Source organism: Silene latifolia, chromosome 2, assembly GCF_048544455.1.
Source record: "Silene latifolia isolate original U9 population chromosome 2, ASM4854445v1, whole genome shotgun sequence".
Taxonomy (NCBI): Eukaryota; Viridiplantae; Streptophyta; class Magnoliopsida; order Caryophyllales; family Caryophyllaceae; genus Silene; species Silene latifolia.
The window spans coordinates 9,439,089-9,510,145 of NC_133527.1; the positions used below are offsets into that span (position 1 = coordinate 9,439,089).

At 36.3% G+C, this 71,057-nt stretch overlaps 7 protein-coding genes, 2 long non-coding RNA genes, 1 other non-coding gene and 1 pseudogene across 10 annotated transcripts in view; 4 read left to right on the forward strand and 7 right to left on the reverse strand.

Annotated features, from left to right (window-relative positions):
• Positions 1-2,326: 2,326 nt before the first annotated feature.
• Positions 2,327-5,916, forward strand: LOC141633491 (chalcone synthase-like). Its single transcript, XM_074445950.1, has 2 exons — positions 2,327-2,498; positions 4,916-5,916. Exons 1-2 carry the CDS (start codon positions 2,327-2,329, stop codon positions 5,914-5,916), a joined length of 1,173 nt encoding a protein of 390 aa, XP_074302051.1.
• A 9,726-nt stretch (positions 5,917-15,642) lies between these two features.
• On the reverse strand, positions 15,643-16,253 carry LOC141628273 (dirigent protein 22-like; annotated as a pseudogene).
• Positions 16,254-23,838: 7,585 nt separating this feature from the next.
• LOC141628280 (nicotinamide/nicotinic acid mononucleotide adenylyltransferase-like) lies at positions 23,839-24,924 on the reverse strand. The gene is made up of 5 exons (XM_074441443.1): positions 24,760-24,924; positions 24,568-24,669; positions 24,335-24,436; positions 24,105-24,163; positions 23,839-24,021 (listed from the first exon to the last, which is right to left on the reverse strand). Exons 1-5 carry the CDS (start codon positions 24,844-24,846, stop codon positions 23,919-23,921), a joined length of 453 nt encoding a protein of 150 aa, XP_074297544.1. The 5' UTR covers positions 24,847-24,924; the 3' UTR covers positions 23,839-23,918.
• A 177-nt stretch (positions 24,925-25,101) lies between these two features.
• LOC141628285 (uncharacterized) lies at positions 25,102-26,017 on the reverse strand. Its single transcript, XR_012537116.1, has 4 exons — positions 25,809-26,017; positions 25,438-25,502; positions 25,281-25,323; positions 25,102-25,179 (listed from the first exon to the last, which is right to left on the reverse strand). It is a non-coding gene; the product is annotated as an uncharacterized LOC141628285 (long non-coding RNA).
• A 314-nt stretch (positions 26,018-26,331) lies between these two features.
• LOC141628290 (uncharacterized) lies at positions 26,332-26,907 on the reverse strand. The gene is made up of 3 exons (XR_012537117.1): positions 26,690-26,907; positions 26,510-26,569; positions 26,332-26,409 (listed from the first exon to the last, which is right to left on the reverse strand). It is a non-coding gene; the product is annotated as an uncharacterized LOC141628290 (long non-coding RNA).
• A 10,256-nt stretch (positions 26,908-37,163) lies between these two features.
• Positions 37,164-37,270, forward strand: LOC141645240 (small nucleolar RNA R71). Its single transcript, XR_012544823.1, has one exon. It is a non-coding gene; the product is annotated as a small nucleolar RNA R71 (small nucleolar RNA).
• A 3,556-nt stretch (positions 37,271-40,826) lies between these two features.
• Positions 40,827-50,079, forward strand: LOC141642209 (carbon catabolite repressor protein 4 homolog 1-like). The gene is made up of 12 exons (XM_074450926.1): positions 40,827-41,548; positions 43,973-44,723; positions 45,406-45,492; positions 45,568-45,639; positions 45,731-45,817; positions 45,923-46,009; positions 46,934-46,987; positions 47,081-47,172; positions 47,600-47,714; positions 47,806-47,944; positions 48,190-48,345; positions 49,607-50,079. The coding sequence occupies exons 1-11, from the start codon at positions 41,391-41,393 to the stop codon at positions 48,333-48,335; spliced, it is 1,788 nt and encodes a 595-aa protein (XP_074307027.1). The 5' UTR covers positions 40,827-41,390; the 3' UTR covers positions 48,336-48,345; positions 49,607-50,079.
• A 1,629-nt stretch (positions 50,080-51,708) lies between these two features.
• On the reverse strand, positions 51,709-56,947 carry LOC141642210 (F-box protein At3g58530). The gene is made up of 12 exons (XM_074450927.1): positions 56,697-56,947; positions 56,533-56,592; positions 56,351-56,434; positions 54,824-54,954; positions 54,661-54,736; positions 53,878-53,948; positions 53,683-53,769; positions 53,526-53,598; positions 53,344-53,411; positions 53,185-53,253; positions 52,297-52,402; positions 51,709-52,183 (listed from the first exon to the last, which is right to left on the reverse strand). Exons 1-12 carry the CDS (start codon positions 56,850-56,852, stop codon positions 52,118-52,120), a joined length of 1,047 nt encoding a protein of 348 aa, XP_074307028.1. The 5' UTR covers positions 56,853-56,947; the 3' UTR covers positions 51,709-52,117.
• Positions 56,948-57,725: 778 nt separating this feature from the next.
• LOC141642212 (protein WHAT'S THIS FACTOR 9, mitochondrial) lies at positions 57,726-59,400 on the forward strand. The gene has a single exon (XM_074450929.1). It carries the CDS (start codon positions 57,888-57,890, stop codon positions 59,190-59,192), a length of 1,305 nt encoding a protein of 434 aa, XP_074307030.1. The 5' UTR covers positions 57,726-57,887; the 3' UTR covers positions 59,193-59,400.
• A 1,373-nt stretch (positions 59,401-60,773) lies between these two features.
• Positions 60,774-67,494, reverse strand: LOC141642211 (DEAD-box ATP-dependent RNA helicase 37-like). Its single transcript, XM_074450928.1, has 7 exons — positions 67,157-67,494; positions 66,046-66,862; positions 65,836-65,919; positions 64,379-64,621; positions 63,159-63,326; positions 62,927-63,040; positions 60,774-61,668 (listed from the first exon to the last, which is right to left on the reverse strand). Exons 2-7 carry the CDS (start codon positions 66,793-66,795, stop codon positions 61,141-61,143), a joined length of 1,887 nt encoding a protein of 628 aa, XP_074307029.1. The 5' UTR covers positions 66,796-66,862; positions 67,157-67,494; the 3' UTR covers positions 60,774-61,140.
• A 3,355-nt stretch (positions 67,495-70,849) lies between these two features.
• Positions 70,850-71,057, reverse strand: part of LOC141642214 (serine/arginine-rich SC35-like splicing factor SCL30A) — a 4,279-nt gene continuing 4,071 nt past the window's right edge. Inside the window, exon 6 of the mRNA XM_074450931.1 lies at positions 70,850-71,057. This exon is cut by the window's right edge and continues 345 nt beyond it. The gene's annotated coding sequence lies outside the window, so the exon portion shown is untranslated.

Sequence of the window (71,057 nt, forward strand, 5' to 3'; positions counted from 1 at the left end):
CTATATATCTAATTTTGTATCCTCTGATGGTTTTGGGTTGGATGAGATATGTAACTAGAGGCTATCATGTGGCTAGTTAAGTAAGGCCGTGTTCTTTTAGACTGAAATTGTTTGAACTGAATTTAATGGAGCTGAACTGAACTGAACTTATCTAAACTGAATTGAAATATTAATAAAAAGATTATAATAATAATAATAATAATAAATATTATAATAACAATAATACCAATACCAATAATAATAATAATAATAATAATAATAATAATAATAATAATAATAATAATAATAATTTTTACTCGTATTAGCTTTACTATTGCTAAGGGTGTGGGAGCCCAGATTGTCTCTCGGCTCCCCACCAATTTCATGTAAACCTTTTATTTTTATTATAATGAAAGCTGCGCGCATTTAAAAAAATAATAATAATAATAATAACAATAACAATAATACCAATACCAATAATAATAATAATAATAATAATAATAATAATAAATATTATAATAACAATAATACCAATACCAATAATAATAATAATAATAATAATAATAAATATTATAATATATTATTCATTAATAATAATAAGATATTAATATAATATATTATTAATAATCTAATAAGATATATAAAAAAATAAAATAGTAATATAATAATAAATGTAGTAATAATAATAATAATATATTAGTAATATAAATGATACATTATTAATAACAATTTAATAAATTAATAATAATAACTAAAAAATAAATATATAAATAATAATAATAATAATAATAATAATAATAAATATATTAAATATAAATATAATAATATAAACAATACGAATTAATTATTAATAAATATAACAGTAATATAATAAATATAAAAATAATAATATAATAATAATAATAACAGTAAATAAATTAATATAATACTAATGATATCAATAAGAATATAAAATAAGAATAATAATATCAATGTTGAAATAAACTAATATGAACTGAACTGAATGGAGCTGAACTGAACTAAACTGAACTTAATGGAGTTGAACTGAACTGAACTGAACTTATTAGAACTGAAATTAAATCCAAAAGAATAGGGCCTAAGTATCTCTGTAAGAAATCTAAACAAAACCAAAAATCGTGTTTTCCGTGGAGTCAAGTTGGAATTGTGACTTTTTGACGGAAAATGTTAGTTTGTGCCTTTGACCGAAAAAAAATTGTACTCCGTATATGTTATGTGCTTCTCAACGAGAAAATTAACTTTATGTGCTCTTTTTTTTTTGCAAATGACCTAAATATTAGGTGCCTTGACTATTGCCTTCTATGAAAAAACCTTAGTTATATGTTTTTTTTTTTGTCTAAACCATCCGGTAATCCGAACCATATTGGGCCGACTCATCCGAATTTCGAGGCGTGTCCAAGGATTACGGTATTTAAACCCCTCCCAATCGCAGTTGTGGGGGATTGATCCGCAGACCTCCCTACCAAGCGCAGCCCCATGCTACCACTGCGCCAACCAACGATTGGTTAGTTATATGTTAAAATGCTTCGTTTAAGAGTGGTAATAAATGAAGTGTTTATTTGGCATATAAAAGTCTATTATTAAAGTAATTCTACATTCTTCATCCTTAAATCTAAGGATTAAGTTCATCAAGTGTTACGGGCTGGATATTATATTTAAACACAAATAAGAATTAATTATGTCCGTAAATCTTTTGAGTTATACAAGTTAAAATATCTGGTTTAATTTTTTTGGATACCTACCACTTCAAAGATAAATTGATTGAAGGAAAAAAAAAAATAGTCACTTTCTAAATCCATAACCAAGAGATATAGTTAGTCAAAATCAATTCAGTTAAAAAAGTTTAACTAACTCTAACGCTTGGCATGAGTTTAGAAAGCATAGATTTTCCATCAAAGTTTTTGCGCTATGAATAATATCACTTGTAATTGTTGCAAAGCTGCAAAAATGAATTATTGTAATTATTTCGTGTAAGAATGCACTTAAGGATGTCAATTTCACCCCACCTGCTCAAAAAGCGATGTAATTGATTGATTGAAGGATAATTTGGTTGATGGAATAAGTCACTTAATTCACCATTACCATGTAATTAATTAATTTATTCAAAAAATCAAATTTTCTGTTGATATTTTAAGTATATTTTAATACTAAGTGTCACTATTTCACCTAATTAATCCAATTAATAAATAAATAAATCACATTTGACTTCTCCCTACTAAAAATGACAAATAGGGCTTACTAATCCAAAACACATGTAGTATAGTGTGTATATAAACTTGCATCAACTTCATTAAACTCATTGCAATAGTTCCATAAGAGTAAAAAAAAGATGGGATCACTTGATGGAATTAAAATCTCCCAAAAAGCTAAAAGTTTAGCAACCATCTTAGCTCTAGGAACTGCCAATCCACTCCATCAAATAACACAAGAAGATTATCCTGATTTTTGTTTTTGCATGGATGATACTATGCCTGATCTCAAGATCAAGTTTAAGCATATATGTATGTTCTTCTAATCTTACCCTGATAGTCGTGCCGTGTGTGGTACTCTCTTCGATTCTTATTAGGAATCGTCCTGTTTTTCAAAATTTAGGGGGTGGAGGGATAGGGGCGAGGCCACTATGAGTTGTGGTGTAGCAGCCGCTACACCGAAAGCGAAAATTTCGGTTAGAATTTCGTGATTTGCTACACCAATGATTACCGCTTTCACACTAATTATCTATACATTTTACCTTGAGTATATATTTTGCTACACCGAAATCAAAATCCTGGACTCGCCTCTGAGGGATTTTAAAACAGAAATAAAACATGAGGTGTAGGCGTGCTCATCACATTTTTAGCTAACTGATAAGCCACCTTATCTAAAGAACACGGAGTAAAACTAAAACTAATACAATGGAAAAGAGACAAAGCAAGTGGGATATCATTCAAAATCACTCGGGGATATATTGGTGATTGCTTAGGAATTGTCTTATTTGTTGTTTTTATTAAATGAGGTGTAGGCGTGCAACATATATTATAATACTGTTAAATATCGTATTGTGTTATTAAAAGTTTACAACAATTAACCGCTGAAAATATATTTATTGTCTGGATAATGATGTGTCACAAGTTAAAAACACTGAAACAAAAAATGGGTATGAACAATTCCATATTTGTATTAATAAGTGATTATTTGTGTTTTATTTGTATACGGATGTAACTGTATTTTTAATCAAATATTTTACATGCCCATTATTTGAATGTAAAATTATTCGACTTTATTGAGTGATTATTGTTTTGGTATTTTTTATCGAGTTAATTGATTAGGGTTAAAACGGTCTAATATTATTAATCGTACGTCGTTATTTGGAGAATTATGTGCGCGTTTATATATAAATAGTAAAATACGTAAAATAAGAGATTTGACACGAGGGATATTTTCTTCCATCGCACGGAGTAATAATTTGCACAAATATGGTCAATCGGATGTCAAAAGTTTAAGCACTGCCTATGAACTTCTATTCAACATCATAAAAACTTGTACATATCTCCGTCTTACACAAGCATAACATAAACACACTGATAGAGAATAAAGAATTATAAGTAAGGTGGTTTAATAATATAGTTGCATAACTTTCATCATTGGTAAACGATACTACGATAGTAGTACAATTTATAATAATTACAATAATGAGGAGGTAATCTACGAGAAAAAGGATTGTACATCAGATGTACTACATCATACTTAATGACTTTTTGAGTTTTTGTGTATTTTTTTCGAGTGCTATAGAGTTTATAAATTACATTTTAGTTTTATGATGTCAAAAATCAAATTTTTTTGAGTTTATATGTAATTTTTTTGAGTTATAATGTAACTTTTTGAGATTAAAGTTTTAGTAAATAAACTTAAAAACTTTATAATAAAACTCAAAAAAATTTGACTAAAACTCAAAAACTTTATCTTAATGCTCAAAAACTATATCATCTGATGTACTACATCAGATGTATAACCACTTACTGATAATCTACCATAACAACTTACGCTAGCCATAATACATAGGCTTAGAGTACACGAATAAGATCAACCAAAGAGTATTTACATGATAGTATAGGATAATTGAGACCAGAGTATGTACTCCGTATCTTAACAACTATAGTTGTTACAAATTCTTCCCTTCTTCATATCTCCAATCCACCTTCAATAAATAATTTCTCTCCAAAAGATGTGTCTATGTTTGTGACTTAGGCTCTAGGAAATAAAAAAATTGCTCTCTCTAACTTAGGAGATTATTTATATTTGATTAAAAATACTTTTTTACAAAGGAATAAAAATGTAAATTATTTATTGAGTCCGAGAGAGTATATATATATTAACAAACATTGTTAAAACAAGAGCAATCAGTCGTGATGGTGGAGTCGTAAAGTTGGCTATGTTGTTAATTATTGTTGGCAAGTCTCATGTTACTACTCCCTCCATCCCAATCATTTGTTTATCTTAATGAAAATATTCATCACAGCATAGTATGTTAGAATTGGCCATCAGCACGGGCTGACCCGGCCCGGACCCAACCCGCCTTGGCCCGTTATTTTTATGCAACTTGGCCTGACACGGTCCGGCCCGGTCCTGGCCCCGGGCCTGGTCCTGGTCCTAAAATTTCAGCCCAACCGGCCTTGGCCCACTATTTTAGTAAAAATAATAAGAAATAAAAATAAATTGGTAAGACCCGTTAGCCCGGCCCGCCCTTGGCCCGCCTCGGGTCTGGTTCGGGTCAAGCATATCCCAACCCGACCCGACCCGACCAAGCCCGCCCCTCCCCCTGGCTTGGCGTGGGTCTGACCAGGAGAGCCCGGCCCGCCCCCTGGCCAGCCCGAGTTCAGGTCTAATGTATGTTACCTTAGTACGCTTTTGACCATACTAATAACATGAGCTAAAACAGGCGAAAAAACGACAGTCAGAAAACGCCATTTTTTCCAAACAGAAGAGTTTATGAAGAAAAACCCAGAACTGTTAAATTACGACGCTATTTGTTTGGACAAACGTCAAGAAATACTCACAGCCGAAATACCAAAACTGGCAAAAGAAGCGGCCTTAGAAGCGATCAAAGAGTGGGGCCAACCCAAGTCGAAAATCACCCACATTATCTTTACAAGTTTATCTGGAGCCGTTATGCCCGGGTACGACTACCAACTAGCCAAGCTACTAGACCTCGGCCCAAATGTGCAACGTTTCATGTTTTTCCAAGTCGGGTGCTATGCGGGAGGTACAATCCTCCGCTTAGCCAAGGACATCGCGGAGAATAACAGAGGAGCTCGGGTTTTAGTTGTGTGCGCTGAGATGACCTTGTCGTCTTTTCGTGGGCCCACTCAAACCAACATTGGCTTGATGATTGGACAAGCCCTTTTTGGTGATGGGGCCGGCGCTGCTATTATTGGTTCGGACCCAGATTGGGCCGCTGGTGAGCGGCCCATTTTTGAATTGGTCTCAGCAATGCAAGCGACTGTCCCGGACACTGAGAGAGCTATCGGAGGGCAAATCACAAAATTCGGGGTATCATTAGTCTTAGCTAGGGATAATCCGAGTCTAATTGCTAATTATGTCGAAAAACCCGTGATTAAATCCCTTAGTCCACTTGGCATTAACGATTGGAACTCGGTGTTTTGGGTTGTTCACCCCGGTGGGCCCGCGATTGTAGACGAAATTGAATCAAAACTTGGGCTTCACCCCGATAAGACGAAGTCGAGTAGACACGTGTTACGTGAGTTCGGGAATATGTCGGGTGCGACGATATTCTTTGTGTTGGATGAAACAAGGAAGAGGTCTTTTAAAGACGGAAAGGCTACTACGGGTGACGGGTTCGAGTACGGTGTCCTTCTTGGGATTGGACCCGGGATTACTCTTGAATCCGTTGTGCTCCGTAGTTTCCCCATTCAATATTAGCTCTTACTTTGTACGAGTCTCAATCGTGCCGAATCCGAATCATCTCATTTACCGTCTGGATTATCATTTAACCAATTGCAAATGTAGATATCACAATCAAATGTAACGTGAAAGGCTTCGTTGGTTTTTTTTTTCTCTTGAACAAGAAGAGATTGTTTGATTTATATGGCAATGTAAATACCTTCTGTCAAATAAATTTTCTTTAACACGTTAATGTTAATTTCATTTGAGTTAATTACTTAGTTGTGTACTTTATTTGAGACATAATCCTTGATATGTTATAGAATAAGAAATAGAGAATAAAGAGTAGAGAAAACTTAGAGAGAATTAAGCAAATCGATTGAGAGAGGTAAGAGAGTTATTTATTATTCATCTCATATGGGGTATATATAGGGCATGTTTGGCCAAGCTTCTTAAGTGCTTTTTAATTGTAAAAGGAGAAGTTGGGCCAAACACTACAATTTAGGGAGATAAAAAACTACTTTTCAAAAGTCATAAGCTAAAAAAAAGCCACTAGAAACAGAAGCACCAAATTGGTACTTTGCTTCAACTTCTCACGAAAACTCTTTGAATTAAGGCGCCAATACAATGCTTTTTTTACCGCCATCATTTTATCAACAAAGCCACGTTTCTTCTATTCTCCCGTTCTATACTCTCCGTCTTTGAACTTTAAAAATTTTATTTGATTGTCATATCAAGCAATATGCTATCAGGTAATTATCTAATTCTTTCATCGTTTTAGATTAATTTGTAAGGGGATGATTATGATCTCATGTGTGGCTGTGTGCATGTATGTATGCTGTAAACCACACAAATCAAAAGATGATAAAAGGTGTGCATGTTTGTATGTCTAATGTGTGCATGTTTTTATGTAACTTGTATTTTTGAGAAAACTGATTTTTTATGTTTCATACCCGAATATCATCAAGTATGCATCAACAATTTTTCCATCAAGTATGCAACTCTATCAAAATCGTGATTCTTTTAACATAAGTTTTCTTATTCAAAAGATTATATTATTAATAATGTTAGTTAAAATGAAACTAACAAAAAAAAAAAAAAAAAACTAAAAAGCTAGAAAATTAGGAGTAGGCCAAACACATCAATTTGTCAATAAACTATTTTTTCAAAAGTTAGGCCAAACAAACACAACTTTTTCAAAAAGTAGTTTATGAAAAAACTCCTTCTAAGAAGTAAAAGCTCTTTCACATAAACTTGGCCAAACAGCACCATAGTACATAGATGATGGGTTTTTCAATACCCTAGTTACATGTATAATGGGTATAAGCCCAATGGACATCCATCTAACTAATGTTTCATAACACTCCCCCTTGGATGTACACTATTGAAGAACACGCCTCGTTAAAACCTTACTAAAAAAAAAACCTATGGGAAAAACACTAGTAAGGAAAAGAGTAAAATATTCCTCTAGCACGCAAAGGAATAAGCTGCCTCATTAAAACCTTTCTATGGAAAACCTAGTGGGACAAAACCATAGATAAGGAAAAAGAGTACAGCGCGTGCACACTCCCCCTGATGATTACATCAGTTGTAGAACGTCAATACAACTCATGGTGTGATAAATTTTCTCGATCTTGAAAATAGCTGTCATCGTACTTGATAGATGTCTTCAATTATTAGGAGTCGTTGATTGCTTCAAATTTCATAATATGAAGATAGTAATTCATAACGATTATTGCGTCTTCACTTCAAATAATCTTGTCACTTTTGTAATACTGCACCTTTTCTTTGAATGATCATATCATCAACAATAATGTGCATGCATATGATATGTGACTAAGTTCTAAACTATATGATATGAAGTAATGCAATGATGTAATAGAAAAATAAAATGCAAATGCTTAACTTAGGTTATGTATATGCATATGATGACTCGATAATAATGCAAATTGTACAGTTCTATTTTCAATATCCATGATTTGGATGGAGGTTTATGAGCTCATAACCATAAGTATGTCGACGGTCCAATAGACTTATAAAGTCCTAATTCAATGGCAATTAAATAGTGCGCACAAATGTGTATCCGTTTTATATGGATATACTTTTATGATCATATACTAGAATTTGTAGAATCGATATTGTTCATATATTACACTATAGGTGTAATTTAATATGATAAAACTTCTTTTGTTTTACCAACTTTTCACTTACTTTCTCCCCCTAAGGTGGTAAAAACTATATTCAAGATAGATTGCAATCATTTACATAACCACCTTAGAATCTGATTTCTCATATCATATATAAATGAGATACAATAGTGGACATTTTGTAAAATCATAAAATATTTTGGGGAGTAGTGACTAATGTAATTGGCTCTTAATGTACTGAATCAAGACACCCAATTTAGAAGATCAACTTGTTCACATGATAATAATCAAACTGTGAAATGTTATTGCACAATTACTCGTATTTTGCTACGTGGTTTTCAAGCCACTAAAAGCAATATCAATTTGTAAATTGAATTTATTAGGTCTTTTTAACCTCGAGTATTAATGTGAAACACATGTTTAGATCTTCAAATATCAACCATACTTATTAGTGTAGTCTTCTGTTGTAATACGGAGTAATATTTATATGCTACACACGAGAGTTTTAGCACATTATAAGTTTTAATTTTTTAATAAACGGGTATAGTAAAAACCATATGAACTCAATGTTACATCAAAGTTCTTTAAGCACGTGTTGATCATATATGTCATTCCATGTCAACTTTTGATGGTAGTTCGCAAGCAATTTATTATAATCCTCCATATTTGGGGTTAGATATGCCTTAATATGTGCAATTGTGCACTACGGACTTGCCAAACTACAGTTGGATGCTAACTTATGGTTAGCTATTATATCGTATGTGCTCAAAATAATGCATCGTCATCTTGCCAAATATATGATTTGTTATATGACACATTTAGTGTCTTAGGTAACTTGCAAGAATTAATATCCTCGTTGGGAAATATGAAGAATGATAAATAATTAAGTCATAAGAATTTAGAAAATATGATTTCCGATTGAAGAATGAAAAAATATGGGTAAGACTACTCCATAAACTATTAGTCTTACATTAAAGTTATAGGAGACTCATTCACATTATAGAGATAGTGAACTGATATAAGGTTGTTTTGATAGAAGACTATTATTTCACTTTAATGTGATGAGTTATTATATCTCTTATAATGACATTGATAAAAGATTGTCTTAAATTATAATAACAATAGACTATCTCGCATGAAATAAATAAACGACCGTCTCACGTTAAATAGATATGAGATCGCCTCGAAATAGATAGATGAGAAGTTGTCTCACATTAAATTGATGGAAGATCGTCTTAAATTATAATGACGATCGTGTCTCATGTTAAAAAGATATGAGATCGTCTAAAATTAATTAGATATAGGAACTCGTCAATTAAATACATATGAGATCATCTCGAATTAAATAGATAGGACGCGGTCTTACATTGAATAGATAGAAGACTGAGATCGTCTCACATTAAATAAATAGGAGTCTCGATCTATCACATTAAGACATTATATTGTCGCTCATCATTTAACAATAAGGGTAGTACAATAAAATGGTAAGTAGTAAAACTATAACATAAAACTTAAATAACAACTCTATCATTGTGTTTTATATCACAAATGCGTCAAAATGTAATGAGTACATCCAACTTGAATGCTTGATATCATACACACGAATATTTTACTACTAAATGAATGTGATTTTGGTATAAAATCTTATTTCAAGATCAATTTGTGGGATGGGTTGATATATTCCGTGATATAAGATATGTTGTAAGACGTAAACAATCAATCTACATAATCAAAATTCCGATTTAAGTTAAAGGCAGATCAAACCAATCCTAAATTTTATGGTCAGATGCACCCCGTTAATAATACAAGAGTCGAGCCCTATAAACTTTTCATATGATTAAACAAACGTAAAAATCTAATGAATGAAATGCGTTTACGGATTAAAAGTATCCCTTTATTGTTCTAATACGAGAGAAGTTTAAGCAAACCTGTTAGAAACATACCTCAATAAGAGAAATAGGGTGGGGCAAATTTGTAGAGAGAATGGTCTCTTTGATTTTATGCTCATACAATTAGAGTTTCGTGCTGATAACGTGTTATAGAATAAGAAATAGAGAATAAAGAGTAGAGAAAACTTAGAGAGAATTAAGCAAATCGATTGAGAGAGGTAAGAGAGTTATTTATTATTCATCTCATATGGGGTATATATAGTACATATATGATGGGTTTTTCAATACCCTAGTTACATGTATAATGGGTATAAGCCCAATGGACATCCATCTAACTAATGTTTCATAACATGATAATATTAGTTGAACATTAAAGTGGACAAAAAATTCGCCAGATTAACAACCTATATGTGGTAAGATTCATAAAAAAAATATACTCATAAGGCTCCGTTTGGCAAGACATTTCAGGTACCTGATTTAGTCAAAGTAGCTTATTTGACCAAAGTTTCAGGTACCTTATTTTTTTGTAAGCGTTTGGCAAGTAGCTTATTTAATCAAATAAGCTACCTGAAATGAAATGCTACCTAGAGTAGCATTTGAGATTTCAGGTACCTGATTTGGTTTGATTTTTCGTTTTTACCCTTTAAATCTATACTATTATATAATTATCATATCCTTTTACGTCATTTCATCAAAATCAGTTACCTTTTCAGTTAGTTTGCCAAACATTTTTTATATAATCAGCTACCTTATCAGTTCCTAATTTCCAGCTACCTTATCAGTTACCTTTTCAGGGTTCAGTTAGCTTTTCAGTTTTCAGCTACCTTTTCAGGTTTCAGCTACCTTTTCAGGTAGTTTTACCAAACAGAGTCTAAGATATTCAAGTATAAACTCGATTTAACCATAATTAATAAGAATATCTTGTTAATCTTAACTTTTTCTTTTTGTCGCCCGAAAATTACTAATATCGCCCGTATAAATTACGAAATGACCCTTCTATAATTAATACCCTCGCCAATTTACCTTTATATAATTAACACCCTGTTACTAACACCTTATAGGCCTCTAAATTGTCTAATAATCAACACTCTTTCCATTAGAATCTTCTAATACAACCTACAAACAAAAACAAAGTTGATTAAAGTTTCAAACGAATTAAAGAAAATCAATACAAGAAAATGAAGAAGCAACCTTACTTGATCGTGCAGGACACACGACATAAACAAGGAAATCTCGTGTAGATTAGACAACCATGTCGTGGTCAGTGTCATGTAAACCAAACGTCGGCGTATTGTGGACGGACGTGTAAGCTACACGATTCGGCCGAGCACTCGGTCTTGTAAGCTATGCGATTTTCCTGGGCATGTCATCTTTCAAACATGATTAAACAAAGTAATCACGCACTAACAGTGCCCCACTTTATACGGTCACCGAGTAGCGCGGAGACGGCAACCCGATTCGAAAATCATTCCAAAATTCAACTGTCCATATTCTACGACCTCCATAGTCCATACTCATAAACTGTAAATTTTCTAATAAAGATCGAAAACGATTAATGGCCATACAATTTTTTCTTTTCTTTTTGCGTTGTCAATGGTGATGCTTAAACAACCGTATTCATTAAAATTATTTTTTTGTCAAAGTTCAAGAAATGAAAAGATCGTACATCATTGATTCATATTTGTTGACATTAAACAATTGTCATTTCTGATAATTTTTTTTACGTTAAAGGAAAAGATTGTATATATCATTGTTGACGAAGAAAGTGTACAATCGAATCCGATTAATTTACCTCGTTTCTTGCTTGAATTATCGTCGTTCATGATTAAAAAATTTAAAGTTATGCAATTGAGAAAAAAAAGTTTGGATAAAAATAAGAGATGAGATAGAAATTGGAAAGTCAAAAGATGAGATGGACAGGGGTAGAATTGGAAAGTCAATGCTAAATTCGGGCGATACTAAGTAAAACACGGGCGATAAAAAGTAGCACGTTAGGTTATTAGACCATCCCCAAGCAAAAGGCCGACTTAATCGGGTCAATCAGAATTTTTACTCTTAATCACCCCTTATTAATTTGACCCATTTCACCCTCTCAAGCAGAAGGTCACGATCTGGGTCAATTAATCCACTTATTTTTCACTTTCATCATTTCTAATTATTTCCCACATTCTATACCTCACTAAAACCTCTCTTTAACTTTTTCAATCATTATTTACTAACTAAATATACACAAGTTATTTTTGTATTTTTCATAAAATAAAAGTAGTCCAATATGTTAAATATTAATTTAATGGGATACACTACTGGAAAAAAATTATTAAATAACAATGTTAAAATTTAAAAATTGAAAAGACGATTTCATTGACAACAAAAAAAACCGCAAATATAATTATAAAAAAAAAATCGCATACATAAGATAAAAAAACATGAAAATAAATAATTCTAAAAGTTCCAAACTAATTCTACATAATAAAATCTTAGAAAAGCAAAAAAAAAAAATTGAACAACCAACCAGAGTGTGACACCTATTGGGTCACAAAGGAGGTCAATTTGAGCCAATAAGGGTCACAAATTGACTTTTACTAATGTATGCCCCAACAATTGGTCTCCCTTGTGACGGGTTACCATTTGTGGCGGATATTTTGTGAGATAAAATGGTAACAAAATGGGTTAGTGGAGAAAGGGGACCACATGAATAGTGTTGCAGAGAGAGAAAAAGTGAGTACTTTGTGAGGTAAAATGGTATCCGTCACTCAAGAGTGACGGATAGGTTCCGTCACAAACAAGAATTTGGGATGCCCCAAACTCCTAAAGGCACAAAAAACCGAATTCATAATTTATGCTATAATATGTAATCAAAAGCTCATAAAGTAGAGTAGAACAATGAGCATCCACTACTACAAATACAGGCTATAACAACGGTCAAAAACCGTTGTTATATAAAAAAGCGGACGTTGTTAAAGCGTCCGTTGTAGAAGGTTTTAACAACGGTTGGTTTTCTTAAGGAAACCGTTGTTAAAACTATTAACAACGGTTTTATGTATAAAAACCCGTTGTGGAAAGTGTGACTCAATTTTGGGGGGAAAGTTATAACAACGGGTTTTAATATACAAAACCGTTGTTATAACTAAAGACAACGGGTTGCTTGTAAATAACCGTTGTTGTTTGTTCTTAAAAAAAAAAAAATTAAATTAAATATTACTAGATGCATGCATAATTACGGCCCGTTAGAATTCGATCTTTGCATTATTACCGACATCACTGTGCATATGAACGGACAATATGGAATGAGAAGGGTTAGTAATAAGATTTGAAGCAGCATTGAGAGAAATGATGATGATTATGGCACAACTTCCTAACATATATATTAATTAAAAAACAACTCAACCCACACATTGCTTAGTATAAATACATTGCATTATCTCAACTAATATTTCCATTATCTCAATATATACATCTCCAAACCCTAACTGCTAAAACAAACTCTACTTAATCTTTCAAAACAAACTCCAAAAAACTCCAACAAAATGAATGATTTCATCCTTAAGACTCTTACCATGATCGAGAACAACAACAGCTTCATCCGCCGGTTCCTCCATATTGAGGAAAGTTTCAGGAGCTACCTTGCGGATGCTCGATCCGCACCGAAGCACGCCAAAGAAGATGGCTTGACGGAGCAAAGCGATTGCGCGGCTATATGACGATATAGCAATGGCGAAACGGAACCTCCAAATAGCCAAGGAGGAGAGGACGGATACGATAGAGCAGAATAACCTCTATGAAAATATAAGAATTGCATTTTTATATATGTAATTTTTTTTTTTAATTTATGTATTTATAAATATATATATATATTAATTATGTTTATCTTGCTTCTTCATTGTTTTACTAACTAATTATGCGAACAATACTTAAACAAATAACATAATGGTCGATAAAAACACATACATGCAAAAGAAATAAATAGAAAAAGAAAATAATGACGATGAAACTAACGAAAGACGGCGAGATTTTACCCGATAAATACAGAACGTAAGAGACGATGAAATCAACAGTGACGGCGAGAAGATAAAGCGACGATGAGAAAGAGAGAAAGAGAAAGTGTGTGTTTTGTGTTTGTTTGTCTGCTGTGTTTGTGTTTGTGTTTGTGTATTAAGGGTTGTGTTTTGTGGTCAGCAGACTTGTTTGTGTGGTTTATAGTATGGAAGGTATTGACAACGGTTATTAAACAACAACCGTTGTGAAATATGTTTTAACAACGGTTGTAACAAACACCCGTTGTGAAATATGTTTTAACAACGGGTTAAAAAAGTAACCGTTGTGATTACTTTTCACTAACTTTGCGCCAATTTTGCGCCAAATTATTAACAACGGTTGTGCATGTGTGACCCGTTGTTAAAACTAATAACGGTTTTTATAACCATACCCGTTGTAATTGATTTTAGTAAAATTCGCGTCATACATTCTACAACGTCTATTGTGATTTTCGTGAATAATCGTTGTTAAAGGGGCGTTGTAGTTGCCTGGATTTGTAGTAGTGATCCCTGCCATCATCAAAAGCCAACTGTAATAATCATCCCGGCCCGCGCACTAGCTCACTCCAACAATGCGCCAATCAACTTGCATTTTTTTTTTTTTTGGTGTTGACCAGGAGTATCCCCTACCGACAGCTGGGGCAATCTCCTTCGGGGTACTGAAGGCAATTTAATGGGTTGACCCCTTCCAAGTTTGGCTTTTTCATTCGCAAGAGTCAGGAATCGAACCCCTGACCACTTGTTTAAGAGATGAGAGCCCTTACCACTCACACCAGCCAACTTTGGTAACCAATCAACTTGCATTTGCTACCAAAAGTTCTCGTTTTTTTGTGCTCATATATATTTGAAAATCGAGAAGTCTTATTTAAAACGGAACAGCCTCATCTTAAATATTAAAAATAGCTTAAACATAAAATTCTATATTGGTCTAAACTAAAAAGCATAAGAAAATATATTGTCTTATTATCATTTGACCCAATAATGATCCAAACTGAACTTGACCCAACCTGTCACCCGGTGATAACCAACAAAACAATAATTCGATATAAATCCGATGGTCGGCCCGTAGGATGACGTTGATCTGATAAAAGATTTTGAATTTAATATGACCTGACACATACGGCCTGAGTGAACCAATTACACCTCTAATCTCATCAACTTGAGAATTAGTAGGATTACCAAGATATTATACGGAGTAGTTTTTATTTGTTCAGGCGATCCTGATCAACTCCTAGTTACACCACGTATCGATTTTAGGTCTGGCCATTATGGTTCAACGTATTAGAATATGCTTTCTTATGTTTTTAAATCCAACCAAGTAATTCGTGTTTAAGTTATTTTTCGGTGTTTTAATTTGCACATTGAGATATATTCTTAAAGCTAAATTTTCTTATATAAAAACACAAATCATGTTTGGCAATTAGCAAAGCAGATTTTAAAGAGTAAATGACGTTAACAGAATAAGATCGGTAAATTTAAATAGCATATTTGACTAACAAATCTCATTAGTAGAATAAAATCGGTAAATTTAAATAACATGCCAATTTTTGTCAATATATTGTTTACCAAATTGAGTGCCAATTTTTGTCAATATGTTGTTTACCAAATTGAACATTACAAAATAAGAAAACCCTAATACAAAACACATTTGAAATCACTAGGTACTTGATTATTTGTTGCATTATTAACTAGAAAATCAACTAATGTGACACATAAACATCATACTGAATAACACTAGCTCCACTTTTATCCAACCCTGAAATAGTTTTAGCTTGACAATAACCTGAAGCAAACCTAAACTTTCCTGTCCCACCAACAATAGCCATTTCCCTTATTTTTAAGAACACTTCATTTCTTCCCAACACACTTAAGGTACTTCCTTTGTACTCTCCAATTCTCCATCACTGAACACAAAGTTCATAACCATCAATAACCCGGCGGTTGTTTGATCTGCAAACCCATACATTCCTTGGGCGTACCCTACAACATGAGAGCTATTATCCGGTCCAATGGATAACGGGTCATCTATCATAACAAGGGCCCCAAACGTATTGGGGTCTTTGTCAGTTGTCTTGGCCTGGACGATCCTGACTGCAGTTCGCCTAGGCCCGACAACATAGTCATGGAAGAAAAAGTGGAGATGGGTTAGGGTATTTTGGGATTTTATTCCCAGGCCATCTCTTCTTTTGAAATGCTTCTTGAGAAGGCGCCATTGCTTAAGCTCAAGGGGTTGAAGCTTAGGATGATAAGTAGAGAAAAGAGGGAGAATTGGAAAATTTGGATGGACATTTACATGATGGTTTTAAGTCTATGCTATCCAATATCAGATAGTCTTGCTTGTGACGGGCTAATTCCGTCATAATGTGCAATTGTTAAAAAGATATATAGGGACCAAGGCATGTAGAATTGACGGGTTGTGGAGACACTATCATTGTCTAGAATAAAGTCTTAAAGTATATTTTATTACTCTGCTAGGATATTCATAACGTCACACTCGTAAAATGTTTGTGTTAATCTATTCATTTCTTAAAATGTTAAGTTATTTTAATCTTACCCTTACATATATTAGGTGGAGTCAGTGGTGGATCTAGGGGACTAGTGTAGAGGTGAAATTTTCGAAATTTTAGTAAAAAAAAATCGAAATTTTTTCGGGTGTACCATAGATACATATATTATGTAAAATGAAATTACTAACTCAAATATATCATGAATAAAAAGCTAATTTACTTGATAACTGTATTTTTCAAACTTCTTAGGTATGCAATGTGATGCGTCTTACATTATGACTATTATTACATACATCAGTTGATCTTGCTTCAAACGGATTTTTTTGGTTTAAAATAATAAAATGGTATTTTATAACCATTTTACATCCAAAACCACTATTGAAAAATTAGTTAACATAAGTTGTAACACTAACAGTATTTTGTGGTTACATTTAATTATAAAATAGTCACATACCCGTCTGAAACTTCAGACGAAAAGTGACCGTCTAAGAATTTGCGCCCATACCTAGCTTACAATTAGTTGCAAACTCACGGCCTAACACATAATAGTGCACATCCATATAACTATATAAGCCCGATTTTGTTCGAGGCTAATTTGATGGGCTTCTTTATGGCTTTATTTATCTGACTTTGTATATCTCTAGCTCGGATGCTACAAATGTAGCCCAACAGGCCAACTCCTCGAGCCCATTAGCGCTTTTGATAGACATGATAATACTAACACGACCTAAAAACACGATATACATCCAACATAAAATTAATAGATTTGAGTTGAAATTTAATGACACATTTTATATACTAGTCGCTGCGCCGCGCCCTACCGGGCGCGGAGCCTCGATTTGACTAACATTTGCTATGTTTTTAACGGTAATTAGGTTTAGTTAATGTGTGATTTGTTTTAAATTGTGAGGTGTTTTTTTTTCATGTGGTTGCCTTCTACCATTTACCAAATTGTATGGCAGTATTATACAACTACATTAGACATGTTAAATGTTATAGAACATCGCTGCAGCTAGACACATACGTATTGGAAAGCCGTGTTTATCATAGGATTAAACCGTCTTACCAGAATTTAGTTAAGAGAAAAGTACGAATATTTACAATTAGTACAACCTAGGCTATCTTACACGGTAGATGCTTTTACCGCAAAAAGTAAGGTTATCTAGTTATCATATGTTACTAAACTTCCGCTACAATCCGATCTAACTGTCTCAAGGGTAACTAACCCGAGATGTTTCGTGCTTATATTTGAAAATGTGCCTTGCAACAGACCTGCTTCAAAATGAGTCAAAATAGTCTTGGCATATTTGTTGTTTAGGTTAGGGAGATTTTGTGGAGCACCCACTTCAATTCTTGAGTTCTAGAGAGAGCCTTAGTAGGCACGACTTTAACGTACAGCTTAGTTGTCTTAAATTTGTTTGCAATGTCTTTGAGATAGGCCTGTTTACCCTGCATTGAATGAATGCATGAGTGGTTAGTCAGCGATAAATTTATGTTGTACTATTAGGATGCCTTCTTAGACCGGCATAAGGGTTACCGCTTACTGCATGTGAATTGCATGAACTATTTACGTAATTAAATCAGAATATTTGGGTTGTGTGACTGTTTTGATATGTGGGGAATACACAGGGGTAGGGATTTCTATTTCCAAAGGTGTATAGGTGTGCTGAAGATACATGTGTTCTACAAAACTGCGTTTAAATTATACCCGTGTTCGGTCGAGAGTGGAAGGTCACTTTTCATTTCCAAAAGCATTTCTAAATTTTCAGTGTATGCAGATAGAGTATACTCTCTAGTTCCATCTGCAACTTGAAATGTTGCTGCCATTCTGTACATGCAAAACATTATGCAATTAAGGAGTTAAGTTCACATGAGTGTTTTTTGTGTTGTGAGTTTAATACCTTGGAGTGGAAACGACGTCCTGCAGACAATCATTATACAGATATGCGTTTGGATGAACGTATACGTAAGCATCGCAATGCAAATGAATATTGTTTGGTCTATGGATGTATGTTTTTTGTTTTGGTACGAATCTATGGATGTATGTAAATATGTAATAACTATACTTGTTATTATGTATATGGTGCAATGGTGCGCTTTCCGCATGCTTACTTTTGGGCGTACAGTTTTGTGTTAATGAACTTCTAACGGCGGGTACTGTCAGGAGGTAACTATTAATAGGATTCTGGCTACCACAACCTGGGCCGATTTCTAAACCCGAATTCTAGTGGGTGGCACAATCGTCACAGGGTAGTCTAATGCATTGGTAATAACGACGACATTACAACATGATCCATTATAGGCATGTTTATAATAAGTCGGCGTGACGGAATACAAGAAAAACTCACCCCCTATAGAGAAGATCATTTTCAACGAGATCTAACCTAGTCTTTGGATCTTTCACTGGATCAAAATACGCGGTGCCTTAATTTGGCTAATCGTTTAGCTAGCCGCAAGAGGATGCAGTCGAATAGAAAAGAATGTTGCCCATCATTTGGCCGAAAACGTCAATGGAACATAGAAAGCACTATAAGCGATTGGCATGCACGAAGAAAGGAAAAAAAATACAGTAATGCAAAATACCTATGGCACAACAATCGTAAAAAATAAAGCAAAAACGCATGTGCCAGTAAGGTAGACTTTTCTTTTAAAAGAAAAGTACCTATGCAAATTGAAATAAATAACGAGAAAAGTGGACGTTCAACACAATTAGCGATATTGCTTAAAAAAAGCTGTGACGGTCAAGGTGCTCCAATCCACTAAATAGTATTGTGAAGCAGTAGGGATGTATTTATTGAAAATAATCATCTTTACTAAACAAACTAAGTAATCTGAGTGGAATAGCTTACGTAATCCAACTCCTTTCAAACTTATTGTAATACCTTACAAAATACGGATTACTAAATATCCAGAGTAGCTAAAGCATCAAAATGCCTTATAAAATTTAATATGTCTGTACAGGAGAACCTAAAATCTACAACGAAACAGTGAAGTGTTATAAACTTGGGCAGCTAGAAAGAGCCTACCCAAAAAAATGTAATGTAATAAAATAATAACTACAATCTCACAACCAGCCTTCTATGATTGAGAGTGATTATTCAATCGTTTGAGCAACACCATATCTTGCATCGAAGATGCTATCCTGCGCAAGAATAAATAGCAACAATCAACATCCCGCATATATAATTAGCAGTTTATGGTGGTTTGAAATCAAATAATCAAGTGGCTGAATATCGTACTCCATGTGCTAACCTGCAAGTTTGTGACAAGAACTCTAAGTCTAACTACTAACTGTTTTTTTGTATTTCTTGGCTGTAATGGTTTCCCCTAATTCAAATGATTATTGTGACACATGGACACTGAGAACCTATGACGTATTAAATTTCAATCAATGAAAACTTTAACATAAGCAAGTAGCATGACATTAAACCAATCGACCTCACATGAAAGGGATTAAATCTGAAGAAAATTGCCAGTGAACAATATTTTTAATTCCGTTTCCTCTCTAACCCGGCCAATGATACGAGCTGAACACAAAAACAAAGAAAATAAATCTCTACAAAAAAGAAAGTTCAATGCATCTATACTATAATTTCAGTTCGAACTTAGCAAAGTAGGAAGAACTACCTGAGCTCCTGACTTTGTTTCGTAAAAAGTTCACAAATTTACTGAGTAGAAACTCTCTATCAACGATCAAACATCAAACTTACCTGGTTCGACAGCTGAAAAATCTACTTTAGTGTGACATCCAGCTCATCTCCACTTTTAGTTACATCTTGGTCTTGGAGCTTCCTATGAAAATTTAGTAGAGCACGACAATAATCAGAAAAGTTTTAAGAAGAGTTTCGTGGGAGAACAGTAAAGTAAAAGAAAGAGGTAAAAGTGAAGGAAAATAAGAGGTAATAGAACAACAATACAAAGGGAAGAAGCAATAGTAACATTTTACTCACTAAATGATAAACTAAAATATGTAAACTTCCTTTTTTTTTCTTTATCTAAGTAATAGGCTTTAAACACTTTTTAAAGTCATTCCATCTATCTTATAAGGCGACGAATCACATGAGATAATTCACGTACAAACGTTTTGAACAAGAGAACATACAATTAACACCACCGCTCTCTTTCACCGCTTAACTCTAGTTGTTCCTAATCTACCATTTAACCATCTAGGTCGCATATTGAAAACAGTTGTCAAAGCTCTAAAGCCATCATCACTCTCCCTCCCTAAAACCAAATTCCCCTCCCCATGTACTCTCAATTTGAACAAAACAAACAGAGTCTCTCTCTAACCCTTAGTCTATCAGTTAGAGCCACCTTCCTCCTTACCACTCGAAGCAAAATCATACACAAACTTTCTTTCCTTCCCTCATCCCTATCCCTCCCCCATTCCATCTCAAAACTCTCCATCTCTCCCACCATCTCACCTTATCCCTATCTGCTTCTCTTTCCCTCCATCTCAACCGGTCGGGTTTACAAGATCGTGTTTTCTTGTTTCCACATGTACAAATCCAACTAAAGCTAAATCTTTTTCAGACAACATAATCAACCAACCCAAATCCAAACCCAAACCCAACGTTACCAGATATCAGAATGTAGTGGTGTGGTACATTCTCCAACCCCAACCCCATCCGCAATCCAAACCCAGACCCAATGTCACCAGATATCAGCATGTGGTTCGGATGTGTTAGTTTGGTTGCAACCTTTGAATTTTTCACCACCTTCTTGGCCCCTCGTTCTTTATTCCCCAAAGTTAATTTCTTCAAATATGCCCAGAAGTACTACAAGGGCCAAAGTTTAGCCAACCAACACTGCTTAAGCCCAATATCATATCCTAATTAAACACTTGCATAAAAAAAAAAAAAAAAAAGCGTAAAAATGGGAGTAGCAGAATGATGCCTCATGCTCATCCCCTCGCCATTAATGAATTAAAAAATAGTCATGCCAAACTCAGAGCTTAAGTTACATACTTTTGCAACACCTGGTGAAAGCGGTATAGGCTTATTCTCAATGACGGTCATAAAAAGCTAACAACTTCTCTACTTTTAGCATCACCTGTTGGAGCCTTTCCAGCCAACCGTCTGTTAAAGTATGCAAAATAAATGAGAAGCTCAATTCAAATATTGTCCATCAACTATAAAGGTTAAGCTCCTGAAGTACTATGAAATTCTCACAATATTTCTCAAATATGGGTCTTTTTCTTTGTTCCCTCGTATTCCAAAGAAAAAATTGACCCCTTGGCACAAACGTCAGAAATATGCAAGTGCCAACACTGAACAAAAGATTTACCGTCTCTAGCTCAACGGAGCAATCTTAAGCACAATACGTTGCCCTTTAACTATAACCAAACAAAAAAAGAAACTGCATTCATTCTATAACTAACTACACAGACAACATATGAATCAGAGCCTATCTTAACTTGAAAAGGGACTCACGAGTCACCGCCTAATATCACACTTTGCGGCAATTTTCAGACACCAAGAGAATAACAGTCCTCCAAGTTCATAATAGCTATCTGAAAAAATGCACACTAATCAAAGAACGTTTACTCAATGATATGAAACCAATGTAAGGAAACAACATACACACTAAAATCTGTAAAAGAACTTAGAAGCATTAAAGAAGTTAAGAGCTTCGATGCCTTTGCTTGGAAAATCATAAAAAGTTTTTTTTTTTAAGAAAAAAGAAATATATAAAGTTACGACGAAGTGGTAGCGTGAAGTCCTAATCTAAAAGATTCTGAAACTTCTTGTTAAAAGCACCCTTTGTTTTGGAAACAACAACCAAATCATAATCACAACTTCCAAAGAAATGGATCAAGCAGGGGAAAAGGTATCAACTGCAAAACAACTGAGTCTTGGCAAAATCTCAAGGAAATCGTTTTTATACAATGAACAATTAAGAGAGAAGAATCAATAGAAATACCAACTTGTTGAGCCAATCAAGCAATTTTGCACTAAATAGAAGGACCTGAATGTTTATAACATATTCCACCTTTCATCTCTATACTCGTCGAATACTCGAGTTTTAGTGATTGGGGATTTGGAAAAACTATCAATTTACTCACTATGCGCCCGTGATAATAAATTTCTTTAGATCGCAGCAAAAGAGGCTAAGATATTCGAGTGTTCGAAACCCCTCTTGGTCCAACTGTGGGACAAGAACTTCAAAATTACAGCCTATCAACCCTAAATAATCAACTTTCTTATACATTACATTGAGACAGCTTATTTTTGAGAATCGATTCACATCCTCTATGTTCTCAAGATATATGATACAACAAAAGTTCTGGTGATCCACACCAGCTGACTCTCTATTTGTATTGGAGATTCATAATTTATCTAAATTTTGATTAAATAGGTCGTCGATTGGAAATCCCTGAGTCAATGCTATATATATATATATATCTTAAAAGTGATACTCATTTATAAAATCTTAGACCATCGGACTTATAGTGGTTTGGAATTTAGTCTATGTATTGTTTGTGTTTCTCAAACCTGTTTAAAAAGAAGGCAAGCAAAATCAATCTCATTTAAAAACCTAATCGAACCCCTAACTTACTCCATTTCCAGCCCGTTTCCCCTTTTTCCTCTTAAAAATGTATCCAAACAAGCTCTTAAAATTGATCGCCTGAGATTAACTCGCTCCAAGACACCAAAACCCCACAAAAAAAATAAATTAGAAAAGCAAATAAAGAACATATCATATTTCACTCTATATATGTACTGTACACATAATATGCAACTGATCCTACAAACTTCCTTCACTAAAATGAATATGAGAAACTCAAACTCAGTTGCCTTAATTGTAATTTTTTGTATCCTGTGCCAACTTCCAAAGACACCTTTAAATTGGAGTGTGTGGTAGTAGGCTTGGTCTGCTTACTCTGATTAATTAAGTCCTAGAATCTAAGCCTAGCCCAGAATGTTGCAACCTACTGAAAGACATTGCAGATCTCGAGGCAGCAACGTGTCTATACATCACATTCGACGCTAACGTGTTGGGTCTGGTCAAGGTAAAGATGTCCATTGCTCCGAGCCTTCTACTAAATGGCCGTGGAAAGAAGGTCCAAGAATGTTACGAGTGCTAAAACTTAATACATGACGCAGGGAATTGTAAACTTTTGTAAGAGGAGATGGAAGGGTGAAAACTTTCTAATATTCTAACAATTGAAAAAAAAAAAAAAAAAAAACGAAACAAAACCGAGGGCACAGAAGCTCAACCAAAACTCGCCAAATAAGTCAGGAGTAATCAAGGCAATGAAAGGGCACCGGAGCCTAAAAACTGGAGGACACTAAAGACGCCAACAGAAATAACAAACCCCATCAAATTCGCAAACTAAATCAGTAGTTCATCTGTTGCCTTTAGAGAATTGGCCGGGGTCAGCGTTCTGGTTCATGTGTATACAGAATGAGTTTTTGAATATATTCTATAACTTCATCTGTTGCCTTTAGAGATCTGGCCGGATCAGTTTTCTGGTTCAAGTGTATTCAAATGGTATTTTTGGATATATGCTATAACTTCATCTGCTGTTAAATATTTCACAGACAACCCTCTTGAGATACAGTCTCTAAAACCAATACGGCAAACATAAATGTTACATAGTTACTGAGTAGGTGTAAGTTTCGACAAATATTCTTGAAATTAGTTTACCTTATTCGGGTTGAGCTGATCTGGTTAGGGATGAATTGATCCACAATCATGATATTATTCTGCAGAAAAATTATAACCTCTCAGAACACATCAGCGACGATATGTACACATATTAGTAGTAATGAACAATGATATTGTTTCTGAATGACTCATAATGAAAAAGGGCAGCCAAAAATTGCATTGAATGATTTTGGCTCACATAATCAAGAACAGAACAGGAACAAGATTACCTTATTTTCACGCAGAATAGGATCGTCCGAAAGCATTTTTTCAACGTCTTGCGCCTCCCTACGTATACAAGCCACACCAAAGTCTCTGACTATGGCTTGAACCTGGATATACAATTTTTTTTTAAGTAAAGCATATGTAGTGGTAGCAAGGCCACCACGTCTAGAGCAAGGTGGCTGGAAAGTTAACATCATTTACGAAAATCATCTAGTGAGTAATGGGCGCCGGAATATACCTGCTCAGGAATCCAAAAACTTTTACGAAATGATTCCAATAAATCGGAACCACAAACAAGCATGACCTTAAGGGATCCTGGGAATAAAAGGAGAAGAGTCAACTTTGTGGTCAAGGAGCTATAATTTATGATCAACCGCAAATTCCTGAAACTATCGTCTATGTCATCAAACTCATTATTACAAGCAGGAACAAGAGTATTCTCGCATAAGTAGTTCTTCACACTACATAAAACAGTTAAGGTCCGTTGGTAGGTACTTTGCTTAGCATGTAATGGCATCAACACTTAAAGATTAATTGATAATCTCTGATAAATTTGCTTACCCCAAATTCGGTGTAAACGGAAAAGTAGCCACAATGTAAATGACACATTTGTATACGGTGTTCAGCACATAAAAGGCCCTGCAGAAACGAAAGTACTGCTTACAGTCTTACACCACCATTATATTGGCTGAAATGATTTCGGTTTGATTTACAAACCCAATATTGTAACTGATTCAGATACCAACACAGCCTGAAACTCAAATAGTCTTAAACATTCGGGCATTAGCAGACAAATTCCTCGTGCTTTGAGCTCAAGATTTCACTCGTCAGTCTAGATCACTAACACATCCTACAACAACGCATATAACAATCTCAACTTTAATTAAACACAAAAAACCCTGGTGTTCAATACTATTTAGTATGCTATAGTTCTGATTAGCAGTCAAGTACCTCGTGTTCTGAGCTAAAGATCTCACCCCGCAGCCTGAGAAAACTGGAACCACAACAAAGATTAAATCAGCGTACATAGCCGAAAAAATTAAACCATAAAACAAAAAAACGCTAAACGGATTACCCAAAACAAAAGTAATTAAAGTAAGACCCATACTTCTCATTCTAAACTCGAGCCCTCACCCAGCAGCTTGAATCAACTACAACCACAACAAGGACAACCTACATATATCATATATAAACAAAATCAATCAATAAATAAAAGCAATAAAAGGAAGGACGCAGCTTTGGTTAGCGACCAAACCCCCAGGAATACAGGAAGAAAACAACAAAAGAATGCACTCGACCCTAAGGACCAGTCTGCCAAATCAAGCAATCAACAATAGTCCCTATTTCTAAATTAATAAAACCCCATTGAACCCAAACTATCAACTATGAACAAAATGCAATAAATTTTAACACTATAATAAAAACACATAAACGAGACACAAACAAAGCACAAGCTTCCATCTGCGCTACATCTCCCACCTCGTTGGTTCATTTATTTGCCGAAATAAATCTGTTATACACACCATCAAACAGTTGATAAGTAATCAAGGAGCTGAGAAATGGCAGTTAAAGTAGAGTAAACAGACCGCTCGTATTCCTAAAATACCTTTTCAACGTGCACAACTCGTATCAGCAGAGGCGCCTCCTGTTCTGGCATTCCCAACCCTTATCTTCACTAAACTAAGAAACCCTGTCAGCAAGAAGTGTTAATGGAAATAACAAACTCAATCAAAACCCACCAAATAAATCGGTAGTAATTAAGCCAATGAAATAAGTACCTGTGCCTTGGGGCAGCCGGCGTGCTTGACAATCTAAAGCGATGCCTTGAGTCATTGCTCCTCTATGACCTTCAATATGCCTATAATAATCATAATGGAAGCGGATATAATCAGAGGGCAAATAATTATACACAAGATACATCCAATGAACTTCCATTCACATAAGAATGGAAGTCCATTGTCAGCACAATATATCGAGGAATCGAATGTTTGGACTGGACTTACATTGTAGATGAGTGAACCCTCGTTAGGAATGGGTCCCAAACCATCCACAATTGTGACTGCACCCCTCATGTCTTGACCTAGAGGAACCACGAAACAACATCAACCTAAACAAAAAAATTTAAGCCATAAAAAAGATAACAAGAATGGGTATAAGTAAACCAGAAGTTATAATCCCACCTAATATAAGAACCCTTATTCAATCTATACGATTCGTATCACCAAAGGAGGCGCCTGTTACTGCATTTTTCCACCAATAGAGTGTAGAGTTCGGTAAGCTAGCAAAAGTAATCGGTTATCCACAAAAAAAAAAAAAAAAAAAAAAAAAAAAAAAAAAAAAAAAAAAAACTGAGAAGTAACCATCAAAATAGAAACGGCAAATGAGAAAACTGAGCTGCAAAGGTAGAATGAACTTTAATTAGAAGCCACCAATACCGCCTTTAACAACACATCCTAAAATCACACGGCTCGTATCACCAAATAAGTCTTGAGTTGTTCCACTCCCGGCCTTATGTGAGTGGGTTTGTAATTCGCAACAAGTCAGAAGCCCTCACTTAAGAGCTGTCATTATCTGTGACAATGGCAACCAATCAAACCCAATTGCAACTTGCACAATAATGTGTACAACCAATTAAGCAAATACATATTTTAAAAGAAAGGGGAATATATAAATAGCCAACCTCACTATCATTGTCGACAAACTTCGTCTAAACTCCCCGCTCCTTCAAAAACATTTACCGAAATAAATTATCGATAAATATTCTAAATCTCATTCAAATTGGACCATAAATTTCAAACTGAAAACACTCAGTTAAACAATTATTTTACTCATTACAGTATGTAAACATCCAAGATAACTGTAAATAGCAATTGAAATTGAAATCGAAACCCTAATTACAATATGAAAACATCCAAGATAACTGTAAATAGCAATTGAAATTGACATCAAAACCCTAATTTAAAAGAAAGGGGAAGATTTTTTTAATGTAAATAGCAATTGAAACTGTAAATAGCAGTAAGAAAGAAATATCAGGAACTTCAACAATTAAAAAGGGAAGTAATCGTACTATGAAAGCATTTCCAAACTGTCTTAAGTTGGAACACGGTAGAACTAATACCTCCTGTTATTAATTACATCTCTAACTCGAACCAAGACACCTCCAACCACGACGACAACAACCTGGTTATTAAAGCCAGACCCGATTAGCAACCAAGCACCCTAGGAAGACAACAATTATAATAAGGAAAAAAGGAAAAAAAAAAAAGTTGTACCAAGACCACAAAGAAGATTCAATAACCAACAGCTGAGCATCGAGAATGACGTGATAGCTCTTTTTACATTGGTGTAAACGTCTTTGCCCCACATCTTTGGCCATCGCCATATCTAAAAAAAGGCGAACCTAGCGATGATTTCTAAGAACAATCTGGTATAAGCAAAGTTATCATTTGAAGTCTAAATTAACACAGCAATAATAAAACCTTTATGAAAGAATTGAAGATACCTCAGATATTCCGGCTTCATCCTCTCCGACAAATCAAGCTGAATGGAAAAAAAATGAGAACAATGAACAAAACCAGCATTAAGAAATTGTAACGACTGTAAAGAAGCGCAAAATACCTAAAGTAAATTCGATTAATTATCTAGAAAACCAGCTGTCGACTGATCTTATAGACAAAAAAAATGATTTAGTGATACCAGGTAAGTACTAAGGTCACATTACATACAATTTGTGGGGAAACTAAAACCTAGACATCAAGTACTTTATTTGGAGACACGAATATTCATGTTAAACAATTAGCGATAAATGCCACACATAAACAAATTCATAAATCACAAACTCAACCAAAACTCAATTCCCCATCACAACCACAGCAACAATTTTGCAACAAAATGTAAAAAAAAAAACATTTGAGCATATTCAACATGCCAATAGACTTTCTCCCATCAAATGAAACCAAAATAAACAAATTCCAAATTCCATAACCCTAGTTTTGACATTCTCGGATTTCCAACCATCAATTGCGAAAATTAGTTCAAAACTGGATGTCGAGAAGATTACTTGAGCAAAACCAAACCACCTCGAAACGCAAAATCCAAACCCGTGAAAGCTAGGGTCGAAGTTCCATCAATCAAGTGTCTGAATTTCTATGGATGTATAAACAGATTGTGAGTTTTATGAGTAAACTTTGAGCAGTATTGGTGACAGACAGCGGAAGGCAGTGAAACGAGAACGGAACGAAATAACTTTGAAATCATCAAAAGCGAATAGAAATTCAGATTAGCAGCCCATACCTAGGTTTTGCCGAGGGAACAAGAGAGGAGGGACCAGATCGCAGTGTGAGAAACAAGAGAGGGATGAGAATAAGTGGTGGAGTGAAATGGCTGAAGGAAAAAATGAGATTGTGGCTGTGATTTTAGAAAAAATGGAGGGACCAGATCTTGAAGAAGGATCGAACGGTGGAGGATATACTTGTGGCAATACTGTTCATAGCTACAGTAAGAGTAAGTTTACTCTTTTTAAAGGTTAGGGATTAGGTAGACATGAACATGAAACGATATTTATTTGGTTCGAATTTGGGTTGAACTTTGTAAACACGTACCTAACATGAATAATCCAACTATTTAAATTAGCCCACGATCTTCAATTTCCCGACATATATTTACATGATCCAAGCACCCGACGCGGTGAAATTATTGGGTTTAGGTGAGCTCTGATGACCTATTTATTTAAAGTGGTCAACACAAGCATGACATAAAATTTATATGGGTCGAACTTGGATTGAATGATTCTCAACCCATTTATATGCGACACAAACACGAATCCGATACAACCCAGATTATTTGTAGTTCTAGTTTTAATAGTTTTAATTAGACTTTGTTCTTTTGGACTAAAACTGAACTGCATTGATCTGAACAAAACTAAACTGAATAGACCTGAAAATCTAAAATGAACTAAGCTGGACTAAACTTAACTTATAAGTAGTAAAAAAATAACCTGAACTGAACTAAAATCAACTTAACTTAACTGAACTTACAAGAACTGAAATTAAGTCCAAAAACACATGGCATACATCTTATTTCAGCTCAATTCTTTTCACTTCAACTCCTTTCAACCATAAAAAATAGTCTAAGTTCAATAACTATCAACATCTTAAATTCGTGATAACGCTTTTATTTTTCAATCGCCTCATGTTTCAGTCGAATGATAACACTACTCTTTTTAACCATATTTCGGCTATGTAAGAAATCATTCTTTTCGAACTACTTGTATAGTTGTTATATTGTAACAATGCAAACAAACCAACGTTTGAGAGATTACAAAACGTATTCATATACTGTAATAGTTTTAATCCTTAACAAATCCTGCAATGACTATCATAAATTATATGTTAGATTAGATATGTGCCTAGATCGCACCCGTTAAGGAGGAAAGAGTGTCCACTTTACAAGTTTATGGAAATTCACAATGGGTTGAGTAGCCACTTGGGTTATGATACCCGTCGTTGTGAGTACCAAAAATAATATTTATATTTCCTATTCAAACTAACCTAGGCTGGTGGTAACAGGGTCGAACCACAAGGAGGCGAATGTAATTAATAATTGTCTAATTCTAGTCTAAGGTAACGAATGGGGGGGTTGAATTGATTTGGTCTATAGCTAAAGGCAATAAACTAAATAGACGGATAAAACAGATAAAAGAAGGGGTACTAGGATGGTCGGTTCACTATAGTTTCGGCAGCAGCATACTAAGTAGGTCTAAATCAAACACATGAGGCGGGAAAACAAGAGGTCCTCTCGGTCCACTCTCACAGGTAGCATCTTTCGATCTCGCTACGGGTCCCTAATACCACTAATACTGACTTTCGTCCTGAAAAGTGACTATAGGTCTAAATTAATCTATCTTTCGATCTAATTAATCTAGTCGTCTTAATTAAGTAGGCTATCTCCCTCCCCTATCTTTCGATCTTTATCGGGTCGGTCAAATCCTAGGTATTCAACTGGTCGCGTGCACTCGATTCGTCAAACACAACAATTAAAACAATTAAAACGAAACAATCTCAGCGTGGCCAGTCGATCGACCAGGGAACCCAGTCGATCGACCGGCATGCGATTTCAGGCCGTGTTAAATCTAATGCCGCCTAACCTACAGATTCCCTACATCCTAGCACAATTAATTTTGCTACTCATACTAGAAATGATAACAACAATGGAATTAACGAAATTAACTACTGAATTCATGCTTAAATTGACGGAATAAAAGGATAGCATAAAACGATAATTATGGCTTCGGGAAACTAACTAACAATTCTATACTATGAACGATAAAGTGATGAAGCTGAAAATAAGCAGAGGAAAATACCGTGAAGATGAATGGTAACGGAAAGATTAAGAGAACGAATGAAAGTAATATCCCGAACCCTAATTATTTGATATGCTAAACTGATAAAGAACAGAAGGAAAACTAGATAATTTTCTGAATGAATATCTCTGTAAACTAGGTTACGTTATATAACAAACTCACGTAACTTTATTCCTAAACCTAACATAGCTTTGGGCTTCAAGTTTCTCGATCTATTGATTCACGTCTGAAGTAGCGGTTTGGTCGATCGACTGGTTTGCGATGCACAGTAGTTCCTGGAAGTCGTGGGTTGGTCGATCGACTAAGGGAGCCAGTCGATCGACTGCTTTAGCTGATTCTTGACTTCTAACTTCTCGTGGATTTGTCTTTCGGGCCTTGAAATGCGCACCAAGCTCGTTCCTTAAGTAAATACTTCATGTCAAATGCAGTGCAAGATAATCGGGGACGGATTTAGCTCAATATCTACTCATTTCCGCATAAATCTGCAATATTACATAAAAATACGAAAGTAGACGAAATGGGGCAAATAGTAGCCTTAAACTACATAAATGAGCTCTGAAATGCGTGTAAAATAGGGTGTAAAACATCATATAAAAGACACGCATCAAACTTCCCCAAACCAAACCCTTGTTTGTCCCCAAGCAAGAACTAGACTCGATCTAAAGTAACGAGTTCAATCTCAGAGCGAGATGCAATTGAATAGCCTAAACCGATTTAATGCACAACCAACAATCAATTAGAGATGTGAATCATGCAAACGAGTTATAGAGTCGTTAAAAACTGCTGAACCGTTGACTATAGAGACTTATCAAGTTGGACTCTCACGGGTCGCTCAAATTACTCAAATAAGCACAAGGTGAATAATGTATGAGATGGAAAGAAGTAATATTGTAGTGACTCTCACCTAACTACGACCTATAAGAACATGCCTGCAATATAATATTAAAGTAATCTCTACAACCGTACATATGCATTTCAACCGAACAAATGACCATGACACATGCCGAGGTATATATAGGATATGTGAGGTAATGGGCAGAAAGAGGCAAAACATTTATGGAAACGTGGGGGTACAGGTGATCAAGCTAGTACCGTAACAAAACCATATGACAATATCCACTTCTTGCTCAAACTTCAATTGACCGGTGCTATAGTAAGCACAAAACTCACAATCTCCGTAATAAATCAACTCCCCATAATATATAAATGAAACATGGGAGCAAAAATCGCCATTTGATAAAGACTTGAATCGTGCGAAATGATTTTTTTTTTCTCTTTCTCTTTTCGGGTAGCGGTCGATCGACCGATGATGCCAGTCGATCGACTGCCTATACAGTACAACACTCTTTCTTTTCTTTTTCGAATCATTTTTCTCTTCTTCTTTTTTTTTTTCTTTTCTATTTCTTTATTTCCTTCCTTTCATCTTCCAATCATCATCTCAAAAGAGCATTTGCCACCAAAAACGTAGTAACAATCCTAAAAACATAAACTACTAGCTTGACAAGGGCAGGCTAAATGTAGGATGTAGTAATGGGACAAAAAGGTTGTTTTTGGCAGTGTGGAGCTTATGAGTAAAATGAAAAAAAATGGACCTCTACCACATGTGTCAACTAACCACAAACCGAATTCATACAGGTATTAAGCAGATTAAGTTCATATTTATGCAAATTAATGAAATATGTCTCATAAGGAGTAACTACTCACATCCTAGATAAACTGGTCATAGATGTCACCAGTTATAGACTCTAATAACTCAGAAAATATAAGTAGTTTGCCAAAAATTCAAGTCAAGTCTAAAGTCCAGCAAGAAATTAACGAAAACTCGTAGATATGCATTTATGATTCTACTAATAACATGTCAATCAGCAAGGCTTAGGCAAAAACAGATGCAAATGCAATGTCATCATTGAAATACTACCGTACCGACTCGACCTACATGCTAAAATAAATGTGCATTTTTTTGAAATTTTTCAATTTTTTGAATTTTTTTGTATATATGAGAAACGAAACAAACAAATGCAAACTGAAATGTAAACGTGAATGCAAGCAAATGATATGCGACGCAAAACCCTTCCCCAAACCAAATCGCACAATGTCCCCATTGTGCAAAATCATATAATGAAAGAAAAGAGAAATGGGAATTTGCGAGAAAATTAAGTAAACAAGAAATGAAGTAAGGACTTGGAACTCACAAGACTTTAAGCGCAGCAAAAGGAAACCTCATCAAACCAGCGTGAGCTAGGAGATTTCAGTAGCTAGCAGTGCTACCAAAAAGTACCTGAAAAGACAAAGGAACCACGCATAAGTCCGAGAAAACAATTTTTGAAGCGGTATAATGTGCATAAGATTAAGAAAATGAAGAAAACAGAATTATGTCGGAAAAGAAAGAGAAGGAAAGACTCCCTCAATTCCGCAAAACGACCAAACACAGCATGGGATAGGTCGTTTATAGGTACAAAGAAGAGAACGAACAACGGTCGATCGACCATCTCACCCGGTCGATCGACCGGGTGAACAGAACAAACTCCTGGGCTCATGCGGCTCGATCGATCGACCATAAGGGTCAGTCGATCGATTGGAAATACTGCTTTGTAACTTTCTGATTTCTCAATTAGCTCGAGAACTTGAGCTAATAAGGTCCAAAAACCTGCAAATTCACAAAATACGCGCCCAAAATTGCGCAAAACCCAAAGTAACCATCCTAAGTGTTTAAAATCCTAAGCAGACGAAATAAATTGCGAAGTCTCGCGCACACAAAATCAATAAATAAAAAGGTTCAAAAACAAATAAAATGTAAATGTTTTGAAGAAGTCTCAATCAACTAATAGTTGATCAAGAACGGCCATGGAATGGCCCACTTGACTGGCTTCTGGCTACAAGAGGTAGCCTCAACAGTGCTCATCTTCTCAGCGGCACTCTTCGTAACCTCATCATCCGACAAACTCAACGGATCAACATGTTGGACATCTTCCCACTCAATGACCTCCTCTGACTCGTCGGAATCCAGATCAGACTCCTTTGCTTTGACTGACTCATCTTCGGGCTCCTCATCAGTGTCGTAGCTAAGGCATCCTAGACCACCTCTCTAAATAATTGGCTCCTTCACAACTAGAGCAACATGTGGCTCTTCCTTCCCCAAATCAGCTCCTGCAATATCTAAAACAGTAGGATCTTCCTCCACTTTGCTCCCCGTCTGGGGCGGAGGTGTCAAAACAGGAGTAGGAATAGAGACAGGCATATCAGGAAGTATAAAATAAGATTTCTTTTCAGAAACCGTATTGCAAGTGACAGGCCACATGGGGTCTTTCTTCCTAGCTGTATGGGCAAAGACAATGGAATGCTTGCCTACCTTAAAGGTCAAAGTTCCCGAACCAACATCAATAACTGCACCAGCAGTGTGCAGGAATGGTCTACCCAAAATGATAGGGATGTGGGCATCTTCGGGCATATCGAGCACAACGAAGTCAACAGGGAAGAAAAACTTCCCTATTTGCACGGGGATGTCCTCTAAGACTCCTATTGGCTGGACCGCAGAGCGATCAACCATCTGTACTGTCATGTTGGTCACGGCAAACCTAGTCAATTTGAGCTTCCTAGCAAGACTCAAGGGCATTACACTAATACTGGCTCCTAAGTCACATAAGGCTTTCTCTATAGGAAAGGTGCCAATATTACATGGGACAGAAAAACTACCCGGGTCTTCTAGCTTAAGGGGTGTAGTATGGGTCAAATAAGAGCATGTCTCCTCAGTGAGTGCGACAGTGTGCACAGTTTCAAGTGACTTCTTTTTAGACAGTAATTGCTTCATGAATTTTGTGTAAGCAGGCACTTGATTGACTAATTCGAGGAAAGGAACTTGCACATTTAAACTACGAATAACTTTTTCAAACTTATTAAGTGATACCTGTTTCTTTGTCGGCACCAATCTCTCTGGATAAGGGGCTGAAAGTAGCAACTTAACCCTCTCCTCTAGATCTCTCATGCCGGCATCGGTGGATTTAGGCTGAAAATCCACCACCTTCTCCTTGTTGTAGCTCGACCCTTCTTCAGACCGTCTCAAATGTGAACCATTAATCGATAAAGGGTCGTACTTCGGAACCGGAACGGACCCATCAGCACTCGGGTCTGTCCTCAATATTTTCGGGCCAGTAGTACCCCGAAACAAGTGGTCCCTCAAGTTGTCGGGCATTGGAGGACGAAAAGAATCACCCACAACAGCAATCTCAGTCGATCGACCAGGTTGGTCAGTCGATCGACTGACTTTGACAGACCGTGGAAAGCTACTTGTTCGTCGCACTTGATCGATCGACCAAGGTATGTCGGTCGATCGACTGACATACCTGCTGATCGTCTTTTTCTTGCTTTTGTTCGTTCCAGCTTTCTTCTGACTCGGTTCCACCTCATCTTTTTCAGGGGCATCCTCTATCATAGCAGGCCCTTCAAGGGTAGATTCACTCCTCAGAGTGATAGCATTAAGGGTCTCTTTTTGCTCCATCTGAGTCGGTAAGTGTCCCGGAGCTCGAGTTGTGCTCTTGCTAGCCAATTAGGCAATTTGGCTCTCCAACATCTTCTTCCCAGCCTCTATAGCCTGGGATTCCTTCAGCAACAAATTCTTTAACTCATTGAAATCAGAACCTTGGGTTTGTTGCTGCTGCTGTGGGACATACGGAGGCTTTTGGAACTGTTGTTGCTTATGAGGGGGCACATAGTTCTGCTGCTGCTGCTGTGGAGGTTGAGTCGGATTCAAAACATTTTGGCTACTCCATCTCAAGTTAGGGTGGACATTCGACTCATAGTAAGTATTTGTCTGCCTATAGTGTTGAAAGGCAACGCAAGACTCGAAGGGATTAGGACAATTGTCTGAAACATGTCCCTCAGCTCCACATCTTTTACAGATGAAAGGACCGTCTGAAACAGCCTTTACATGGTAAATCCCTCATTTGGAAGCTCCTCCCAACTCGTACTTGTCAAATCTCGCCGTGAGAGCTTCTAATGCAGCTACAGAAGGAGATTCAGCAGCTCTCCTTTGGTTTCCCCGGAAATTCCTATACTCAGCTTTATGGGTGGCTAAGTCATCAATGATCTTCCTGAAGGAAAAGTAGATCTATATACTAACATATTCATTATGTTTTAATTTAATTTGTTATAAAATTAATAAGTGATCTTATGCATGCAAACTAATAAACAATATAAAGAAGAAACCATCATCTTACATTGTGATTTTCGGATTTATGGGCACAAGTGAGTTCACCTACTCACTTGTTCTTGAGCTTCCAAATATTGGATGAACAAGATTCAAATTAGAACCTCTTCCAAAAGCATATACCCAAGGAAACTCATAATAACCAATATTATTTAGATCTAGTAATAATATTGGTTTTACTATAAAATTGACACAAAATAAATTGTATTTTTACTCTTGAAAATCTCGGTCAAGAGGGAGTATTTGTGAGATTTTATTTCTCTAGAAAAATCACATATTGTAGAGATTATACATTTTCTTACACTAGAAAATTGTATGGTGAAAAGAATGAATAATGTTATGTAAGAGAAAAGCACTTCTCTCTTTTCTTGTGGGATGGCCGAAAAAATGCATTGGGTAGTATGCCCAATGCATTTCATTTTTGCTCTTCACAAGAGGCTAGGCATGCAACTCTAGGGTTATCATTGTGTTTTGAATAAAATAAATTTAAACAATACAAACCCTTAATGCCCTTCTAATTTTCGGTTACCATATAAAATGGTAGTCCATATTAACTTTGTCATTTGTCAATTTTGTTATGTGTTACATGTTACATGACATGTAACAATGCAATGTATTTTTATCATATTAAAAATCAACATACTCATAAAATATGTCATTTACAAAATCGACTAGTAATTCATAATTACTTGTGCCAAAAGTGTTCCCGAATTATAAACTACAACATTTTTTATTTATTATAATTTATTCATTCCGTTTCAATTGTTTCTGTAAACAATAATTTCATCTAAGTAATAAAATAATTCGATTACTTAGACCGTGTCTCATTTAATCATATTTACAATAAGATACGTAAATTATACTCACAAAATCATCCGTCAATTTTAAACAATTTAATTAACTCGTATCGGTATACGATTAATTAAATAATCAATTAAGAGTATTTCCCTATAGGTATGACCTAAGGGGATCAACTGATCACCACCGTCGCACGACAGTAATGTCAAACTCTAGTCAGCCAATCATTACCGATATGTGTGGACCAGTTGACTGTAAAATATTACATCCCACATGTATTCTTAAAATGAGATTTAATAATGATATTTAAATCATGTGATCGCACTATTGTTGAGGACACATTTGCCAACACTTCCACCCCTTAGTCTCCCCTGTATTCTCCTGGAATCTGCTATTAGCTGTCGCATCTAGGATAGCCCTCTGATCGTCATAGAGCCCATTGTAGAACTGATTGCATAGGCTCCACTTCTCAAACCCATGATGCGGAATGGTTCGCACCAGCTTCTTGAAACGGACCCATGCCTCATGAAAGTTCTCATCCGGCCCCTGTTTAAAGCTCGTGATTTGAGCTCTGATAGCATTCGTCTTTGAGGCAGAAAAGTACTTCTTGTAGAATGCCAAGGCCAAAGAATTCCAGTCGGTGATCCCATTAGCAGCTCGGTCCAGATCCCTGTACCACTCCCTTGCAGCATCACGGAGTGAGAATATAAACATGGTCTCCTTTATCTGGTCCTGGGTCACACCGGTCGGCGGGGGTATAGAGCAACAATAATCAATAAATATCTCCATATGCTTGGCTGCATCTTCATTTGCAGCTCCCCCGAATTGGTTCCTCTCAACCAAGTTGATATAAGCAGGTTTCGGTTCGAATTTCCTATCAGCTCCAGGTAATTCGAACCCCTTATATAGATTTGCAGTTGTCGGCTCAGAGTGACTCGCTATACTCGCTTCTTCAGCCATGACTGAAATTCTGAGATGTAATCTGTCTTAGTGAAGAAGTGGAAATGGGTGATGAAGGTGGATCCTTCTCGTATAGCTCGTTCTCGTAGTAACTAGACAGAGTACTCAGCTCTTCCTCTGTCGGCAATATCCTAGATGATCGTCTCAACTCACGCAAGGTCTTCTCAATCTCAGGATTGAAAGGTACTAATTCACCACCCTGTGACCTGCGCATAAGAGGAAACTACAAAAAGAATATGAGAGTAGTTTAAGGAACGAATGTCCCTTAAACTAAGAAACAGACTAAAATAAAACAACTAAAAATTAGAACAATTGCCTCCCCGGCAACGGCGCCAAAATTTGATACCCGTCGTTGTGAGTACCAAAAATAATATTTATATTTCCTATTAAAACTAACCTAGGCTAGTGGTAACAGGGTCGAACCACAAGGAGGCGAATGTAATTAATAATTGTCTAATTCTAGTCTAAGGTAACGAATGTGGGGGTTGAATTGATTTGGTCTATGGCTAAAGGCAATAAACTAAATAGACGGATAAAACAGATAAAAGAAGAGGTACTAGGATGGTCGGTTCACTATAGTTTCGGCGGCAGCATACTAAGTAGGTCTAAATCAAACACATGAGGCGGGAAAACAAGAGGTCCTCTCGGTCCACTCTCACAGGTAGCATCTTTCGATCTCGCTACGGGTCCCTAATACCACTAATACTGACTTTCGTCCTGAAAAGTGACTAAAGGTCTAAATTAATCTATCTTTCGATCTAATTAATCTAGTCGTCTTACTTAAGTAGGCTATCTCCCTCCCCTATCTTTCGATCTTTATCGGGTCGGTCAAATCCTAGGTATTCAACTGGTCGCGTGCACTCGATTCGTCAAACACAACAATTAAAACAATTAAAACGAAACAATCTCAGCGTGGCCAGTCGATCGACCAGGGAACCCAGTCGATCGACCGGCATGCGATTTCAGGCCGTGTTAAATTTAATGCCGCCTAACCTATAGATTCCCTACATCCTAGCACAATTAATTTAGCTACTCATACTAGGAATGATAACAACAATGGAATTAACGAAATTAACTACTGAATTCATGCTTAAATTGACGGAATAAAAGGGTAGCATAAAACGATAATTATGGCTTCGGGAAACTAACTAACAATTCTATACTATGAACGATAAAGTGATGAAACTGAAAATAAGCAGAGGAAAATACCGTGAAGATGAATGGTAACGGAAAGATTAAGAGAGCGAATGAAAGTAATATCCCGAACCCTGATTATTTGATATGCTAAACTGATAAAGAACAGAAGGAAAACTAGATAATTTTCTGAATGAATATCTCTGTAAACTAGGTTACGTTATATAACAAACTCACGTAACTTTATTCCTAAACCTAACATAGCTTTGGGCTTCAAGTTTCTCGATCTATTGATTCACGTCTGAAGTAGCGGTTTGGTCGATCGACCACTATGACCGGTCGATCGACCGTCTGCGATGCACGATAGTTCCTGGAAGTCGTGGGTTGGTCGATCGACCAAGGAGCTTGATCGATCGATCGCTTTTGCGATTCTTGACTTCTAACTTCTCGTGGATTTGTCTTTCGGGCCTTGAAATACGCACCAAGCTCGTTCCTTAAGTAAATACTTCATGTCAAATGCAGTGCAAGATACTCGGGGACGGATTTAGCTCAATATCTACTCATTTCCGCATAAATCTGCAATATTACATAAAAATACGAAAGTAGACGAAATGGGGCAAATAGTAGTCTTAAACTACATAAATGAGCTCTGAAATGCATGTAAAATAGGGTGTAAAATATCATATAAAAGACACGCATCAGGTTATAAGCTAGATCACTCTTCTCTATTTCTCCGATGTGGAAGACCTACATGTGATTCTCACACACCCCCTCACATATAAGGTCTCATTTTCGATCGAGCAACAAGAACGCCATTCTTTTTCGAACTTGTTTCGGCGTCGGGAACGTCATCGCTTTTCGGACCCCGCTAAATAGTGGCCTAATTTTTTGTCAAACGGGAACGTCATTGCTTTTCGGACCCATCTTCGCCTCACAGCCTAGGACTAAACCTTGGGCTCTAATAGCATGTTAGATCGCAGATGGGCCTAGGCCGCACCCGTCGAGGAGAAGAGAGTGTCCACTTTACAAGTCTATGGAGGTTCCATCCCAAAACAAATTGACAATGGCTAGAATATTCCCTTGGCCCCTTGGGTTATAAGTTAGATCACTCATCTCTATTTCTCTGATGTGGGAAACCTGCATATAGTTCTTCACAGTGTTCACACTATATGTCCACACTCCACTTATACACCGAACTTTATGCATTTTAGATCTTACGAACCAACTTGGATATCATGCCGAGATTTATAACATCGGTTTTCAAATTGAAATCCTTATTAATCTCATTAATATTAATATATCTAGTACAGTTTGCACAAATAAAATCAAGCTGAACTACAATGTTAATAAACACCTCAAAAATACTTCCGTATCTCAATCAATTTCATCGTAGTTCCTTTATTAAACTATCTCAATTTCTCAATCCATCCTTTCCTTTACTTTTCCGTTTGAAGTATAAACAAATGGTAATTTTCTCCTCATTTTCAAATCACTTTTCTCCTTTCTTCTTTATTAAAACACGACATCTCATAATTTCATGATTTTTTTTTTTTTTTGGTCAATCGAAGCGCACTTAGTCTTAACCACTAGGCTAAGACATTTTCGGTAATTTCATGATCTTTTTCCTGAAAACTAATGTACAAAATAGCCGTAAGTTCATAACACGTGAATCATATTCATTTATTGACATTACCGATGATCATTGAAACAATACTTTTTTCTTGATTTAACATACATCCAATTATTTCTTATTTTTATCATGTTTAAATCTCTAATATTTTTAATTAGATAGCCCAACATCAAGTAATAATAATAATAATAATAATAATAATAATAATAATAATAATAATAATAATAATAATATCTGACAAGTTAGTATCTCAGGACTCAGCTGCTCACTAATTACTTGTAAATTGTTTGAGTTTAATAAAAGTTGCATTTTATAAAAAAATAAATAATTTTAATAATAATAATAATAATAATAATAATAATAATTAAAATAATAATAATAATTTAATAAGTGTTCCCCAATCAATGAATTGCATCATCTTTCTCATCCTCCTTTCTAATATCTAACCCAGAAAAACTGTGACAGTTTTAGTAAAGAGAGAGTCCCAACTCCAACATCAACAATAAATCCATTTCTCTTACCAAATCTCCCTTCTCTAAAACCCTAATTTTTCCAATTTCCCCCAATATCTCTCTTTTTCCCCTTTTCGATCTTACTCTCTTCAATCGATCCATCAATTTCTCAATTGATTGTTCGATTGACTTAATTGTTTTGACTTCTCGTCAAACAAATCTCCGATTCGCGAATTCTGATTTATTTAATATGTTAGTTTGAAGGAAATCGCGATATATCTGTGTAATTTGTAGTAATTAAATTAGGGATTAGGGATTAAGGATTTTTCTAGGGTTTTGTCGGAGGAGAGAGAAAGTTTAATTGAAGCTGGCGAGATTGGAGGTGGTGTAAGTTAATGGCGGATCCGCCAGCTCACGGCCGCCGACAATTTATAATTGATTTGGGCGCGGAGAAATTAGGGTTTGATAATATTGCAATTAGAACTGTAGAAAAAGTTATAGTAGTAGGTGTAGTAGTAGAAGCATGGTGAGTGTGGTGAGGGTTCATTTACCCTCTGATATTCCGATTGTAGGTTGCGAGCTTACGCCTTATGTTCTTCTTCGTAAACCCGATAAAAGTGTGTTTAGTGATGATATTCCTGAAAGTAACCCTGTTGATGGACAGTTTTTGAGATATAAGTGGTATGGTTTACTCTTTTGGTAGTTATCGTAATTTATTGTATGTTTGTTTCCTTTTTTGTTTGTGCGTTTGTCGAAATTATAGAAATTTGATAGCTGGTTGCGCGTCTTTTAATTGTGAATTAGCTGTAATTCGATGCAATTCTCTATGCTATTTTTATCTTTGGGCCCTTCGGAAACAATCTCTACAAGTCACTCACATAAGGGTAAGGTTGTGTACATCTGACCCTTAATAGCCTTTAGCCACTGCGGCAGTGTTGTTGCTATTGCTGCTGCTGTTTGTTACTATTAGTGAAAAGATTTGTTGACATCAAATGGCTTTTGCAACTCTTGTGTTTGTGCTGTTTATTAGTGGTATCAGGTATGCCATTTATAGGATATGTGTTGCGATCAACTGAACTTTTCACGAGTATCTGAATGGTTCAGGATGGATTCTCATAGTAATCAGAATTCTCGTAGTTATGTGAGAATTTGTGTGTGGCTGCATTTGGTATCTATGTGTGTCATTTAGAGATATAATGCTAGGTACATAGCTAATACTTGTAAAGAGAATTATAAAGAGAAGTCGGAGATGTTTTGCATAAAGATCTTTTGTAATCTTATCCTCGGAAAGACCCTTGTAAAGAGATTTCAGTCATCTTTTAATTCTGTAAGAGCGTGAGTTTATCTGCTCTTATCACCTTGGTCTTCTGCGGTTTTAAAGTTGCGTTTTTGTCCTAGACTCCTTGTCTTATTTACTGATTTTTAGGGTTGAGTACAACAGCACAGCCTTTATGTCGTTTAAAGGGTGAAAAAGTTTGTGGTAGATTGGCTTGTTTTAACCAAGGATCCTCACAGGCTTATATTTTGGTATAGTTTTTCTTTGCATACATTTATTTGCGCGGTTTTATATTATTTCTTTGACTCGGTTAAGTGGAGCAGCTTCTGTTCAGTTTCAATGAGAGACCAAATCAAAGGAGAAGCTGAAATGCCTGTGCTTCTAGGAATAAAAGGAAATTTTTGAAATGCTTGAATGCTAAGTGTTTATTCAATTTGAAGTTTGGCCTGAGTCATAATGTTCCCTCTTCTAAAGATAAACTTCCTTCTTATTTTGCTATTCTGTGGTAGTTTTCTCATATTTTTGCTACTATACCATATTAGTATGGGAATCATAGAAGAAATTTTGAACATCAGTATGTTCCCTTTTTAAGTGCACTAGTCGTATACGAGTCTTTTTCGTTCATTTTGTTAGTTTAAGAGTAGCGGTTGAAGTTATTTACGCAGGATCTGAAATAGTGGGATTGTTAGCTTCGTCGTAGTGGTTTAGGTTATTTGTGGAGTAGCTGAAATAGTGGGCTTGTTTATTCATTTGGTTTTGAGTATTATAGATCTGAGCTATCCGGTGCCGTTGTGGCATATTGCCCAAAATGAATCAAGGACTTTAAAATTAATTTCACGAAGAACTTGATGAGTTTTCTATTAAAGAGCTGTTTCTTAGGGATTTGACTCTAATGATCTGGTAAGTTAAGAATGTTTTCATGTTAACCAATTAGTACAAAAGAGAATGGCAAGTGTTACTGAAGTTAGTTTGCATTAGTTGCTCGCTCCTTCCTGACATATTGATTTGGTCTGAAGCTGCTGAGGATGCAATCTAGATTTTTTACTTGATTGGCCTAGTCTGAATACATTTTTTTTTAATCTAAAATTCTAATTGGATTAATATTTTTAAGATTTTCCTTGGTGTCGGTCTTGCTATTCTGTTTTTCTATTTAAGCATGATGTTTTACTGTTTTTATTTCACTATTTTTATCATCTTAAATTTTCGTTCGTGGACGTTCCGATTGAATTTGAGACTTTAATCTGTCGCTTAGGAATCTACTTCCACACTTAGACTTGTAACACTGATAAATACATAAATATGCTGGGGTGTACCATTATAGTAATATAAACATTATTTTATTGTGGCAAAGTCGAGTGGGCGAAGGACTATAAGAAGAAGCTTTGTGATGGTGTATTGAAAACTACTTTAAAATTTACAGAAATCAGTTTGACTCAGTTTTAGATCTTGCGTAAAGGGGTCAGGGAAAGTAAGTAAATTCAGACTAATTCAGGAAGCAACAAAATTGAATGATTTCTGTCTTGCTAACTTAATTTCTGCTTCTTGTTGTAAACATTACCACTTCCTCTCAGACTCTTCTGTATCATTGTCTTTATAAGCAGAGCGTCAGAGGTTTTGTACTTGCCTTTTTTTAATCTGCCATGGAGGAGTGCCTGTAATTAATCTCAATCAAATCTGAGCCCTGTGTAGCGTGATATTAGTATGGGGTTGATAATTAAAGATTTATCACCTTTTGTCCGCATAGGAGATTCTATTGAAAGTGTTGAGCGCTGAAATTGTTATTCATGCTCAGGCTTGTTTTGTGAATGACTTGTATCTGTTAATTGCAGGTATCGTATACAGAGTGACAAAAAGGTTGCAGTTTGCAGTGTACATCCAACTGAGCAGGCGACTCTACAGTGCCTAGGTTGCATTAAGGCTAAGCTCCCTGTTACCAAAAGCTACCATTGCTCTCCCAAATGCTTTTCAGATGCATGGCAGCATCATCGTGCTCTACATGACCGTGCAGCTAGTGCTGTGAATGAAAATGGAGCTGAAGAAGATGAATTGTTTGGGCGTTTCAACAGCACAGGCTCTGGAGTGCTGAGTACTGGCTTACCTTCTTCCGCCTCGAGCACTAACTTGTCAAATGGCTCAACAACAGTTTATCCTGCCCAGGTTACACAAAGGAATGGTGGTGAAACTTGGTTTGAAGTTGGGCGTGCTAAGACATACACTCCTTCAGCTGATGATATTGGCCATGTTCTGAAATTGGAATGTGTTGTGGTAGATGCCGAGACAAAGCTATCGGTGGGACATCCCATGACTTTAACAACATCTCGAGTCATCCCTGCACCTACGCCTTCTCCTCGTCGTATGATTTCAGTTAGTGGGGCAGATGTGATGGGGAATTTGGATTCAGATCGTGTTGCATCTGTTGGAAATTTTACTGTGCTCTCCTACAACATACTTGCTGAAGCATATGCCACAAGTGAGGCATATAGCTACTGTCCGTCGTGGGCCCTTTCTTGGGCATATCGAAGACAGAATTTGTTACGGGAAATAGTTGGTTATCGGGCTGACATTGTTTGCCTTCAAGAGGTACAGATGATTGTTCTCTCTTCAGTTGCTGTTTTTCCTTCAATCTATTTCTTGATTAATTACTTATTATATCATTTACCGCTCAAACTGAAAAGAAATTGGTTTTTGTGCCCACATCATGAAAATTTCTTCAGAGGCTGTGCTGCCGTTTTTTTGTTTATTTATTGAAGCATACTTACTTGTCTCTGCTTGATTTTTCTTTAGCAATTCTTGGTTACAATTGTATGTTACATAATCTGCAGATCTTTGGACAGAAAATTTTTGCAATTTAAGTCTGCATATATGTTGACCAAACTTCCAAGCTCTCTTGCATCATGTAATATGCATTTTGTGATCTATTTCTGTTGGACGTTGCTGAATTTTAGTTGTTGAGGACTGCTGAAATAAGTGTATGCTTTAAATTACCAGATTTGCAGGTCGAAATATGTATGATTCCTAATGCAATACCTCAAAGGCTCTTGCATTGGCGGGTACAGAGAGGGGGTGGGGAGTTCATGATGTAATACCAACGTTTAGTTAAAATTCAATGACATCGAAATATTGCTATATTATAGTTCTTGACTTCTTGGAGAGACTGTCCTGTTTCCTGAGTCCTGACCGCCTCTTTCCACTTTTTGACTTTTTATTATACCCTTTTTTTATGATGATGATGATGAGGATGGTATACGCTATTTCCTTTCAGGTTCAATATGACCACTTTGATGAATTTTTTGCTCCAGAGCTGGACAAACATGGCTACCAAGCCTTATATAAAAGAAAAACATCAGAGGTATTTGATAATCATGTGGAGCTTGGTGTTTTACCACGTCCGCCAATTATTTAGTGCGTGTCTTTATTGATGTAGGTCACGCATACTCTTGATGGATGTGCAACATTTTTCCGTAGAGACAGATTTGCACATGTAAAAAAATACGAGGTTCGTGTATTTTCATTTTTCCTTGTACAACGATCCTTTTTCCATATTTTTCTATTAGTGCACTCTGATAGGAATTATTTTTTATTTGTAGGTTGAATTCAACAAGGCGGCCCAGTCCTTGACAGAGGCCGTTGTTCCTAGTACTCAGAAAAAAACAGCATTGAGTCGACTTGTCAAGGTTAGCAGATCGTCTGTTTGGGCGTCTCACATTTATCGCTTCATTGTTTGTCTTTCTTGGAATATGTTGTGGGTCTTTGATGGTACCACTTGATTTCTTCTGCAGGATAATGTTGCACTTATTGCCGTTCTGGAAGCTAAATTTGGTCATCAGGGTGTTGATAACCCTGGAAAACGGCAGCTTCTTTGTGTTGTGAGTATCATTAAGTTATTGTGAAGTTAAATGATGAATCGTATATACTCCCCTCTGACTCGCTAATATCTTCCTTTCTTCACAACAGCTTATTTATAATGAATTCAATAAAAAAATGGGTGTAAAGTACAAGTGGGCCTATTACACATACTGAATGGCAATAAGTGAAGAACTGTACAGAAGTGTTGGTTGGCCAATTTACCCATCAAACTTGGGAGAATGAGGTTTTTTTACACCCAAAAAGCGGACCCACAAAGAAAGTGGAAAGTACTATAGAAACAACCAAATAGGAAATGTATTTTTGAATTGGAGAGAGTTTTTATAGTCACAATAATGGTGAGATAATTTAGTTTTTTGGTCCATGAACATAGGGATTAAGAAATTTAGTGGAGTGTTGATCCTGTGAAATAGTCTTAATTTTTGCAACCTTTCAAAAATTGTTTTTTTTTTTTTTTTTTTTCCCGGAGTGCGTTTCACAAGAAAGAAAAGAGATGCAAGTATTACATGTTTCAATTCAGTTTAGCCAGTCATGGTCTTGCTTTTTTAAGCTTTAGGTAGAAACTCCGGGATGGGAGGAAAATGAGCATTTCAGGGTTTTGGGTTGGTGGATTAGTGTTGGTGGATCAGTATTAAGTATGCAGTTGTCTCTAAGAGCTATTTGTATCAAGTCAGATGTGCAATACTTTTATTGGCTATTAGCTAGTAGTACATTTAATTTTTTTTTGCCATGTGTTACTGTATAGCGTCAAGATAATGGCTTATCACTTGTCAGCATGACGTTCAAGTTTTCATGTTTGCCTTTTTTTTATATTCGACATCCTGCATGTTTTCTTACTTGACATGGTTTCATATTCGTCACATGTTGTTTGTCATTTTCTTGATCCCTGATTTTATCCTTGCTTCTCTTTTGATGATGTGGATCAGGCCAATACCCATGTAAATGTTCAGCAAGATCTAAAAGACGTCAAACTATGGCAGGTATGGAAAACAAATTCTTACTTGTTTTTTTGGTGGCTGGTCCTCATTGTTTTGTGGATGTGTTGTATAAAATAATTGCTCTGTTGTCTTCAGGTTCACACTTTATTAAAAGGGTTGGAAAAGATTGCTGTCAGTGCTGATATCCCGATGTTGGTTTGTGGGGACTTTAATTCCACTCCTGGCAGGTCAGTCCTATGCCATTGTGCTTAGACCTGTCAAACGGGTCATTCGGCTCGGTTTCAGATTAGGTTAAATTGGTTCGATTTAAATTGGGTTGACCTTAGTTTTGGTTTCAGTTCGATTTCGGCCGGGTTCATTTTGGTTAGCCAATTTGATCGGTTTGTGCTATTTCGAGTCGTGTGCGTTCGGGTCGGGTCAATATCAGTTGAGATGAGTTTTAGGTCATAATTTTCTTAATCTAAAAGTCAAAAAATTAGCTTAAATGTACCTTATACTTTTCAATTCGTATATAATAATTCACAATACCATTAATAAATAAAGAATTAATGAAAAAACAATTTTTTGCTTATTGTGATTTGTGAGTGCTGAAAGTTGATGCTATTGAAATTCTGCTTATTCAATTGAAATAACATCTGTATTATTTTTGTGTAGTGCCTCTCACTTGCTTCTTGCAATGGGCAAAGTTGATCCTATGCATCTCGATTTAGGGGTGGATCCTCTTGGAATATTGCGTCCTCATTCAAAGCTAATACACCACCTACCACTGGTAATCAGGGAAATCTTGCATCGTACTTGGCTAGTTTTTTTTATAGTTTTCACTATTTTTGGATTAAATGAGATATGGTTGCAACTTCTAGGTGAGTGCCTACTCATCGTTTGCACGAGGGAATGGACTAGAGCAACAGAGGAGAAGAATGGATCCTTCGACGAATGAGCCGTTATTTACGAATTGTACTAGAGATTTTATAGGGACACACGATTACATATTTTACACAGGTAATGGTTTTGTTATCGTTGAATAGTCCCATACAAGTGGCATTTCTTATCAAACAATCTGTGTGTTCAACACATGCGACGTCACGCCCGATCCCCTCACTCTGCCATAAAGCAGAGCTTCTGAGGCATTGTGGTAAAGATGTTGCTGTTGTAGTGGCGATGTTTGATCTCTGGTTATTGCCCTTTCTGTGTTTATATAGAGCATGTATTGAGATGAAATTAATTTAAACTCCTTGATGTTTCAGCGGACTCTTTGACGGTAGAGTCATTACTTGAACTACTTGATGAGGATAGTCTGAGGAAGGATACCGCGCTTCCTTCTCCAGAGTGGTCTTCTGATCATATAGCTCTGTTGGCCGAATTCCGTTGCCAGCCAAGAATTCGACGTTAGCACCTTGGGGGTATGTGGCACATAGACTTTCTGTTATGGTAACTGCGTCATATTTTATTTACTTCACAAAGTATAAACATCCTAAAATCAGCATCTTGTTTTTTTTCCCGAGTAGAGCACTTGTATTCTTTGAATTATCCCTCAATTGTGCGTTATCTGTGGTTAGATGACTTGTGTCAATCTCAATAATTAGTCGAATTTCAACTTGGTTTTGGCTGTATGTAGCTTATTCTCAATGATAACCTGCACAAGACTCTTTATAAATGACATGCCCATACCATAAATCCATAATATTAAATTTAGGCTGCCTTGTCAGTACATTCGCATTTGAAGGTTAATGCTCTAAAGCATTAAATGTCAGCGACATTGCATTGCAGCCGTGTTATAAGGTTTGGAAATTACCGCGACCTTTGTTTAAAAAGTGCGAGGTGCTCTGACAGTAAGGCGCAACTAGTGAGGCCCACCGAGGCGCGTTAGTGTGCAATCCCATATTTTTTGCTAATTCTTTTTGTTTACCCTTATCTTCTCCCAGTTATCTTTCATTTATTTACATGTTAGCCTCCTTTAAAAAACTTTAGGGGGCTATTGTTGCTCAAGAAATCCAAGATATTTATTACGTATAAAATATACATAATCGCTCAAAAAACCAGTGGTGCATCATGTCTATGTTGTATTAAGGTCTTCTCAAACTAAGACTGAAACCACATTTGAGAAGGTATCCACTGTAATCAGGTCTTATTCCAAGTTTTATGTCTCAAACCAAGATTTATTGCAACGCAATCTCCACATTTTGAGACGGTATGACTGTGATTTGGCTTTGACACCGAATTCTGAGATAAGGCTAAAACCGATATTCAAGGGGCTGTGCTTCCTAGAGTCCAAGCTCGTATATGGAAAGTCTAGCATCGAATAGGTATTGACCGGAGTAGGGGGATTGGCATAAGATAAAAATTATTTCTAATATTGTCCCTGTGTATGGCTTGGAAGTAAGGCTTGTAATTTATCATGTTTATGAATAATATTCACATTTCACCTAAAAAAAGGCTAAAACCGATACTTGATATCATAGTCGTAGGCGCAATACACAGTATGCAGTTTCTTGTTATTAGCTGCATTCATCATTTTCATTGTTTGCATTCCAAACATCTTACTATCATATATCTTTTGTTGCTGAGCTGATGTGTATCAACCTAAAAGTAGCTGATTTCATGTATACAGTATGTACAAATGTTTCTTCTCCATCTGATAGGGAGTCCTTTTTTATTTAACAGGCTTCCTGGCTGGTATGTTGACACAATTGTGCAGAGCTGATGAATATAACTATTGCAAGTCATTGTAAGAACGACCGATCATGCTCGTAAGTTTCATGCTCGTAAGTTCTTCCCCGCCTCGCGGGGTATGGCTATGATCCGCCCTGTATTATCTTACCTTGTCCCATAGAAAAAGATGATCGACCCTATTCAAAAATTTTCTTTTTTTTTTAATAGAAATTGTCACAGGTTTATCTGTGAGCTCAATATGGGTAGTAATGATGTTTACTCTGTCAAATTTCTTACAGAAGCAACACAGATTGTAGCTTTGCTGTTCTAGTCGGGGTCTCTCGTCTTTAGGTTCTCTGTATTTTGTCTAGCAGGGTGTTATAGTGCCCCCATTTTTCTCAGTACAAAAGCAATGCCACTGGTATAAAGTTGTTGATGCCTTGTTTCCCCAAAATATATGATAATTATCCCACATGTTTTCAAGGCCATATTGTGTACTTCTCTTCTTAACTTGATTCTTGTGTTGGTCGCTGAAATTATATTCCGCTGGTTTTCAATGTGAATATGCGACCGCTAGTTTAGTTGATGAAGTCACGCGGCATTGGTTACTCATGATTAGAGACCAAATTTCGTCATTACAGAGCTGCTTTTATTGATCTCTTTACACAAATAGAGATTGTTGTGCCGCGGTTATATGGTCATTAAACAAAGAGCTTAGTAGGGCTATTCATTAAGAATTTTGAAGTTCGTTTCTTATGTATCAGCCTTCTCGGCTTCTCGCAGTATGGACTATATCAAATTGAATGAAATTTTGACAGCGAGCCACACCCCTTTTTTCGATTTTTGGAATTTTGCACTCGCATGAATTAGGTGGCCACTAAACAAATTTAGCAATTTGAAAAGTCGTCCTACATTAATTCTACCATCCTGGCAAGATGGCCGAGTCTTTCCCTTTATTTTTCCCCGTCTGGTTGAAAAATAAAAAAAGTCTGGAGAACGATTAAAAGGAGAGAGGGGTTTGAACCCTCGATAGTTTTGAACAAAGAACCGTGTTGGTTTTCAAGACCGGGGCTATCAACCACTCAGCCATCTCTCCGACATAATTCCATTTTCATTTATTCTCATTTCCTCGAATAGAACATGATCATATGAGTTTTGATATCATCATGAGTAAAAGGATTAGATGGATGTAAGTTGATAGGGGCCATTCATCATCCATTTATATGTATAATCTGTCCATCCATGTAATTATATACTCTCCATACCACACCAATGGTAACATGGACCCACTTTTTGTGAGGAGAAAAGTGGGTCCATGTTACCATTGGTGTGGTATGGAGGGAGTACTTGTAGAACATAAAATATCATTGCAGAATCTACAAGAATGACATTTAGACTTAATTTTGCTAAATTTTTATAACTAAATTGATAGGATCGGAACAGCTTTTAACCGAATTCATAAGATCTGAACTTTTTTAAACGTACAAAATCATCGGTTTAGATCCATTAAATCTATTTCAAATCAGTTCAGTTAAGTCCAAGTCCAAGATAACAAGACCTCAGTGTTTTGAGTTAGTTAAGGAAGATGATTAGGGCCGTCGTGACATAGATTGATTGCAAGGTTTTACTTAACAATTAGTCTTGCTGAAGACGGGTCGGAGCAAGTGACGGATAATGTCACTCACAAAACGGATAGGGGGGACAAGGTGGGGACACCCCCATGTGCTTCCCTCACTCCTCTATTTGGGATTTGTGAGGGAAAATGGTATCCGTCACTCCAAAGTGACGGATATATGCCGTCACAAATGAAATTTTGTGTTTACTTAATAGGTTGTTTGGTAGTAATAACTTGGGGTCTGTTTTTTTCAGACAATTTCGGTCCAAAAGGATATGATCTTATTGTTGAATCGGTCTATTATATGCTAAAAAAAAGTATTCAAATAAATTTGGTGACTACTTACTTTGTTAAACCTACATACAGTAACTTTTTGAATGTGCAATAATTTATTGTCGTCTTAACAAACTTTTTGTGTTTTCCTTTTGCTTCCCTAGATTTTTTTCATTTTTAAATCTAGAAGAATATGCTCTCTACTTTTAACTACCATACCATATAGAAATGAATTACAATGTAAAAAAAAAATGGATTGAAGGTTGTAAGAACTTAAATATTATTTACTACAATCCAATAATTGTGCAACAATTAACAACAGAAAGTCGCCATTCCCTCACTTCCATTGTTTTCTAGCTCATGCTCCAAAAAACATTACCATTTGTGTTGTCTCAAAGGCTCTCCTGACATAGCGGCTGGAAATGGTCGGAGTAAGGTGGAATCAGATCTACCGACCTTAATAGTATGCTGAAAACACGAATAAACTTTTGCCAGTCTCGTGGATGATTTTTGTTTTCAAAGGAGCAAATTAACTTGGTTTATAGGCGACACTTTTTTGCAAAATTAGCAAGGATTTTGGGACACCTTCCACCCAATTCTAACCAAGTATGAAGAAGTTCCCCATGAGCATCGCATCAGCTGTGCACTTTGAAGCACTGTAGACGCGGAAACAGTTGAAGAAGTTCTTCGCGCGTCCTTCTCTGAAGACATCACACAAAATAAGGATTGCTCAATTAAGTATTAGATTATTTGCAGTCCCTTTCAACTTTTACATTTCTCTGAAAGAAATTGATTAGTTGAAATTTGCACGTACCTTAATGTTGATGCATCCATTCACATCAAGGGTTGTCAATGTGCTCTGACACGACCCTGAGAGTGCATCGAGGCTCTTATCTGTCACGCCGAGAATTCCAAACAAGCTGCAGTTTACGAACATGTCAGAAGGATAGCACACTATAGAAAGTGTCTATATAGAGATAGATCAAACAACAGCTAGCACGCCTAGCAGTACCACGGGTAAGCTAACAAAATACTATCACACCAATAACTCAAGGGCTCCAGTAAATGGCAGGGTAAGCGGGTTAGACTGTTAAGAGTATGCAGACTTAGTGTTAACAACGCAAAGATGATGTTTCCGGATAACTTATAATGAAAACTACGTCGGTAATAGACATTGTGCATTTGCACAAATCTTTCGGTAGCCCACTTGCAAGTAGGAAAATGTAGTCTCTTAGTAAACACTAAGGGTAAAAATCTCCTGCAATTTAATTATTATTTGTCACAAACAGAAATGTGGCAACTCTAGTGAATTGGACAAAAAAGAAAACTGCTGCAAATCCAGCGATATGGTGGATTTAGTTTAGTGTGCATTTTCGCTTTATTCCACCATAATTACAACCAAAAATTAGGGAGACTTCGACTCAATTGGAAATAGGTTATAACTTCTAACAAAGAACGTCATATGGCATGCTCTTAAAGCAAGAAGAATAGACCACCATAAAAAGCTGTCATAACCTGTCATGCATATTCTCAGAGGAAGGACATGTATCAGTCTTATAAATAACGGTTGCAAAATATGTGATACCTCTGAGACTCGTGAAAAGTAATGTAAAGAACAAAAGATCAATACCCCGAAAAATATGAAGCAATCACTTGGAACTTTCAGAATTAGAAAATAAGGCAAGTTTGAGGTATAATTTACCTGAGTAGCTCAAGAAACTTGCATCCTTCTGCTATGGCTATCACTCCAACGTCAGTGACACGCACACACCTGTTGGGGACAAATAACTGTAAGTCGATGTATTCTTGGTCCGTTTATATAACAACTCAAACATTTTATATCAACTTGTGCTTAGCATACCATGTCAGATTGAGAGAAACCAAATAATTGCACTTGGCTATAGAAGATAGTCCTTGATCTGATATATTCTGACAAGCCAATAATAATTAACACGTTAGTTGTCAATCAGACTTATCAGAAGATGAAAGACAGAATTAGAGGTTCCACTACTCCTGTACACTACAGTGGAAAAATAGTTGTACCTGAGCACCACAGAGATCCAGAAATTTGAGCTGGTTAACAAGCGATATGTTCTTGTAAACTTTGTCTGTCAGGCTAAACGAACAAACATGTTCATCATTTATAAACACCTATTTGGAATAGAAAAACATAGCACCAACAAACATAAGATCACTATACCTCGAAAGGGCATACAGATTTAGGCTTTGAAGAGATGGGCACTTGCTCAATATGCACTTCAAGCCATCATCAGTTATTTTGATGCACCTATAATTATCAGCGGAATCAGCTTCCAAGATTCAGGAAATAGAATGGCATGATTGATCCCTAATGTCTTTTACTAATCAAAACTTGTAAGGCTGAGATTACATTTACCTTGTTATGTTCAAAGACTCCAATTCATGGTAACTGTCAGCAATAAGTTGCATACTTCTGTCGGAGATATTCTGGGTAATCAGAAAGGAGGAAAGGATAAACAAACAAGACTAGCCTTAACTTGACTTCACTGCATAGATTGTGAGTGGCAACACTAGTTTACTGCTAAGGTAAATAGAAAATAAGAGAATGAAAAACAGGACCATTTAACATAAGCTGGACGCTGTAAATAACTAAATATAGATGCAGCCTTGCAATATGGACCATGATGTTCACTGTTCAGTGTTTTAATCTGATTGGGAGAGAGAACCACTGGGATTATTCTAGGAATTAAATCCTAGATATGCTTAAACCTCAGCCCCATTTCGGCTCTCTTAGAGAATTTAGACAGCTAACTTACTGTGATGGAAGTCATGGAACATCATTAATATGAACATGAAAAGTGAAAATGTCTACCGATTGAAGAATTTTGAGGTATCAAACACAAACGCTCTTAGTATATCCCTCCATTCTAATCGAGCCGAAGATTCAAGGAGTGATAAACTAGAATAAAAATGCTCTTCAAACCCTTTACACTATTTTTTCAATGAAGTAGTAAACAATCATCCCATCTTCCGCTAAGGGTCATTTGGAAAGTACATGCCTATTATTGAGGGAACGGCTACATACATCGGATTCCGCCTTAATACCCACTTGAAGTGAGAGCCCTTTGAGGAATTGAGGCACTAGGGTAATGATAATGAAATGCTCTTGGAAGATGTAACAATACAGAAACATTCATACCTTGCACCCACTCAAATTCAGATCAATAACATTTTTGCAGTACTTCACTAGGTTCTGTATGCTTACTTCAGTCACCCTGAATTAGATAGCATAATTATCAGCAAGATATTAAATTTCATTGTCAAAAACATGAGTTGTATTTAAAAATGCAAAGGACAAGTACCTCACATTCCAATAAACTGAAAAGACCCTCAATGTAGGGCATGCACTAGTTATCGCTTCAATTCCTTTATCAGAAATTTTCTGACAGCCATTCAAATTCAAGATCTCGAGGTTTTCAAGAGAGCTGGAGCACTGACCATCACAACATCTAGTTAGAACAGAAAACATGCAAACAAAGACATAAAATGTATTGAATTTTAAAACCAGGAAAAAAAGGGTACTGCAAGTCTGCAAGTCTATACAAGTATGCCTCATGATGGTAAGTTGAAACCGTAGGGCTTAGGCACCTAAATCATATGCTTAAATACTCAAGTTGTATTTTATAGGCCCGGGACATAATAAAACTGTAACAAAATAACATCAAAGTCCTACAGAACTGAAAAGATTTGACTGTTTGAGCCTCGGCTCATATTGCAGCTTCATGCCTTCATTACAATGTTGCCTTTAAGATTTGTATGTTATGATTATATAGTTCTGGTTTTAACTAATCTCATTCTTTGCACCCTCCTCCCTTGTTAGGTACTCCATAGACACTTATAAGAGTATAACATAACGAACAATAACCATTACATATAATAAAAATAACATCAGCCAAGTGCCTCTAATGCTGCCGTCTATGATTTGGGAAATGTGGGTCAACCCCTATGTTACACAACAAGCTTGTATCCAGACGACCTTTATGATAATTGAATCAGAGAGTTTAGTGAGCTATTTTTCTTTATTCCACAACAAACCAATAGTGAATCTTTGGCTTTATTGGAAATGAAATAATAGGTACTAACCAATAATGAACCAAAAAACTAGCGCCAACTTAAGTCATAGGTATAACACCTACGGGCTTGCTTGGGATGAGAGTAATTATTAAGGGAGTAATAGAGCTTAAATGAACTAAAAAATGGAGGTAAGGGATGGGGGTTGGAGATAAAAATGGATAAAAATTAATAGTCCCTCCATTAAGGGGAGTAATAGTTACCTACCTTCCCCCTCAAGTAATGCATTACCTCCATATGGAGTAATAATTCCTCTTAATGTTGATAAGTAATGATAACTAATAATTTAAAAACTTACATCCCTACGTTGATTGATAAGCGTGAAGTCGACAGGGAATTTCAGTTATCTCATTAAAAAGTAAAGGCTAGAGGCACCTTCACAATTAATGTTGATCATACGCAACAAAATTAGTCTTACACCCCAAAACCCTCCCCAGAAAACTTCCAGCAATAAGAGTGAATCAGAACCTACACCAATGGTAGACCAAAAACTTGTCGTACAAAGTGTAAAAAGTCTTGGACTTCGGACCGGTTCTTTAGGACTGAAACTACGTGGACTGAACTGAACGGAAATTAAGTCCAAAGGAACCAGGCCTTACCAGTTATCACATACATACAATTACAGAACGGCTACATAAATTACTCGCATTACTTTCCAATCTTCATTTGCATATAAGTTTCATATTTAATCGCAACCATTAAAATACCATAGCGGAGAGATGAAACAAAATCCGCCTTGGTCAAATTTAGCAGCTCACCTTATTTTTGATTAGCTCGAAATGTGTATCCTCAACATTCTGCGCAAATTCAAGGTTAATTTCCTTGACCTGCTTATACCTCCTCTGCAATAAACCTCACAAATCACTCAAACTTACATAAAATCACATCCAAATTCTACATAATCATACGAAACGGCGATGATTCTACTTTAGCAACTAACCAGAGAAAGAGCAGATAATAATCGAGTACCAGCATTGTTCATTTCACGGAATTCAAGCACCTAAAATAACAATTCAAGGAACAAAATCACAAACTCATACAATCACAGAAACCCTAAAATTGAAGATTAATCGAAAAAATGGAAGGATTAGAGAGAGAAGAGACCTGCCAGAGAGAAGGATAGGAAGAGAGAGTGCGATAAAGCGAGGTGGAGACGAGTAAGAGAGAGATGAGGTCGCGTTGTGGAAGCTTAGAGCTAACGAGAGTGAAAACCCTAGGTACGATCTCTTTCCGCCATTGATGACCATCTTCTTCTACCATGTTTTCTCCTCCTGCTGTGTGGTCTCTACTCTCTAGTTTCTTTCTAGTTTCTACTTTCTACCGTTAGTTTCGGCCGGATATTTGAGTTTCGTGGTAATGGGTGGGATTTGGATACGGAATGAAATTAATCGAGAATCGGTTTGGGCTCGAGTTTGGATGAACTCGACTGTCGACGGTCGACACTCGAGTTTGGTTTGAAGATTAAGGTCTTCTGATTTAATTTCAAATCGGTTCAGTTAAATTCAACTCTACTCAAATTAACGATATTTTCTCGTGTACCCTTAAATTTTTTCGTTTTCTATGGAGTGCCCCTTAATTTTAACAAAAAAAAAAACTTTGACCGATAATAATTATCTGTTACGAGTTCAGAAAGCTTATTTTTTTCCCCAATTATCTCGACAAGGCCTTGAATTTGAAAAGAAAAATTTACCGCTTTTTGAACTCGTCGTAGCAAGTAGTTATGGTTGGTCAAAACTTTTTTAACGAATAAAACTTTGACTGACCATAATTCTCGACTACGAGTTGAAACATCAATAATTTCTTTTTCAAACTGAAGATCTCTTAAAAACGGTCAATTTGAAAAAAAAAAAAATTATCGTATTCCGAACTTGTAGCCAAGCAAGAGTTATTGACATTAAAGTTTTTTTTTCGAGAAAAATGATGGGTACACGACAGAAATGTTACAACCCTGGTTTACTCAATTTCTTAACAACGAATAAACTTTGACTGACCATAATTATCGACTACGAGTTGAGACATCAGTAATTTCTTTTTCAAACTGAAGATCTCTTAAAAACGGTCAATTTGGAAAAAAAAAAATTATCGTATTCCGAACTTGTAGCCAAGCAAGAGCTATTAACATTAAAGTTTTTTTTTTTTCGAGAAAAATGAGGGGTACACGACAGAAATGTTACAACCCGGGTTCTACTCCATTTCTTAACAACTCTTCCATCTTCATCACATTTCTCTCCTAAACAATTGAACACTGAACACCACCAACAATCACCCCAAAACCCTCCCAAAATCCCAACATAAATGCACAGAAATCTGCAATCATACCTCTCAATTCTCAAATCCCAATTCACCAAACCCCAAAAAACACAATCTTTCACCCTTTTCACCCTCAAAAACCTCCAACAATGGCGAAGCATCACCAAAGTTCGTCTAAAATGGGTAAAAAACAAAACTTTAGACCATGTTATAGACAAAGACACAGATGTAAAAGCTGCAATGCTTCTTAAAGACGCCATTAAAAGAACTTCAACATCCTTCATTACATCAAAAACAATTCTTGATTGGCAAAAACCTCTTGGTCTTACATTTCCTGTAATCCGGTTTCTACGAAGGTATCCTACTCTTTTCCATGAATTCCCTCATTCTCGCTTTCAAACTTTACCTTGTTTTCGTCTTACTGATATTGCATTAGCTTTAGATGAACAAGAACAGTTGATTTATGTGAATGATGAATTGGGTATTTTAGAAAAATTGTCTAGGGTTCTTATGATGTTGAAATCTAGGTCTGTGCCTTTACAGTTTTTGTATAGATTGAGGTATGATTTAGGTTTGCCTGATAAATTTGAGAAGCTGGTTGTTGAGAAATTTCCGGATAGTGTTCGGGTTGAGAAAGGGTGTAATGGGTTATTGTGTTTGAGTCTTGTGGAATGGAGGGATGAATTCGCGGTATCGTGTTTGGAGAGGAAATGTGAGGTGGGTGGTCATGGTGGTGATTATAGGGAGTTTCGGAGAGGGGAGACGGGGGTAGCTTTCCCAATGAGTTTTCCTCGGAGTTATGGGTCTCAGAAGAAGGTTAAGGCTTGGATGTCGGAGTTTCAGAAGTTGCATTACATTTCTCCGTATGAGGATTGTACGAGGCTGGACCCTGTAAGCGATCTTATGGAGAAGCGGTGTGTTGGGTTGCTTCATGAGTTGTTGAGTTTGACTATACATAAGAAGACGAAGAGGAATTATTTGAGGAGTTTGAGGGAGGAGTTGGTTCTTCCTCATAGGTTTACTCGGATTTTTACTAGGTATCCGGGGATATTCTATTTGTCATTGAAATGTAAGACGACAACTGTTACTCTTAGAGAAGGGTATAGGAGGGGTAAGTTAATTGACCCACATCCTTTAGCGCTGCTCAGGAATAAGGTTTACCATGTGATGAGAACGGGGCTTCTGTATCGAAGTAAAGGGCTGAACTATTTGTCTCCCCAAGACTGTATGCTTGATGATGCTGTGGATGCAGATGGAGAAGAAAAAAGTGAGACAGAGGAGGAAGACTCGGAGGTGGAAGAGGAATGCTGGGAGGGGAAAGACTCGGATTTGAGTGAAGAGTCTGATTAGTGTCTAAGGAAACAATTTCGCGTTAATCATCTTCTCTTTGGGTAAGACTTAAGAGCGCATATCGTCTTTTGTTTTGTTTAGATAACGGCTTGCTTTTATATTCTCTATAAGGTTTTAACATTAGCAATGGTTAAAAGTTAAAACTAATACGGAGTATCTCTAAATTGCATCCGAGTCTCCTGGAGGTTATCTATATGTGAGATTGCCATGTTCAAGTCTTGGTAGTTTCTTAGAGGGGGATGCACGTAACGACTACTTGCTGATGATGTGCCTCTTTAGGCTCGCTTGTAATGGGGTTAGTAGAGCTCTAAACAAAGGGGGAAAAGAAGGAAGAAAGTGATGGTTGTGGAGGGTGGGAAAATGGGGTGACAGGGAACTATTACTCGATTTACTCCCATATGAGGGGCATTACACAAGGAGGGAGTTGCGTACCTATTATTCTCCCTTGTTTGCAGTTCTGTGCAACGAAGTCGAAGTGTCTTGGAGTAAGCCCATTAGACAGCCTCACTGTTTATTCTTGGGAGTAAATTTTTGCTGCACTTGGATGAACAAAACCTTGCTGAGCAAACTCAATATTTGTTCATATAGCCTTTGTTTTTTTGCTTATCACCTGCCTTGCAATGTCGGTCTCTTCAAAGCCTGTACATTCTGTCATCAAGAGCTGTACTTTCAAGAAAATGATTTGTCGCGTATTTGAATCTAAATTTTGATATACTCCTAGAAGAGACTCGTCAAGTAGACAGACGTTACTGCTATGGCGGGTGTAACTGTTTCCTGCGCTATGCTTCCTCTGTGCGTTCATATGTAACTGTTTCCTGTGCTATGCTTCCTCTTCGACTTTATGCATCCATATTTTCAGGCTAATTGATGTTGAGTCATGTTCAAAATGTTAATGGAGTGATTCAAGTCCTGATAATATCTAGACTGAAATCTAGGATCCTAAACTTCTGTTTTCCTGTTACGTTTACATTTGTATGAAAATTGGTCTGATAAAAATGACAGTGGTTAGATATGCGATCTTCGTTTAGTTTAACAAATATGCAATAATAGAAAAACCGTGATTTTCAATTCATCCAAGATGGAAGGAAGAAATGGCACTCGTGATATCCATAGCGAAGATACGGGACACGGGCTCTCATCTGATTTCGGAATTTCGTTCTCTTTTGTACATAAGACGGCTGAACGTTGGAACATACGCGTCTAATCACATGGAGGACCGTTTCCGGACTAGATGCACGTCAGTCTTGGCAAAATCGTCTTCCATGGAGATTTCGATGAAAAACAATCCTACTGATTCAAACGAGTTACCTCTACTCTGAAAACATTAGAGATCATAGCAATCAAACACGCTACTAAGTAAGACTAAAGAACCTGCAAATTACATAGATTACTCTACTTCTGCATTTACATGTATGCCAACACCCTAGATCGACTTCCTCGAAGGAGAATAAAAAGAAGAGACTGAACACCGACATTTAGCCATCTCCGCATCTCAGCTCATGCACATCAGTATTAACTTTCCTGCTAGACTGCTACAATACAGTATAATACTCCATACAAGAATGTAAAAGGGTTGCAAAATTAAGTAGCAAATAGTGCCTGATTGAAAATGGCAAAAAGAAGCAATATTTTCCTCGTATTTTCACCTCCCCATATACCTTTCGGATAGCCCCAGCAAGACATTACAACAAAAGACGTCAAACTTTGGCAAAGCAATGAACCAGCCAAACCTAAGCTTGTTAGTGTAAATCGACCATCCCTAGACAATATCACACATCTAAACTGACATAAACTAAAAATATGGGGTCAGATAACCCGCATGCTTGAAACCCTAAGCCTAAAATATTATCAACTCTAGTACTTAGGGCGACACTACAACAATTTACCACAAAAACATGTGTATATACCCGGAGGTGAGATATAGTCTTGACAATGAATGATTCAGATACTAGTCCCAGGCACTAGTGTAACCGCCTCCGCCTCCGCCTCCACCAGCACCACCACCTCCGCCACCACCGCCGCCATAGTATCCGCTGTTATTGCCCCCTCCGTAGTAGTCAGTGACATTGCCGCCACCTCCACCGCCGCCGCCTCCTCTTCCATCCCTCCTGAAGTCACGACCGCCAAAACGACCACCCCCACCTCTCCGGTTTCTGCCACCACCACCACCATAAGAGGCGCGAGATGCAAAACGTTGTAGCCACTCAGGCACTTCCTGGTTAGCTTCTTGCATAAGCTCGGAGAGTGGTCTTGCTAGTGACGAGTTGTTTTCATTGAAGAAGGCTGTAGCTAATCCACTTTTCCCAGCACGTCCTGTACGCCCAATGCGGTGTACATAGTCATCTATGTCATTGGGAAGATCGAAGTTAATAACATGGGCAACGTGGGGAATATCCAGTCCTCGTGCTGCCACATCAGTTGCAACCAGAATTGGAGTATTTCCTGTTTTGAAGGACCTTAGAGCAAGTTCTCTTTCCTGAAAGCAGGAAATCCTTGTTAAGACAATAAGGAGGGCAACACAACGATAGTTTTAGTTGGGCTACAAACTTACTATCCCACTTTAGAGCAGAATACTTTAATAAAAAAAAAAAAAGTTGAATTATCAATTACGTAGCGTATACTGCCATAAAGCATTTCAACCTTCATGTTTTATCATTCAAACAAATCCACTGGCATTCTATCTTTTGGGAAGGAAAAGACAGTAATTCAGTGTCATATATTTTCATCTTTGTTCAAAGATGTCTATTTTTTCCCAAGCATCTCCGCGGAGAGTGCGTTTTATTTACAAACCCAATCAATACAAGAATTACAACTGAAGTCCGAGTGACCACAGTTCTTAAAACGTATTTTTATGCCCAAGATTTGGGCAAGTGTGTTGGCTTAAACCATTAGTAGTAGGCACATTCCAGAGAACAAATTGAGATCGCTCCCCAACTGCTGCCCTCCTTATCCAACTGCATTGTCTCCTTCAACTGACTTCATTTCTGCTTACCACCCTTTGCTCTTTCTGTCAACAATCTCCAGCTGTCATCACTTTCTCATCCCTAGATCTGCTAAGTCTCCAAACATCCCTCCATACATGCTCTGCCTTAACTCTCTCATCCCCAGATTGGTCAGATTCACCAAGGAAAGAGAAAGGAAATGTGGTGTATGAGAGGATAGAAGTGCTACCTAGAGTTCAGCACAAGTTCATTGTGTGTATGTACTTGCAAAAGATGTAAATTGGAGGGTGAGACTGCAAGCTCAAAGTAGTGCATCATGATGGGGTAATGGTAGATCTTGCAGTTAAGTCCCTGCGGTCGGGTTAAGGCAGTTTCCTATCCGATTCTGGGTTATGGTATTTTTGAGTTAACTCACTATATATGTGGTCTAATTCTTGGCCTTTTTGTAGACCTGGGTTTACAGTAGCACATTGTATTCTATAACATATCAATATAAAGGATATGGCTTTTGTATCAACTTTTGTTAATAATTTCTCTCAAATCTGGAAACTATTACTTCTACTTTTCATTCTATTGGTCATTTCATAACAAATTTAATTTTGGTTTTGTACTTTATATTACTCAATATTTCATTCAGGGTTCCTATTTGAACTATAAAGCAAAATGAGTTATCATTTTGGATTGAATTATTAGAGTAACATATTGCATTTGACTTTCTTAAAACGATAGAGTTAAGATTAGCCCATCATATAGTAAGATCTATCCACTGGCATCAAAAGTCAAACAGCTCACCTGCTGCGATCTATCACCATGAATGCTAGTGGCTGGAAACCCATTGATACTCAACCAATGCTCTAACGCATCAGCCCCCTTTTTGGTTTCCACAAATACAAGTGTTAATGATTGCTGCAGATAAAAAAGAAGAATCAACATATCAAAATTTCAAAAACGGGGGAGTAAACCTAAAACTATTAAACAGCAAAGTCCCTGAATAGGAGTGCCAAATATTTAATTCAATACCTACCTTGACTTGTACTCCATTTGCACGTTGTGCATGTAGAAGGTCCATTAAATGGCTCCTCTTGTCAGATTCATGCACAAACTCCACCCTCTGAACAATCAAATCAGTGCTTGAACCCACCCTTCCCACAGCAAGAAAAATGTAGTTGCCCAAAAAATCAGAAGCCAGCCTCTACACATCAAAGAAAATACTGCTTACTTCAACACATATGAAACAAGATTAAGGAAAATTTTCGCTTTAGTGATGAAACAGCACATGGGAGTAATGTTAACATAAGTCTTTTTCTAAGATCTTCATCATTCACAACAAGATTAAGGAAAATTTTCGCTTTAGTGCCTCGAGGTGTCGAGGTTTGGGCTAATTCCACTTTGGTGCCTCGAGTTTTGGGCTATTTGCCATTTTGGTGAGTTGAGGTTTGAAAATATTTTCACTTTGTGACCCAATAATAGTCAATCCATCTTAATAAATGATATTTTTAAACATAATAAAGTGCAGAAATAGATGTAAAAGTAAACAATAAATGGAATTTTCACATAGTTTTGCCAAAAAAGTACTCCATACTTTACTATGCTCAAAATATGCTTTTGTGATGAATATTTTAATGTTGTTATACTTCAAGTCACCAAAGTGGGAAAGAGCCAAAATCTCAGTTTACCGATATACAAACATGAGGGCACCAAAGATGAATAAGGCCAAAGCTCAACGCACCACAGTGGTTTCCTAAGATTTATTTGCAAGATCAGAGAGAAACATGTGAACATATCAACATAGACAGTACAAGAATGAATCTTTAACCGATATACACAAAACACAACTTCTCAAGATGAAATATAGTTTCTAGATCCCACCATCTAATACTGACGATAAAAACAGTACAAGACTGAATCATTAAAATATACAAACCAGAAGAGATGACAGCAAATCCACAATTCGACAAAGTGAGGCCGGCAAATATAAGTGTCCAGAAAGAGGTTGCAACAAGTATGACATACTTCGTATACCAATAATAACGCTTTGGCCTAAAACAAAGTGCCCTAGTGTCTTGTCATGAATGTGTGACACGAGAAGCAAAGACGCTAGTCGCGAAGTATATGGTGATTCGGAGAATCAGAGGCCAAGACATGTGAATAGTATGATTTTGAAGTGTCATGGACTTGGAAGTAAATGTGATGAGTATCAATGGCCAGTGACATATATAGAGAGATGATAGACAAGAACCAAACCTGAATCTCCTTTGGAAAGGTTGCACTGAACAGCAGCGTCTGCCTCACACCTCTGGGCGGCATGTCAGTCTGTTCTACTATCTTTCTGATTTGAGGTTCAAACCCCATATCCAGCATTCTATCAGCTTCGTCAAGTGCAAGGTATCTTATCATTTCTAGAGACACTCTAGCCCTCTCAAGCAAATCAACCAGTCTTCCAGGTGTTGCAACAAGAATATCAACTCCTCTTTCGAGCTCCCGTAACTGCACGCATAAGATAGCTCACAATTGAGATTTTAGATCCAAGTGGGAAAAAAAATATAAATACATCAGTAGGAAAATATAAATGCCAAGTAAGGCACCAATGCACCTTCACTCATTAGATTGAATCAGCAAAGCTAATTTAAGATCAGGGATGAGAACAGAAAAAGTAAAATGAATCCCATGGCACACGTTAACAATACACGCTGCCGGAAAATTACAGTGAAAGTTCCAAAACTAACAGACTAAATGCCAAAAACTCCATCCGCACTACTGATATCAATTAAAGGTGCATACATATTATACACTAAACGTTCACCCAACTCTTTTTGAGGTCGTCCACAAGAATTCATTTCATAACCTCTTCACGTAGGCTGATTTAGGCATAAAATATATGGGATTTAAGCCAAAGGAGTTTTAACAATGAAAATTATTATTCTTGCTTTATAACTTATAAGCAAAATCAAGTTAGAAAAAACGGTTGAGAAGATATATTAATCCATTACAATTTTTTTTTTTCTTTTGACTACTGTATTATTTTTGACTATTGTTTAAACCATTCAATAAAGTCTAAAATATTCCTTGCAGTCTTAAAAACCTCAACAGTGGCAAGCCTAAAAAAACATCTTTATGACCTTAAAAAAATGTTACAGGCTTACAGCATCCCGATAAAAAATGCGCAAGTCATTACAACAGCAACTTAAGCATAATTATTACTGCAGCTGTATCAATAACTCTCTAGATGGCGAGGTAAGGGAGATCGGATGTAAGAAGCCTGATCCAAATGTAAACAACATACATAGGTTGTTTTCTGATGACCTAAAAATAACATTGCTCGAGAATCGCATTGATTGATTTCTTACTTCACAATTCAGAGTTAAAACAAGTGCAACGAGCTAATTGAACTACTTTGCTTTATTCCACCAAAATCCAGTACCAAGAATTCTTCATAATTGAAATTTCTCAGTTGCCATTTTCTAAAAATAATAAATTTAAATTTGTTTTAAGACGATAAAATAGGACAAAATGCACCATAGAATGTTTTTTAATGTTCCAAAACCAATATAACTACAATCAGATCTGCCCTTAACCAAGCCAAACATGATGACAAGTTACACATAAAATAGTAACTATCCTACCCTAAAAGCCCACAAAGGTGAAAAGGGAAAACACGTATCAATAGTGTCAACAGAACAGCATCTAAAATAAGAGATAACCTGTTGGTTGATCGGAGCTCCTCCATATACAACCACCACTCTGACTCCGGTTTGGTATGCAAACTTTTTTGCTTCCTCATTTATCTACATAAATGGACACCAGCGCGATAAAAGATTTGTGGAAAGAAATGGACAACAATTATCTCCACCTCAAAGCATAATCATACGTATTTAAATACAAGGATAAAATTATCACCGAAAAATCCTCACCTGCATTGATAACTCCCTTGTAGGAGACAGAATAAGAGCAAGTGGATAAACAGTTCGATACCCACGAGGCCTCTGGGGTGGTTGGCCCTTCATTATACCACTAATAATCGGAAAACAGAAAGCTGCAGTTTTTCCAGAACCAGTCTGAGCACATGCCATCAAATCCCGTCCAGCAAGAGAAATTGGTATAGCATAACGCTGAACTGGCGTAGGCTTCACATACTTGCACCTTCTAATGTTTGCATTAAGTTCATTTCCAAGGTCAATATCAGCAAATGTGTTTACCGGGGGTGGCACATTATCTCCACTAGTCTCCACAGGGATATCCTCATAAGCATCAAAGTTAATCCCGGTATTCTCTTGATCAAACGCTTCGACAGGATCTTCTTCAACATCATTCTCAAACGGATTAACTTCCCTACTACCACGGTCCCACCCACCACTCCTATTATTCCATCCTCCACCACGACCACCACCAATACCACCACGACCACCGCCATATCCACCTCCACCTCCACCACCACCCCATCTAGACCCACCAGGTGGTCCACCATAAACCGGTCTATCATTAACAGGTGGAGGAGGTCCACCCTGCGATAAACCAGGACCCGACCCTACCATAGGTTCAGCTGAGGGTGGCCTGTTACGAAGGTGAGGAGGCACATACGTCGACCTCGTGGGACGTGCAGTACCGCCACCCCTCGTATTGTCATTCTCAGCCGCCACCGAATCCGCCCATGAAGTACTCATTATTTCAATAACAAAATTACCTCCTAAACACTACAGCTATCCAAAATGATCAAAAATTCGATGAAACCTGCAACAAACCCACAGATCAAAACCCTGTAAATCGACAAACCCGAAAAATTCCAAACAAAAATAACATCATCATCAACAAAGTTTCAACCAACATATGCCTTTCAAATTCACAACTGAACACATCATCTAAATTACCTAAATATATAATCGATAATCATATATATACAGCAGAAATAAACAAAATTCAAAAAAAAAAAAAAAAAAAATCAGCAATCATAATATATATGAAATGCAGTAAAGTGAACAATAAAAGGAATCAACTTGAATTAAGGATCGAGAGATAGAGACAAACCTGAAAATTACGCGAGGAAGAAAAAAAAAAACCCTAATTTTTTGAAATTGAAAAAAATAAAATTAGAAGAAAAAAAGCTAAAATTGGGGATGAATTGAAGGCGAAAAAATCTAAAAGGCGAATATATAGAAGAAAAGATTTGGTGAAATTCTCTCTCTAAAAATCGAAGAAGAAGAAATTGATTGAATTGGGGAAAAAATTGGGGAAAAGTTTGCGGGATTTGTCCTAATTTAAGATGGACGGCGCTCTTCTCATTCCTGCTATTTTAGCCTCTCTATCTTCTCTCTACTCTCTTATGAGTTGTGTGAGCTTTAGTTGTTGGGAGGGGTTCGGAATTCGGGTTGATGATGTTTTAGCTTAGTAGTTAAGACGAGTTTGAAATTGAGAATGTTTTAGGCTCCGTTTGGTAAAATTAGCTGAAAAGCTACTTGAAACCTGAAAAGCTACCTGAAACTTGAAAAGCTACTGAACCCTGAAAAGGTAACTTAAAAGGTAGCTGAAAATTACGACCTGAAAATGTACCTAATTTTTATTAAAACTGTTTGGAAGACTAGCTGAAAAGGTAGCTGATATTTGGTCAAATGACGTAAAAGAACATGGCTTATTATTGTTATCATTTATGTTTTTATTATTATTGTTGTGTTATTGTCGTTGGCATTGTTAGTAATTCGAAGAAAATGTAATTTTTTTCACTATAATTGCAGAAGTCTTCAACATGTTTCAAAATGACGGAAATAATAATTAAAATATCACAATAACGTAAAAAAAAATCAAATAGTATATCAACAAAAAAATGTATTTTATGGATACGAAGTAAGTTTTATATTAAACCATACATAAAAATAGTTAATTAAATTGCACCCTGAATTAAAGTATTGATATTATCACGGACGCTTTTCATTTCCGTAGAAACTCTTTAATTGGGTTTATTTGGGATCATAATATATAAAATAATAATATTGGAGTAATATATATAAAAAGTTGAAGGGTAAAAAAGGTAAGCAAAATATAATCAGGTACCTGAAATCCCAAATGCTACCCTAAGTAGCATTTCATTTCAGGTACCTTTTTTTGCTATAAAATGCTACTTGCCAAACGCGTTCAAGAAAATAAGCTACCTGAAATTTTTGTCAAAAAAGCTACTTCGATGAAAAAAGGTACCTGAAATGCGCTACCAAACAGAGTCTTAGTAAGAATCGAGAATGTTTTAGCTAAATACTCCTTTCATACCACATTAATGGTAATATTGACTTTTTCACACCTGTCGATACACATTTTGCAACGTAAATATCTTTTGTTACGCATTAATGCATTATTAAAAATTATAAAAATTTGATATTCTTATAGCATTCATGACGATAAATCAAACAAGATCTCACATGACTATATTTTGTCTTATAGATTAAGAATAATATCGAAGATTCCCTACGACCATGAATAGTGGCAAAACGGTCAATGTTACCATTGGTCTGGTATGGAGGGAGTAATTAAGACGGGATATTGAAAATGAGAATATGGTGATATTGTAGCTTACTGGTTAAGATGCAATAATAAGAACGGGAATATTGATGTGTGAGATTGGATGCGGGTTAGGTTAGGAGGTGGGTCGGGTTTAGTGTGGATTATGTGGCTCGTGTATAGGTGGGATTGGCATGTTTGGAATGAGTTAGTTGCGTGAGTTTTTGTGATTTTTGAAAATGTGTATTAGGGATTCGTGTTAGATAAGATGGATCGGGGTTCAGCGAGTTGTATGGTAGGAGACTTAGAAAGGTTGGATTTTTACTTTTTTTGGTATTCGAGTGTGTAGTTTAAGGTTTGAGTTTGGGTCATAAGATAGTCAACCATGACTTGTGAAATCGGAGCTAGATGAGAAGCGATTTGTTTTATATAAATAAACAAATTAGATAAAGGATGGTGTTGTAAACGAGTTAATAGATACTCTTTTTGTCTCAATTATTTGATTGATTTTTTCATTCTTTACGATATATTTTAATCAAAGCTAAGGAAATGAATGGAACAACGACTCAGTGATAGTAGGTTTTGAGAAGCAATTGAGTATTCATCAATGTTCCAAAAAAGTACTGAGATGATTGATTTTCCGTATTCATTGTACTCTGGGAATGTGAAAGGTGAACCTTCATTATTTAGTTCAATGTATCTATATAATCACGGGTTGAAACAACACACACAAGTCACTCAAACTCTAAGTTAACAATTCACGCAAGCTTATAATTTGTCTTAAAAATTGTCTTAAAAAGACGATGATAACACCAAATTGATGTGTAGCCAAATTCTCAACGTTATGTAATTACATCTTTTTACAACTGCGGAAAGACAAATTGATATTTGATGGGACACAGACGCATAGTATTGCCCTATTACTTGTATTTATACATAAAAAATAAAAACATGATTTATCTCTCAAGTAAAAAGAATGAATGTTTGTCTTTCAAAAAAAAAAAAGAATGAATGTTTGTGTTATTTACCTTCGCACCTAAAATAATACGAGATTTTTATATAAGACCAACAATGAATGTTTGTGTTATTTACGTTCGCACCTAAAATAATACTCCGTATGAGATTTTTGTATAAGACCAACAAAGACACGACTAGTAGGCTAATAATGCGACCTTGATCACAAATAATCATGGTTGTTATGTAATGAACACACAATGCTTGTGACAAAACAATGAAACTATCTAACTACCTCTTGAAAATAGGCGGTGTCGTTATATTTGTTCTAAAAAATGGTAAATTAGTGAAAACTTATGGCAAGCTTGGAATGGAAGCTATATCTCCTATTCGCCTTATTCGTATGAAAAGTGACGAGTCATTTTTAAGTAAATGGTGGTTGTATCGTTTGTATCCACTGCTAATGGATTAATCGATTGGCTCCGTCAAGCTTTTAGTGGAAATTATCGCGTCTAGCACTAGTAAATTGTTATGTAAGACCACCTTATTCATAAGACTAGTCCAATAACTAAAAGCCCAAAAAAAATAATTAATAAACTTATAAAAAATTATTTTATTTTGATAACCTAAAGTTTTATATTGATAAGTTGTATATTTAGATATGTTAAGTTTTCATCATAAAATGTTGACTCGTTAAAATAAACTTAAAATACAAATAAACTTAATTGTTTTCTTTGGGCTTCTCTCCTTTTGGGCCAGTCCTATGCTATAGGACGGTCCTATAGGAGAGTTGCTGTATCTTATTTGTTGAGTTTATTGTGTGGGCCGATTTGGTTACCATACCATAGCTATAAGACGTCATGGGTCAGTCAAAATTACGCAACCTTTCCGACATTCACCTTAATGAATTAGCAAAATTCGCGGATTAGCAACGTGCAAGATGTATGCCCGTGGCTGGACCAAGTCGACTACTCGATTGAGGTTACACTTTACAGTAACATAGAAGCAGCAACATAAAAACAAAACGCATAATGTCGGTTATTTTCACAGTTTAAACCTACACCTCCCATCTTGGAATCTCTCAACTGGAGGTCACTCATTTGGAACAGGTCAAAAATCAATGAAGATGCCCGATGATGCTCTTGTTTTTGTCCCCTACAAGCGTACTCTTCACATACACGACATGTGCTCGCTATCGCAAATCAATCGAATATAAATCGACAATATTTCAACCAGTCAAATCGCAATCTGGAAAGCAAGATCCAAAATTCTACACACAAATTGGGATCGAAAGAAAGCGTATGCCATTATCAGATATCAAAATCACAAAAAGCTCCCTCGGCTCATTTCTCAAGAATCGCGATTTCTCTCCAAAGCCCATATCCAAAGATAGTGGTAATAAAAAACACAGGAGTAGAATGATAAACGAGTTAAGATACAAAGGTTAAACTTCGACTCCAATAACCGACTCCAATAATCGAGCTTTAGG

Coding starts and splice junctions, on each gene's coding strand:
- LOC141633491 (XM_074445950.1), top strand. CDS start 2,327: ATGGGATCACTTGATGGAATTAAAATCTCCCAAAAAGCTAAAAGTTTA. Junction 2,499..4,915: donor GATCAAGTTTAAGCATATAT/GTATGTTCTTCT, acceptor GAGCTAAAACAG/GCGAAAAAACGACAGTCAGA.
- LOC141642209 (XM_074450926.1), top strand. CDS start 41,391: ATGGTGAGTGTGGTGAGGGTTCATTTACCCTCTGATATTCCGATTGTA. Junction 47,173..47,599: donor TTTAATTCCACTCCTGGCAG/GTCAGTCCTATG, acceptor ATTTTTGTGTAG/TGCCTCTCACTTGCTTCTTG. Junction 47,715..47,805: donor TAATACACCACCTACCACTG/GTAATCAGGGAA, acceptor TGCAACTTCTAG/GTGAGTGCCTACTCATCGTT.
- LOC141642211 (XM_074450928.1), bottom strand. CDS start 66,795: ATGAGTACTTCATGGGCGGATTCGGTGGCGGCTGAGAATGACAATACG. Junction 65,920..66,045: donor CAAGGGAGTTATCAATGCAG/GTGAGGATTTTT, acceptor CCATTTATGTAG/ATAAATGAGGAAGCAAAAAA. Junction 63,327..64,378: donor CCTTTCCAAAGGAGATTCAG/GTTTGGTTCTTG, acceptor TTTGATGTGTAG/AGGCTGGCTTCTGATTTTTT.
- LOC141628280 (XM_074441443.1), bottom strand. CDS start 24,846: ATGCCATTACATGCTAAGCAAAGTACCTACCAACGGACCTTAACTGTT. Junction 24,670..24,759: donor ACTTATGCGAGAATACTCTT/GTTCCTGCTTGT, acceptor TTGACCACAAAG/TTGACTCTTCTCCTTTTATT. Junction 24,022..24,104: donor ATCAGCTCAACCCGAATAAG/GTAAACTAATTT, acceptor TATTGGTTTTAG/AGACTGTATCTCAAGAGGGT.
- LOC141642212 (XM_074450929.1), top strand. CDS start 57,888: ATGCACAGAAATCTGCAATCATACCTCTCAATTCTCAAATCCCAATTC.
- LOC141642210 (XM_074450927.1), bottom strand. CDS start 56,852: ATGGTAGAAGAAGATGGTCATCAATGGCGGAAAGAGATCGTACCTAGG. Junction 54,737..54,823: donor TCAGTTTATTGGAATGTGAG/GTACTTGTCCTT, acceptor TATCTAATTCAG/GGTGACTGAAGTAAGCATAC. Junction 52,403..53,184: donor AAGTTTCTTGAGCTACTCAG/GTAAATTATACC, acceptor CGTAAACTGCAG/CTTGTTTGGAATTCTCGGCG.